This window comes from Falco peregrinus, chromosome 2 (genome assembly GCF_023634155.1).
Source record: "Falco peregrinus isolate bFalPer1 chromosome 2, bFalPer1.pri, whole genome shotgun sequence".
In the NCBI taxonomy this organism is placed as follows: domain Eukaryota; kingdom Metazoa; phylum Chordata; class Aves; order Falconiformes; family Falconidae; genus Falco; species Falco peregrinus.
The window spans coordinates 87,839,419-87,909,628 of NC_073722.1; the positions used below are offsets into that span (position 1 = coordinate 87,839,419).

The window sequence follows — 70,210 nt, forward strand, 5'->3', positions numbered from 1 at the left end:
CTCACGTGTATGAATCAAAGCCCATTCTAAGAAAACTTTTTTGTAAGCTACTTGGCTAAAAATATGGGTATGGTGAAATCTCACATAATTTAAGGCAAGTTTTAGGATCATTCAAATCAGTGTTTAAATAAAGGGTCCACTTGGTTTTACAAGTCTGTGTGGTAAAAAAAAGAAAAGTCAGGGTAGCTGTGCTGAATGAAGAAAAGAACTGTGATTTTAGATGAGCTCAGAGGCAACTTTGATTTCCAGCCTCTCTGAAGAAGTGATAGTGATTTTTCTGAAGTTGAGGCAAACCAAAAGTCCAGTCTGTATAAGTTTAAACGTTACTAGTCAATGCTGCCCTGTGAACATTTTATGAATCTATTTGTTCCTGTTTCCCGTGGAGTTTTATCAATTCGTTTTGAACCCAGCCTTTAAGTTTTGTCCACAGGAGCAAATGTTTGCAGCTAGAGAGCTGGGAATAAAAGACAAAACACAAAAATCAAATCTATCCTTCCTAAATGTAGCAGTTGTCCACAAGGATGGATTTTAAGGTTAATTTGTAACAGCCTCTGTAAATATCTTTGGAAACTTCTGTGGAATTTTTCTTGCCCTCCTCTCTTCTCTTTGTTTCTGCCTGTCACCCACATTCACAAAGCATATGTATGTTCAAGACCTAATTAAGAAGGTTTTATATGAGTTTGTACATGTGTTTTCACACAGACAATAACGGTGAAGCATGTTACTGTGCTGTTCGTGCGGGACGTTAACCTTGCAGATGGGGAGAGTGTTATGAAAGAAATTATAATTAATAGCATTAAGAAGCTGATTAAAATAAAAAACGCGTTATTGCAGCAGGGGTCTCATTAAGGAATAGTCATGCCTGTCTGCCACAGATTTAAGAACTTTCAGCCACAAGGCCTTGAACTGAGGCAGCTCCAGTTTAAGCAAACGCAGCAGAGACTCCACCCCCAGTGACATCAGATTGAGTTACACTGCAAAAACACCCCAAGATCTGGAGGGAAAAAAAATAATATCAGCTTTTCTCCCTCCCCTCCTTGATGTTTAAAAATGATAAAAACACCATTCTTCTCCAGCACTGGACGTTTGCAATGAGCCCTTCTTTAAAGCAAACCACCAGCAGAACAAATGTGTTTTCTCAGCCTTCCTTTCCAAAGGGAGGGGACAGCACAACTGCACATTTGCAGCAAAACAACACATACACACACACACACACAAAATATATATCCAAAGAATTCCACAATGTCCCCCAGCCCTGAAACACACAAATTAAACCAACCAATCCAGCATTACAGCAGAGCGATTGTCCTTTCACAGAGCAGGAAGGAGACCCACAGAAAGGACTGTGGTACACAGCGACAGATCTGGGGCTAGGGACCAGAGACTGGTGATGGGCACCTTTCATTAACTTTATTTGCAGTTTGGCCAAAATTAAACTGACAAACCCGTTTGGAGCTTGCTGTAAAGTTACATATTTTTCACGTAAACATCCAAGGCAGTTGCCTTTCTCTAGGATGTGTCATTTCCTGTGTAGCTATAATAATATATTAAGTAAAGGGATAGCAATGGATTTACATATTTACATATGTATAGGCACTGTGCATAAGAAAGATAGCAGAAATCGGCAGAAAGGGTTTTGTTAAAAAGTTTGGGAAATGACCACACTGAAACAAGAAACACACTTCAAATATTCTTGGCATTCAAGACAAGGCTGGCAAGGAAAGATTTACTGACAAGTCAGTGTGGAACAGGAAAGCTTCTATGTTTAAAGATTCGGGGAGGCGGATGTCATGCTCAGGACACAGGTCACCAAAAAGAGCTACAAAACCAACTTCGTTCTTACCTGCTCCCCACGGGCTTTATTTTACTCTGAATCGTGCAATGCTAAAACATTTAGCAAGGCAGTCATAAGGAGACGCTCTGGCGACTGATAGCAAGCTGAAGGAATGAACTGCAGGGATACAGGGGCTCACCTTTGCTCCAGGAAGGACATCTTTCTTTTTGCTGTAAGATATCTACTTTTTTTCCAGCAGTAAAGTGTCAAAACCACAAAGGAAGCGATATAATTAGTGCTGGTACCTACTGCAAACTCGGATCTCTGAAGAGAGACCAGTGCAGCTTTTCAAATGTCTACCATTTTGAAACCAGAAAAACATTTTCTAACAGACAGAAGAATCCCTCTTGAATCCCCCCTGGCCCTTTTGAATTCACGCCCTGCCTTACATCAAACGCTTTTTTGCTGATTAACTGCACAATCAGGTCCCTGCAGATCAGGGGAAGAATGGAGAAGAGAAAAGCAACCTCTTTTCCAGAGAACAATACCATTATTTCAGCTCCATTGGACAGGAATGTGTGATTTCACAGCCCACTGCCCTTCTCTCCCATCTCCAAAAACACTGCCAGAGATCCACTGCTCCAAGTCCCCACCCATTAGTACCCACATCCAGTATTTACAACTTGGGTTCAATATTTGTACGGGGGGGGGGGGGGGGCGGGAAGGGTGGGGGACGACCCACGCAAATATATGCATACATATATGGAGAAAATAACCAAATCAGAACCCTCTCCCAAGCCCAAGAATAGAAATAAAGGAAGTTTAGTTTATTTTTAAAAGTAACTAATATCCTTTTTCTTGTATAATGTAAAATTCCAGTTCACACACACATGAGTTGTATTTTGGGGTTGGATTTGGTATGAAGGTAGTTAACAAATGAAAGGAAAAGAAACTTTAAAATTCAAATAATTCAAGAGTTTAGAGGGAAATATCCTTTTTTCAAAGGCAGGTTACTTAATAAAATGCCACTAAATATAGGTTTTTTTTAAAAAAATAAAATAAAAAGCCTTTTTGCCCACAAAAGTGTATTGCTTTCTCACAGTTTACCGAGTTTCTTTGCTGTTAAGTTTGAGTATAAACTCAATTTATACTCCATTTATATTGGACTATAAAACCATTTTCATTTTACAAACATCTGTTGAAATCAATTGTTGAAGAACTGAGTCCACAGGAGGAACTATATATTTTAAAGGGGAAGCAACTTCACAGTTGTGAGCTTGTTAGTTAACAACATGGCAGAAATATTTCCAAAAAAGAAAATCAGGAAGACATCTATCTCCCTGTAAGAGAGACTGTCTCTCAATGACTCTCTCAGTCTTTGTTTATTAATTTTTCAACGATTCCTACGTTTTACAATTTGCAGGATAAGAGAAATAGTAGAGAGCTTCCCTCCCTAGCCCTTAAACTTTGATATCGCCTGATTTCAGCTCACCCGCGTGCACAAAAGGAAAAGCTCTTGTTGTCATGAAAGTGCACTGAAGTGACCTGGTGTGTTTTAGTCGGTCACAATTAAATCCCCTGCTTGGCTCAGCCCGCGGAGAGCGCGGCTGCGAGAGGAACGGGCGGGGAGCGTGGCGGCCCCGCCGCTGCCCGCCGGCCCGGGAGGGAGAGCAGCCGTGGGCAAGCACCCCCCGCCCCCCCCCCGGCCAAACACTCCCCACCTACAGCAATAATTGCTATTCGGAATGTGACAGATGTAGCGGTTTGTTGTGCCCGGGCTGGGCTTGCTTTTCTGCTTGCGGGAAAGAGGTTGAGCTTTGAAACCGAAATACACACAGAAAAACTGCAAGCTCTCGGGCAGAGCGGCCCCCGTCACCGACCACACCTCTCCGGTCCGGGACCGCTGGGGATCAGTTGTGTTCCCCCAACACCAGCGCTGCCGAACAAAAGAGAGAAAGAGGGAGAAAATAATATTTGCTCAGGTCCCCCCTCTGTTCGCCTTTGATTTATCTGTTTACAACCGGGACCCCCTCAGTTGAAACAAAAAATCAATGAAAATGTAGTTGGAGAAAAGGCGGGCAAACTACTGAAAAAAAAAAAAAATTTGTGAATGGAAGAATGTGTTTGTGCATTCATTGTTAAAATAAAGAGCGTGCAGTGACGTGAGCGCCCGAGCACCAATGGGCGAGGGGATAATATTTTTAAATATCCTCCCCGGGAGCCAATGGCGGAGGCGGTGGCAAAGACTAGCGCAGGGGCGAGCCAATGGCGGGGGAGGTATGCTAATGAGGAGTTGGTCAGGCAGGAGCTGAATGTCAACTAGTCAAAGATGGAGGCTGGAGCAGGGAGGCCATGAGGTTGGTACTGGAGGATTTGCCCACGTTTTGATCGATCAGGGAGCGACGCCGAGGCGCGCCCGGGGCGGCGGCGGCCGGCGGCGCGGGGCGGCGGGAGGCGGGGGTGGGGTGGGGGTTTGCGGAGCCGCGCCGCTCTCGCCGCCTCTTTTGCGCCTCTTTTGGCAACTTTCCCCCCCGCGGCGCGGGGATCCGTCCCCCCGCCGCCAGGCACCGCGCCGCGCGGGCCCGCCGGCCCTGCCGCCGCATCCGCCGGCCCGGGCGGAAATGGCGGGAGCCGCGGGCTCCGGGCGGGGGGGCGCGGGGTGACGGCGGGGCGCGCCGCCGCCGCTCTGACAATGGTCCCGCGGGGCGGGCGGCCGAGGGGCTGCCCCTCGGCCCGGGCGGCGGGGGCGGGAGCCTGGCGGAGGGAGCGGGGCGGCCTCGCGGGGTGGTGGCGCCCCTCGCCCTGCCCCGGTGCGGAGGCTCCCCGGCCGCTCGCCGGAGGGCTTTGCCGGGGGAGCGGGCGGGCGCGGGCGGCTGCTCCTGCCCCTCGGGACCGCGGCGGTCTCCCGGGCGCAGCTCTCGCTGGTCGTTTTTTTTCCGCCGCGCGGTCTGTACGAGGCGTCGGAACGAGCCGGCGGCCGGAGCCGCGGGGCCGGGAATAAAACTCGGGAGCGGCGGCGGGCAGCAGCCGGCCGTGGCGGCCGAAAGCGGGGAGAGAGGAGGGGACGGGGGCGGGTGTGCAGCGCGAAGTGCTGGCGGAGTACGGGGGGAGCCGATGGCTGGCAGGCTTGGCTGAAAATCTCTAGATAGTGGTGAGCCGACCAACCCCCCCACCCCCCAAACATTTCACCTACGCAAACACTTCGGAGCCACCGAGTGTGATCCCACGAATCGAATTCTTGTCGCCGGAGCTGAGCCCGCTCCCTCCCCGCCCCCAGCCCGCGGGTTGTGTTTCTCGGGAGTGTTTGCGGGTGCTGCCCGCTCGCGTTTGTACCACCGGGCTCCTCTTGGAAAATACTATTCCCGTTTTCCAACGTAGCAGAACTCCTGTCTCCCTAGAAAGCACGGAAATGGTTTTGCTGAAATATCCTGATTTCGACCCCCCTTCCTCTTTTTTTGCTCAACCCCCCCAAAGAGCGAGGCAATAAGTCACATGCTATCTCCAGCCAGTATTTATATTGGCTTAATATTTAAATCTCGTAAAACTAGTGCTTTGCTTAAATAGTCCAGAGTTTTTGCAATAAACCAGGGTGCGCAGCCCAGAGTGTTTCTTTGGCATTCTTGCACTTTGCCCCAATTCCGCTTCGTTTCCCTCCAGTGTGTGGCCTTCAAGTTGTGTAAGGAAGGCTCGTACCCTCGAACACAAACCTGGGGCTCTGGAATTAAAAAAAAAACTTCCTAAAGTTTAAAGCACATTCTTTCTTCTATTTTTTTTCTTTTTCCTTCCTTCTTGCTCTTTTTCTCTCTCTCTTCCCCCCCCCCTTTTTTTTTTAACATTTCCAAACTAGCCTAGGTTTCCGGATTAGGAATGAATTATTGTACAAAAAAAAGGAGGAAAAATTAAAATCAGAAAATAAGAACGATACAGTTTAAGATTCTAATTAGGTTGGGACATGACCAAATCAATTGGCTTTTTGTTAATACTGCTCTGAAAATTTTGACAACTAGAATTCATTCAGTGCATTTTCTCACTCAGCCCAAACTCCCCCAGACTTGAATCAGTTTAATTCATTTTAGCATTTGGTACGATTCTTCCTTGTCTATACAGTTTATGGAAAGTTGTTTCCAAGTTTGGATTTCTTTGCATTGTTTGAAGTTCGAAATAAAAGTATTTTATAATTTCTCAAGTGATTTTTATTTAACAAATAGTTACATTTTCCAGCTTTGCGTTTGAAATTTAGAGAAACAAATGCTAAACAGTTTGAAGCCTAAAGACTAACAAGTTGACTTTTAAATGTTATTTACTGCTAAAATTATTTGAAACGTCTGATTTGTAATGATTAACTGATGTTTTCTCCTTACTACCCATATATTCTTTTTGGAAAAGGAAAATTACAATAGTGATGTTTTCATGCTGCAAGTAGATGATTTTTAAAGGTATCTCACTCCTGGGTGGCAGTTGTTTTGAAAGCTTGTTTAGATGCTTGTATAAAATAGCAAGACTTGCTTAGCAATTAAAAAGAAATAATTTAAGCTACTGGCAAGCATGTATGTAATAAATACCAAATATTTTAGCAGACTATTCAGATGGAAAGCAATAGAAAGGATATGAACTTCTCCTCCATTGTGTCTTTAAGATAATGCTTAATCTAATTCATTACACCTACTTCTGTAAAATACTGGGGTGCTGAAATGCAAGGAGGACAATCCCAGTTCTGGTCTTTGCTTTCACATGCTCTGGTGTGATACATTTACCATTGAGAAGAAGAAAAAAGTCTCTAAAAAGAGCTTATCTAAATTCTTGCTGAAGTTAATTCAAGGTGGAGTTGTGAAATATTAAAATCTAATTTTAAAGAATGACATTGATTCAATGTGGTTGTTGAAGAAACTCCTTTTTTTTGAATGTAACAAATCTGTTTTAGAGTAAATTACGCACAGAAGGCCATCACTTGGAGAAGTTTCTAACTGATTTATCATTTATTTTGGAAAGTCTCTGAAGCATGCTGTTGTCCAGAGCCCTTTTTCTGTTGTACTACTGGCAATTATGATGAGCAGTGCAATATTAAAAGGGCATTGGCTGGCAGAAACATGACCCCCTTTAGCAGCCCACCCTCTTCAGAGTGGGCAAACAACCCTAAAATAGATGCCTCCTCCAGTGTATTTATGCACGTGTGTGAAATAAGGTTTTATACATGTGGGAGTGGTTTTAAATAAGGAGTGAGATTCTGGGTTATACATTTTTATATGTCTTTCTATGGAAATGAGCTGGAATAATTTAAACACATCCTATTTAAAACGTAAGCCCCAAATGTTTCTGGGGGCTTTCAAGGCATCACATTACCTGCTTTGTTTACCAATAACTTGTAAGTAATTATTAATTTCTACACACTTCCATACAATATCTACATTGAAATTTTATAGTGATTTCTTTATAGTTTTCCCCTTTTAGAAACTTTCCCCTAGATGTTTAACATGGTCCCTATCAACATCTATAGGATTTAATGCTGTTGATTTGGTTTTAAGAATCTGTGGTGTTTATACTGTGATTTTTGAGTGGTGACACACAGATACGTGTGAGATTGAAGTACAGGCATTTTTGTACACAAGTCTCATCATTTCTGTAATATTTTCCATAGCAAATCAAAGCACTGTATATTTATACCATTCTATATACACATACATCAGCCTTTTTCATCTGTACTGGTCAACCACCATAAACTACACAGCACAATTAAGACAACTTCTGAAGGCAGAGGGAAGGGCTGGCACTTTCTGTGATTTTATTTAAATTACATAGTTTAGATTCATTGACTGACCAATTTGGATTTTATGGAAACACATACATTTGAGGATGCTGAATTATGTCCCTTGTTCTTTTATTCTCCATTACTGTAGCAAAATATTTTCTTGTATAAAACCTTTATAACATACCGTGTCTAGATATACTGGGCATGTAGCAAAAGACTTGAATGGTTTGTTTAACAAGCCATACTAACAGTGGTCTCTCTCTCTCTCTTTTTCCTTTCTCTCTTTCTGTAATTTTTTTAAACTAACTTTTTGTTGTTGTTTTTTTACCTTGTCTAATTACGATTGCAAATAAACTTTGTCATGCAGAGTTTTATTGAGGCTAAACATAAAAACGTTATTGTGGTTAACACTGTAATGTAACAGTCCCTTACAAAAGGATGCAGGGACAGCTGTGCAGAACGTGACAGTGACTGCTGGTATCGCTGGCTCTGACAATGTTGCACTACTGTCTGCACAAATAAAGCAGTGCAATAATATTGTCAAAGCATTTGGTTCCAGTCCTAATACATCCTTTATGATCAGTTACTGTTGCACACCCAGCCCCTGACATTATGGGATTGTGTAGTTATTTAATGCATTTTAGTAGAGAACCAGCCCCCTACTCTGATTTCTTCCCTCCACCGCAAAGGCTCGAGCAAACGTTAAAATGTAGAAATTGCCTAAACAAATCCCTACCCTTGTGTTTGTTTGTTTGTTTTGTGTTTAGGTTGAGTGGTCTGTATGGAAATTCCTTGGGTTTTGTTCCCTATTTTGACTGCTTCAGTGTACAAAATGGATTGCCCTTTCTGCCACTAGCGTGGGTTTGTGTGTCGAAGTTGTAAAATAAAAAGCTGGCCTATTCACATTTTAAAGCCCTCTTGTCCTCCTTTAGAGCAATCACTACCTTTAAAAATGTCCTGACCAGGTTTGAGTATTTTCTTGCTACGGCTTTAAAAATTAGAGTTTTATGAACCTGAGGATGTTATTGTTGTGTATAGAATTCAGTTGACTTTAATATATACACATGTATTCACAGGCAATTTAATTTTTGCTTCCTATTGATGTATTTTTCAAGTTCCATTGTATTTCACTTTCAGAGGAATTACTGTTAAGATTAAAGCAATATTGATACCTTCATTTTCATTTAAAAAAAAAAGTAATAGAAGGCACCTAAATAATAATCAATAGGTTTTGAAAGACAATCTCTCCCTGCACTTCCCAATAGCAATGTGGAGCGAGTCTGATACGCAGGGATGATGTAGGCCTAGGAACAGGAATATTGCGTTCAGAATTGATCTTTAAATAACAATATGTTGGTGACTGTCACTCGCGGTGTAGTTGGAGGCAGATGTGGTATTTTCTCTTGCAGCTGCTAAGAAGGGGGTTTGGAGGGCTGGGGGATGGGACCTTCCTCTCCTTTTTTTTTTCCTGAAGCCTTGAGCTGTTACCTTGGGAGCAAAGGGTGGGGGTGGGGAGAGCCGTCATATTGGAAATCAAATCTAGGTAAAGGAGCATTTTCGGATTGCACTGCACATCCCAAGCCAGGCTGGAGTGTGCTAGTGAGTGAGCCATGGGGAAGCAGAAAATGGAGGACCAAATGCTGAGGGGGAGCGTGTGTCCCATTTTAGAGGGATGAGGGGAAGCAGAATCCTCAATAACACACTCCAGTTCTTCAATGAACAAGGGAGCAAACAAAAGACACCTTTTCAGCCCCTCTGTTTCTGGTGAGGAGCTGAAGCCCATCTCCCTTGCACACCCAGAGAAGAAGGCTAAGCCTCCGCACCTGAACTGGAGGCAGGGTGGTGGATGCAGTACAGCTCCCAGGCCTCAGTGGAGGTAACCTGAGCCGCCATGGCTCCCTTTCTCTAGAGCTTTTCTTTTCATCCATCTCTCTGCATTGTAGCACGGTTGCCATTTTTGTGTGCATTAAGGAACGGGGAGGCCTGTTTAGCTTTGGCACTTTCTCCTCCTAATTTTTTGATTAATTAAAAAGTAGGAGAGGGTGAAATCTGTATGGGCTCTGCTGGGGGGGTGTCTTCTCCCCCCTCCGCCATCAGTAGGAGCATAAGAGTGACCGGAGTGGAAGCGTGAGGGGCCCTTCCCTGCCCCTGGCCAAGGATTAAGGGAGGAGGGTGGACCAGTAAGGAGCTGGAAGCCACCCTGGAGCAGGGCAGGCTTTGTTCTGTGTGTGTGTGTGTGTGTGCGCGCGCTCATGGAGCCCATCAGCGAGTGGAAATAAACGCTAGTGAAAGCCTTGGTGGGGCTGATGCCGAGCTGTAAAATGGCCTCTCAAGATGTGTGAGCCTGCCTTGTTTGGAGGTGGAGAAATCACAGGGGGAATAGATGCATACTTGTTTTCCTGTATAAATGTATGTCTTTAAAAATAATACAGTTGCTGCACTTGAAACCTCCCTGGGCGTGGGGAGGATTTGAGGCATGTGATACAGGGAAAGGCCTGTGCGGTGACAAGGACCATGTCCCATGCACAGAGGGCAAGGGGACACCTCCCAAGGCTGCTTGGCTCTGGCTGGAGTGATGGAGCCCACGGAGGGCCCAGCCCGGAGTGCCAGCTCTCCTGAAGGCAGGCCCCAGGGATGCTGGGGGCGAGGATGGGGTTCTCTGCAGATCTGGGCCTGGGGTGGAGGTTACACATTCCAAATCCTCCCTTCCCCACTCTTTCTCTCTTTTTTTTTTTTTTTTTAACCCTGCCTGACTGAGGAATGTAACAGCGAAAAAAAAAAAAAGAAAGAAAAAGAAAAAAGCACTGGAGGAAAGCAAAAAAAAAAAAAAGGGGGGGGGGGGCGATTCGGAAGCAAAGGCCCCTTCAGGAGTCTATTTGTGCAAGGGAAACCATTTGCATGTGTGTGGAGATGCCAGAGTTTGTCTCCAGTTGGGTCGGAGGGGGAGGGCGCGGGAGGAATGCGGGGAATCAGGTCGGGCTGCGGGGGGAAGGGCTCCGGCAGAGCCTCCATCCTGTTGTTGCATAAACTTGTTAAAAGAACCCCTCCTCTGTGGAGGCAGCACACATAGGGTATTAGTGTGGTGGAGGAGGCCAGACCTGCGCCCTGGCTACACAACCAATTGGAGCGGAAAGTGAAATCAGATGGTTTAAGTTTTCAGAGGGATTTTTTTTTTTTTTTTCAGGGGGACTTTTTGAGTCATTGCATTGAGTGCTAGATCTGTGTTAAGGTCGCTCCTGCTCTCGGCGCTCATGGGTGGTTTGGGGAAGGGAGGCGGCTGGGCGGGACAAGAGGTGCCGCTTCCCCTCTTCGGGTTTCTCTGGTCCGGCCGGGCAGGCTCGGCCTTGGAGCCCCGGGGAGCAAGCGCACCCCCTACCCCTGCAGGCACGTGGGCGGGCAGTTTCTGGGCAGCTGGGGTATGTAACAGGGGAGTCCGGCCCCAGCCATGGGGGAAGATTTATTTGGGGGACCCTAAGGTCAGCGCTGCATGTGCTCTGGCCCCAGCCAAGGCAACTACAAGAGCTTTCAGCTGCCGTGCTGCACATGCAGGGCCAGGAGTGGGATTGGCACTTCCAAGGTGATAGGATTTAGCCCTATTTTGCTCCTGCATTCAGTACCAGAAGTCTTTTTTTTTTTTTTTTTTCCATCAGACAGCAGAGTGCTGGTAAACACGATGCAGAAAAGCCGTATTGTGGGGTTACAAAGTCTAGGCTGTTTAAGGAGCTCTGTCATTCCTTTTAATGGAGCTCACTGACGCAGATCTGGCTTCTGCCAGCCGAGGAAATGTTGCTGCTGAGAAAAGGGTTATTGAAACCCACAAACTAAATATTATAAGTAAGAATCAAATGGCAGGACATTCTGGAGTGTAATCCCTCCTGATTTCAGGAGAAGGGGAATGTATTGATCAGTGGCCATGGGTGACAGAATCCCCAAGCTCGGTGGGTGAAACGCGCTTGGGAAGGTGGTGTTTTCAGAGAGGATTATCAAAACCCTTACTCTCCAGAGTCTCACACCTGGACAAGTTGACTCTTGCATGGAAGCAAGAATCCCCTTTTTCTCTGGATGGATTTGTACAAACTTGCTAGATAGACTTAAGGAGCCAGGACTGGAATGCTAAGAATTTTCTCTCTCTTAAAAAAAAAAAAAAAAAAAAAAAAAAAAAAAGAGAGAGAGAGAATTAAAAAGGCAACACTTCCCAGTTTTAAAACAATGATAAAATTATTAAATAGGATGGAAACCTCTAAACCACCTCTCAGCCTACAGCTGTTTCCAAAGTGTTTGCTCTGACCTTTGGTAATAGTGTCAATTCCACTGCAGAAAATATATTGAAGACTATATAATGTTTTTAATTGCAAGATGGCTTTTAAACTGTCTCCGTTCCTCAGGCTAGTGAAACGCTGTGACCAGGGAAACAAGACTGGACTGAAGCTTTGTTGCCCTGCTATGTTTTGTGTGGTTGCAACCGAGATGAAAATTTAAAAAACCCGCTTGCCCCAAGTGGCATCTTTAACCACAAGAGAAACAAACAAACAACAACAAAGGGAAGGGGAAATGGCTTGCTAAACTAGACCAGTGAAGACAAGGTCTGATCTCACTAGGAGCAGAGGCCTCTCAGCACCAGAGAGTCAGCTCACTACTTTATTTATCCCAAAGCTTCATCATAAGGACACTTCAGTCTATTTGTCTGCTAATGCCAGAAAAGGGGGGGCTTAAATGTACAGCAATGACTCCACTACAGTAAAAGATAACCCCCCCACACACTCCCAAAACCCCAAAGGTTTCTATTATTGAGCAACACAAAGTCTTATTTCCATACTAGTCTGGGTGACATTTCCATTTAGTTTCTATAACTGTGATTACAGGCAAGAGAGGTTTCTAAACATATCTAGAGATGCTGAGCCTTCTGGTGTATAAATAGCATGCATTTCATAATCTCGTGTTTAAATGTTTATTTTAAAATAACCCCCATATACATTCCAGAGAGTCTCCCTGCTATAGGACATAGCACGACCTAGAGCTTTGCACATTGTTTGCAAACTGGGGGAATATTACTGGAGATTGAGTCAGTCTTTATTTTCCTGGTCTTGTTAAAAAAAAGGGCTAGGTGTGGGGAGTCCTGTGCCAATACACCACTTGGAAATAAGGAAAATTTTTAGACACATCTAGGCTCTCAGCACAGATCCAGAAACAAGAAGACAAAGTATCTTAATTGCCTTTGCTTGGAACATAACTTGTGGCTGACATTTCTAATTACATCCCTTACACTCTCCTGCCAGTTGTAGCTTCTGCAACTACTGAAATTATTAAGTTGTGGAGAAATTGTCAAGTTGTGCTTCTGCCCCTCCACTACCGATCCATTATTAACATTACTTCATGTGCAGATAGTATGCTTCCACTGTAAACTTGCCAGTGGGTTTGTCTCTCAGGCCACTGGAGAAGTTAAATTGTGTGTATTAAGTATAAGTCTTGTTTGAGATAACATCGAGGCTGAAGAGTGGAAAAGACATGGTAAACAATAAACAAAATAGAGACTGGACGGGAATAGATGGAAAGGTAAGGCTGAGCCTAGCAGCGTCTTTTTTTTTTTATGTTCTCAGTCTTGCTGGATGTCTAGGTGCCAGGGATTGTTGAGAAGAAGTGGCAGGATTTAACAGGAGGTTTTGCCAAGGAAATGAGAATACAGAAGTTTGATAAAACTCATTCTGAGCTGCTTACAGCAATCTCTGTGAACATGGCCTTTTAATTAGTGTGAGCAGAGGTTAATACAAATAAATAATGTGGAAAAAAAGATCCCTGTTTGCTTCCAACAAGCATCACAAAGGATGGGGAGAAGGAGGGGTTGGGGCAGATCCGAGATTTTGTTTATCAGTCCATTAGAAAAAACAAACAATTAACGGAGCTTCCCCCCTTCGCTTTTCTTTGGCTGTCCTTGGTTTTCAGATGCTTTGGGCAAGTCAGGCAACATCAAAGGGGACGCAGGGCTGCCTCACACCAGCATGCCAAACGCCAGGGATCTCTAATGGCAAAGACCAGATCAATGTGGCATGCATAAATTAGCCAGGAATCCATGAATTAGGGGATTGTCTCTCCATTACGCTCCTATTTAAGCCACTGGAAAGCAGGCTGAGGAAAGAGAAGCTTAAAGTGTCAAAATCATGACCTGGTTTGGGATGGCCTGGGAATGAAGTTTCCTTCCTCTGGACTCTCAAGCGTTCCTACGTGACAAATGCACTGGGGCAGGTTAACTGCGAGCCAGATTGCAGAGGAAGAGTCTAGTTGGCAAAGCAGCCCTGAAGCTGGAGGTGTCTCAGCCCCTCCCTGGGAATCATTTCTGTGGCTGTTAGCACGTTCAGTGCTAAACCAGCCTCAGCAGAAGATTGTGCCTTCCAGCCTAGGACAGAAAAGGTGCTGGGGAGGGGAAAGAGAAGAAAAAGCCAAACAAAACAAGCTAGGGCAAAACACGCGTGCGTCTCCAAACACCGTTTAATCTGTGTGCATTAATGTAAAGTCAGTGCTGGATAGCCAGCCCCGGAGATCCTGTTTCGCTTTCTAATTTTTGGTGTGTACTTAATCCTGTGATTTCCAATGAAGGGAGGGATATTTTAAAACATTGGGCTCTCCAAGTAGGACAGCCCTAGAAAGGAAGTTCTCTGAGGGCTTGATGCCTGTGACTAAGAGGTTCAAAATACAACTATCAGTTAATCAAATAAATAGCACTTCTCAGCCTCTAACAGCTAGGCAGCTAATTGACTGAGGTTATTAATAAGGGAGAAAAATTTACACAGAAGAACGTGAGAACTGGGGATGGAGGTGTAAAAACCTGGGTAAAATCCACACTGGAGTTAATTATGTCCTGGGAGAGAGGGGTAGCGCCCATGCACAGATTCTGTGGGGTCAGAGGTTTACTCCATTCCTGCATCCTCACCCTCCCGGGAGCACATGGTGCTGTGATCCATACGGCAGTGCACTGCTTTCTAACTTTTTACCCCTTCCCCATTTGCAGGCATGGAATGAAGCTCCCTCCAGTCACCTGCTGCAAGACACATTATCCAGCTTCCTAACCTTAAGGATGAGACCCTATCAATATTGCCTCTGCTTTTGTGATCAGGGTAGTAGTGCAATATTGCTTATAGGGTCTTTTCTTTGGAGGGTTATTCTTCATGGAGAGAAGAAAGCCACAGCAGGAAAAAAATAATCCTATGTGCCCATCGAGTTAAGGGAAAAGTTGTGAAATGCTGAGCGTTGTTAGATAGGCAAGTAATTGTGCGGAGATATCTGACGAATAATCGTGCTATTGCGGTGACTCAGGTTGTAAGTAAGGAGTGTATTTTTGATGCTATCGCACAGGATTCAAAACGGCCTCATGTTTAAAACACACAAGCAGTGATTGAAACCGGAGAAACCCATCATGGCTCCATTTTAAAATAGTATGAGTCCCAAGACGTTTGAAGGGTGCCTATTTTACATAATGATGTAAACACCCACCAAGGGATGGGAGGAGATACATAGCCGCACTTGCTGTTTCTGTGCCTGATCCCAGCCCGAAAACCAGTGCGATGCGAAGCAGAGCACAGCACAAAGAGGCCGAGGCTCTAATCCGAGTAACCTCCTCGAAACAAAGCTCATGCCTCTTCCCGGCGAGCGCGGGCAGCCAGCCCGGCGGCCGGGGCTGTTGCGAGGTCGGGCGGCACAGCGGGGCTGGGCGCTGCCTCCGGCCCTTCCCGAGATCTGCTCACCGAGGTACGTGGGAACGGAGCCGGGACGGGAACGGTCAGTCTCGTCTCCGCTTTGCGAGGGATCAGCTGGGGGCTGACAGCAGCCGGGTGGGTGGCCCTGCCTTCCATTTCAGGTGGTCCCCGCGGTCCCTTTCGGGACCTCGGGGGCCCAGGGAAAGGGATGGTGGGAGGGGATTGGGGGCCGGAGCAGGGCGCGGCGGAGGAGCCGCTGCCGCGGGGCTTTCCGAGCCGGTCCCCGGGCGGCGCGGAGCTGCAGCGGCTCCTTCACTCACGGCGGCCGGGCTCGCCTCGCCGGCCCGGGGGCGTGCGGGGGAGGGACCGGAGCGCTGCGACGGAGCCGCGCCCGCCGCCTCCTCGTACGCCTGACCCTGACGCTGCCCTTGGTTTAAACCCCCCCACCCCCAAGCATCATTCCGAGCTCGGGGACAAAGCCAGGACATCACCCCCCCCCGGCCGCTCCGGGCTCTCCCTCCGTGCCCCCGGCCCGGCGGCCGGGCTGCAGGCCGAGGGGCGGCCACGGCTGCTGGGCCAGCGCTGGGACCACCGGGCGGGCTGCCCCTCTTTCCCTGTTGCACTACTGTCACGGTCGCAGCGAGCAGTGCAATAATGAAAGGGCGTCAGTGCGCCGGGGAGCGGCGAGAGCCGGGGACGAGCCGGTGACCGCGTGCGGGAACGGGACGTCCCACCACCCCCCGAGAGCCACCTTAACGGGGGGGTAAGGGGCGGGTAGGGGGGCTTCGCTTGGGCAACTTTCTTTGTTTAAACACGCAGCGGCGGAGAGTGCGCGCAGGGGCAGGGCAAAGTGACCGGCTCCGCGCACCGCCCTGCCCCGGGCCCGTCGGTCCGGCCGCCCCCCGCTGTACCCGGCCGACACCCAATAAATAAAGTGACTCCCACGTCCCCTCTCGCTGCCTTTTCTTGCTGGTGGGTTTTCTTGCAGGTCACCAGCCCTTCCCGCCTCCCCAGCAGCCACACGCTGATAAAGAACCCCCTCGATGGGATTTTGTCCAGCAATGCAGCGTTATATTCACCCATTTGGTCTTTGTGGGGAGAGGGTGGAAATGCTCATAGGAAAAGGAGCATCTTCCTTTGCTGTGCAGCCTGAAAAATGGGGTCAAGTCGTGCCCCAGTGCTGGGTTCAGCAATGGGGGAGCACAGGTAGGGAAGGGAGTGTGTGGGGTGGAAAGGGAAGGGTTTGCCATAATGGAGACGAGAATGGTGCTCTGCATCTGGGAGCTGTGCTGGGAAGACCAGGAAATAGCCCTTTGATTATTAGTGGCCATGGTGAAATGGATACTTCTATAAAGAGGGTTGGGGAGGGGTATTTCCTTTAGCAAAGGACCTTTCCACTCTGGCCTTTTGAACCTGTACTTCTCCCTGGGACTGTTTCTGCTTCATCATGACTTTTTGCAGAGGAAGGTGAGTGCAGAAAGCAGGCTGGCTGTAGGAGAGGGATGCAATCTAATCCTGATGAAAAGGCTTTTACAATCTATGCTTAATTTCCTATTTCTTTTGGATTCTGTCTTTCTTCTGTCCCTCACATGCACAAGCAGATAGAAAAGCTAAATCCTTCCCTGCAGTCTCTCCCAGGGAAAAGTCGGCCCCCTCCCCAGCTTCACCTTCAGGCTTTGCGCACACAAAATGGCTGCAGCAGCCTGTGGGTGGGCATGGAAAGCTCAGGAAGCTGCTTTTCTTTTTCCCACCCTGCCTGCCCAGGAAGCCCTTCTGCTTTTATTTTCTGTGGCATTTTGCTCTTGCATAGCTCTGTGCAAATCCAAGGGGGTCTCCTATGTGTAATCTATGCATGGAATGGGAGCTGGGGAGGGAAATGGCCAGTTTGCATGAGAAGGGGACCTGTCGGGCCCCAGTGTTTATTTTTTTGCTGACCTTCTGGGGATATGGTCAGTGAGAGCTGTGACAGCTGCTGGAAGCGGCTGGGGCTTTGAAGATTGTGAAGGTTGTGACCTCGAGGCCCCTTTCCTCCCTCTGTCCCAGGAGCTGCTGAGTCAATCAGGGAAAAGGGGAGGTGAAATGGGGGCTGCTCTTTAGCCATTTTTCAATTGGTGAATGAAACAGGAAAGGACAAATGCAAGAAGAAAAAAAGAGCGATTACTTCCACTTTGGTGCATTACTGAGAAGGGGGAATCTCTCTTTGGCAAAAGATTATAACAATAATGGGAAACCACTGCGCTCCTAAGATCCAGCACCTTGAATAAAGGATTTAACTGGGCAAGGAGCTGATGGCAGATCAATAACAGTAAATTAGCGGGAAAGCCTACAAACTTCTCTTGGTTCAAAGCAAGAGGAAATCCACCTCTTATTTCCACCTGATACCAGCTCTAGATATGGCAGCAGGAACATGTTCCCAGTTGGCCCACTAGCTCCCACCATCTCCTTGACCCTACGCTAACACATCTTCATCTTTGCTGAGCTCAGCTGAACCCTGTGGCTGGGGTTGCAGAGGCCACTGTGAACAGCTGCACCACACATGCCAAAATAAAGGGACAAAGTACATTGTGTGGGGCTGTATCCTTGATGTGCCTGTGCTTTCAAATGGCACCAGCTCCCTTGGCAATCCACACCCCTGGGCAACCCAAGAGAGGGCTCTCACTCAGTCCCAGAGCCCTTTCTAAGCCCAGTGAGTGGGGTTTAAGTCTTTTTCACTTTCTGGATAACATGATCCTGTGGATCTTTCCTTTTAAAATAGTAATCAGAACAGCAAACAGAGCACCCAGCTTTGGTTGACCAATACACAACAGAGGCAAAGAAAGCAAACAGCAGGCTTTTCAGTTAGTTTACACAGGGGGCACTTAAATACTGTATTGGTTACATAATACCATTTGGGGGTTGGGTTTTACACATTCTTCTACTAAGTATATCTGTGAGATTTGTTTTAAAGTGATCAACATAAATCCAGCCACAGCTTTGAGGGGAAAACTCCTATGATTAGACCCAATACCAGCAGGTAGCTCATAGCATATTTACTGAAAACCAAGGCACAATAGATTTTTTTTTTCCTCTGGACCTGCTGGTCAGCACTGCACTCACTCCACTGCAGTGGAGGGTGTACACTGCCTCTAGAAGGGCTGCCACAGCCAGCCACTTCCCTGCAGGAAGCACAAGCTGCTGGTTTTTAGGGCCATATCCTGCCACTGCTCCATATCCAGTCCTCAGGATTCATCCCAGCACACACTGAAGACAAGATACTTTCTGGCAATTATGACAAACTAAGTGCTAAGAAAGAGGGTGAGGTATATATTAAAAAAAAATAAAAAAATCCTAGCTGCCATTGATTAGGAAAAAGGTATTCCCTGTTAACTCCTCCAGAGAACCCCATTTACATGGGGTACCTTGAAAGTATGTATATTCCCTCCTGATAAGCCCTGCAGTAAGCATCCTGTTCCCATCCAAAGGAAGTAGCAGGTGGCCAAACTGCTCCACTGGAGGGTTGACAATGGCATTATCCACCAAGCTTTTCAGCTGAAGCCTGGCTCAATCTGTACACAACTTCTGAGACTCCAGCTAAACCCTTCCTGGGAACAGCAAGCTTCCCCAGGCAAAGCCTGGATCTAACAGATCTGTGCCCATGCAAAGGACCCATCCCTCTGCTCAGAAGTGAACAGATGGGAAGAAGAGTCTCAAAGCATCAGAGCTTTAAAACCATGTTCCTCTCTTTAGTGTGTTGTCACCAGAAGCTCCACGGGCAGAGATCTCTGCCATAAGGAACTAGCAGAACAGTGGGTGGGCGGCTAATTGAGAATGGAAGTTCCTTGGGGCAAACTAAAATAGTCTTTGTGGTACTACATGGAACTAGGTATGCTGCCTGGGCTCAGCATCAAACACAGACTCAGTAAAAATCCTGCTTACTCACTCACCTGGGAGGTAGGCAAGCCCTTGTCTTGTAAACCTCCTTAGACACACAGAATAATCAGGTGACAACAATAAGCTGCTGTGCACAGTGCAAACTCACATGTGCCATTCTGCATGGGTGTAATAAGTCAAATATTTTAAAGAGTCACCCTGCTACTACTACTTCAACAAAGGGCAGGGGTCTCCTCCCTCACACAATGACCTCCTGAGAAGCAACACCTTTACCAAGAGTCGCTACATCTTTGCCAGCAGTTAGCCCAATTAAAATCAATAGGGAGTTATACAAAGTATGAAAGCCACCATCACAAAGTGCTAGAAGACAAACTGGTTTGTTCCTCCACTGTGAATTCCCATAATGTTTCAGAACAAGTTTAGGGTGACAGCAATCTGGTTTTACACAGCTCACCAGCAGAAAATTCTGTTGCCTGTTTTCTTTTTACAGTGGTTACACCTTTAACACATATCTAAATTATTTTGAAAAATCAAACAAAAAGGAGGCTCTGCTCCAGGAGAAGCAGAAAAAGAAAGACTTCCCATTCTGAAGGAAAAGGGGATCTCTCAACATCTTTAGAGAAGTATGGAGGCCACCTTCACATGCAAGCTGTTACAGACAACTTAAGTACCAGCAAAGCTAAGGATTCCTCTCTGCCCAACCCCAAACACCAAGTGATTCATTTAAGGAGTTTACAGCAGCATTTGGAGCAAGTAAAAGGATAGTTCTGGTGTTCCCCTGTTGAATCTTTGGCCAAATTTACTGATTAGAATTGATCCCTTCTTCCCCTCTTCACACACATACATCCCTATGGAAAGGTAAATGATTACAAGAAAAAAAAACCACACAAACCAAAAAACACACAAAAAAACCCCCACCAATCCCCTAAATCCTCACACCTCTCTCACACAGAAAAAGCATAGGAGAAAATTTAAAGAGAAGCAGGGGGAACCAGGATAGTATTTAAATCGGGAAAACGAAGCCATTCATAATGTTGTCCATTCGTACTTTGTATAAGGGAGCTGGGGTAACGGGTCTTTGAAAGCCTCGACCAGCTGAATGGCTGTCGGCACTACAGCAGGGAAACCATTCGCGGGTGGGTTAAAGCCAACAGCCTGCCTCTGCTCCCGGCCTCCGCTCCGCGTCCGCTGCCCCGACGGGCGGGACGGGCAGCGCCGAGCCGCGCTGCCGCCGGCAGAAAGAACGGGTTTCCGTGCCGGGGTCTCATCTTCGGTGCTCAGCAGCCGGCCGAGCCCGACAGCTGGTGCCGAGTGAAACCGGCCTCTGCAAAGGGATTGCATGGAGATTTCGGAGGGTCTGTGGCTCGTAGCTCTTGAAAGGACCCGCGGACAGTCAGCGCCGCCGCTTTGTTTGCAGGGCTCTGCCCGAAGGGAAGGTGTCCAAGCCCGAGGAGCCTCCCTCACCGGGCCAGAGAGGTGCAGAGTGCGGCCCCCCTTCTGTCAGGGAAGGTGTGCTCGGAACGGCTGCCTGCCCCTCCGTGGGAGGCTGACACAAAAAATCACATCCACCGGCCCTAGTGGGGGGGGAGCAGGCTCAGGGCCGTGCAGAGGGGACATCGACTAAAGCCACTGCTGGACACAGACGTCTTGAAATATTTTTATAAACTTGGAGGCACACAATAAAATGGGGGGTGGGGGAGGTGTGGCGGGGGCGTGGAGACAGATATGCAGCAGGAAAGACTTTTCAGTAAGTATTTCTCAGGCTATTCACTCACACATTTCCGATTATTTCTACCTAAAATAGCGTTGAAATCCAAGCACATCCTTCCTTGGCTCTTCTCTATTCAATCGTAAACCCACTGATGCACACAAATGCCCCGAGAGCAGCCTGGAGGAAGCCCGCTGCTGCTCCGAGTGCACTGCCGGGAGAGCCTGCTTGGGCACCCCGGGGGACTGTGGGGCGACCCCGCTGCCGCACTTCCACCCACAGCCGGTCGGTCCCGGTGACAGAAAGGCGGCAGGCACCGGGCAGAGAGGGGCTGCGAGGCATGGGGAACCCCTGTCACCCCGCAGAGCCGAGCAGAGCCACAGGAGCCCCCGAAGGGGCGCTGGCTCCCGGCAGGACACCTAGCCTCCCTCCGGCCATGCCTCGGCTCCCACCTGCACCCGGAGCCCCCGGGCAGCCCGGCAGGGCCACACAAGCTGCTGCCTTCGAGGGACAGGGTGGCCATCGCCATTTTAACCTGCTCCAAGCAGGCCCAGGGGAGAGAGGTAGCGGGTGACCTTCCGCCACTCTGCGGAGCTGCAGGGGAAGGACACTGGGGAGGGCAGGGGTTGTCTGGCCAGCCAAGGGCATGTCACCCAGCCTTCCTGCTGGCTTCCCAGACACCGGCCCCAGTCCCAGTACACCGCTCAGACCAGGCAAAGAAAACCTATTTCCTCTTCCATGTGGGACCAAGAGGTACCAACATGTTGTTTGGGATTACTCAGTTCTGCAGCTACAAACCAAGTACTGGCCATCAGTCCCAGTCCAGTACCTTAAGCATGGCTCCACCTATTCCTTCCAAAAGACCCCTCGACTTTAGCTCACACTTTATTTGGCTCAATACTTAGCCTAAAACAAGATCCATCCTTTCTTTCAGTATGAACCAGTGTCTCATAGTGAAAAACAGATAATCATTGTTCTAAGGTTTCTTAAGGCACCACGAATAAGAAAATATGATCCTAGTGTCAAGATGTTTTTCTGGAAGGACGATCTAGACTGGACAACTTTCCTATGGAGAAGAGCACAGAAAGCAACCTGGAAAGAGGAGCCGTTCTCCATTACTATTTCCCCCTTCAAAAATCACCTCTTCATGTAGCGTCGCGCTCAGCCCAGCCCTCCTAGCGCCGCCTCCTGCAGCATCCCTTCCCGCGGCACGCAGCCGGCGGGAGCTCTGCCGCCGGTGCTCCGCCGCCGGGTCCCAGCCAGGGGCGTGCTACGGGGCAGGGAAGGGCTGAGGATGCTGAAGCACCCTCCTCTAGCCAGCTCTCATTGTACGTCCTCTCCACGCGTGCGCCCTGTCCCACGCAGCCCCCGCCCGCCTGCCCGGCCCCCTCCCACCGCCGCTCGCCCCCAGGTCCGCGCCCCTGCCCTGCCGGGGACCGCCGGGTTCAGAAACCCTCGTTCTCCATCACCGACACGCATATTCACTTTGTTCTGATATTCTCCGCATTTGGGACCCCACTTGCCCGCAGACAGGAGCCGCCGCCCCCCAGCGCTGCGGGGACACAGTGCCCAGGCGGGGCTCGCTCCCTGGCAGGGCTTTGGGCGCTGGGGAGGAGGCTGTAAAAGTTGCGTTGTGAAACTTCAGGTCTCGGGGGCGTTTTCAGGCTTTTCTTCGCTACTCATCACAGCTCTCCCGGAGGAGGGCGTCCCTTCCACTCCAGCTGCCACTTCCAAAAATCACAGTTACCTCTACCTTTTTGGGTAGGGAGGAAGGATGCTGTGCTCTCCCTGCTGAGAATTTATGCCCCAAGGAGCAAATGCATCTATTCTGGCCGGCCGGCCGGCCGGCCACCCCCATACCCCCTACCCCGCCTTGCTGAGCAGCATCCTTCCTGCCCTCCAGCGCCTGGCTGTAGCCCCGGGAAAGGCAGCTTGTCCAAGGGGCAACACGGAGCACTTTTATCCCCAGAGCCGAGACCGGGGGGGGATTCGAGGTTGCTAGGACTTTTTAGCAAGGATTCAGTTCATCACTCATAGTGAACAGCCTCCCATCTCATGAGGGAAAACAGCGGCCATGTAGGGAGACAGACAGATTTTAACATTTTAAGGTCTTCTGCCCCGGAGCCCGAAGTCTCTAAGCTCGACTGAGAGCCACCCTCACCCCTGTGGGTTTGTATTACTGAGGAAATGCAGCACAACATAAACGTGTTTTGCTGTGCAGCTGTATAGAAAATTGCCTCCAGCTCCACAGTAATCATCTCCACACCCGCACCCAGCAAAGGCAGAGGTAATGCGCTCAAAAGTATAATATTTGCAAGAGAGACAGCAGATGGTGCTCCCTTGGGTGCAGTTTCAGGAGAAGCCTCACATTCTGCACACCTCCCGATGTCTGTTTTAGCTGCCCGGGCTTAATGCTACAGCTGCCTTTTTTTGGTGATGGAGTCACAAGCACACAGGACACAAGCCCAGTATCAGATGTTGATGGCACGACTCATGAGCCTTCTCGTTTTGAAGAAGCAGGGAGGACAAAAGCAGAGTAGACAGGTGATTAAACAAGTGCCTATACAATTATTTTATCACATCACACTCCGTGTGCCCATCGAAGCCAGTTGCCAAGCTAGATCAGTTTGTAGTATAATGGGAACTGCTGGAGACGCATCAGTTTCCTTTACAGCATCAGTAGCCGAACAGGGCTGGAAACCCTCCAGCAAGCCCTACAGCAACACGGTTCGAGGTTCCATAAGCACGGAGTCCTCCGGACACCCCAGATGCTGTACAAGCGGTCCGGGCACCCGGGAGCACCCGTGTTTCCCTTGGCTCCCGCTCCTGGGCAGGTACGGACGCGCTGCTCTCTTTTCTTGGCACAAGGAGGCACCGCTCCCCTGTAATTCCCCAGCCCAACGCTTCCGTCTGTAGCCTTTCGGGCTCTTGAGCTACCGCGCTTTCAACTTGCCACCTGGCTAGAAGTCGGATGGAGGCAGCAGGAAGGGACTCATGCTCTCCACCGGGCACAGGGCGGCGGCGCTGCCGTGTGCAGCCCCCCCGGGGTGCGGCCGGCGAGGAGCTCTCCCACGCGTGGGAGCCGGACTGTGCCCACGGCAGCGCCGGCACACGTGGCTCGGGGCTGCGCGCATGAGGTGGGACCTCCCCGCTCCCCTCCACGCCTCGTTGCAGCGGGCGAGGCTGAACAGAGACCACGACCGTGCCCGGCGGAGAAGGCGGAGAGGAGGTGGGGAGGGACGAGGGGAGGGGGCAGAATGTAGCGGGAGGACGGTTTCGGCTACGGAAAGCAGGTCTTGGAGAAAACCTCCTCCCATCACCCGAGGATCGCCGTTAGCAGAGGCTGGCTGTCAAGTACTGGTACCCGGGATCGCAGAAGGCTCCTGTTCAAGATTATCTTTCCGCTCTGCTAGGAGGATCGGCAGGCAGGTGATGCTGAGAAACCGAACTTGCACTGCCGGGCTGATTTGCAGACAAGTCTAAGTCTACCTAGCAAATGAACAAAGCCCTCGGCAGTAACCGCGCCGGCAGGGAGGGGAGCTGGACCCGCCAGCCCGCAGTCCCCACCGAGAACGGCTAGCGTGGCGTGGCGCGGGTGACCCACGCAGCCCGTGAGAGCTGCAGCTCCGCAGGGTAGCGGGGAGAAGCCGACGGTTGCAGCCTCCCACCGGTTCGCAAACCGACACCGTCTCGGTAGGGGATGGTAGTTCGGCGTTCATCCTAACGCCAAAGGGAATCCACGGCCGGTGGCACAGAACCCGCTCTAAGGAAAGCGGTCCAGGCAAGAGCCGGGTGAGTTACACTGGGAACAAGATGCGTTCATGTGAGTATTACCACTGACGTGCAACATGTCTTATACTGGCTAGAAACTGAACATTTGATTTTAGCTTTTGCTTTCGACATTTCACAAAATGCAACTGGGTTGTTACAGATGACAGAAAAAGGAGAGCTCCCTGTTTAACTCCTTTTGTGTCTTTCCTCCCCCCACAGAGCGCAAACCGGTTTTTAATTTTATGATACAGGTAATTGCCTTAAGTGTCTATTGTAAGCAAAAAGACTTCAGCCTTTGCCGCATTTTATCGATCCTCTAGAAAGATAGTAAACAGAAACACCTGAAGCATCGCTTCATAGCCCACGCCAATATTTAAAACTTGCCTTTCAAATAACCGAGCGGTAACGGCTTGGCAGAGCGCACTGAACGCGAGACGCGGCCGCACAGGTCTTACAGCAGCTGATGGCCTTAGCAACGTATAGCGGGGGGAGCGGATGTTATTTGTTTCCCCTCGAAGAGCATAAATTTGCCGGCGATCAAAGCTACGCTGCAGAGACCCGGCGGGGCTGCTCCCGGGGCGGCGGCGCAGCGCTCACTAGCGGCCGCCCCCCGGCCCGGCCCGGGTTCCCAGGCGGAGCGGGGGAGGAGGAGGAGGAGGGAGACGCGCCCGCCCCTTTTTCCTCAGAACAGCCCTGCTCGCATCTTCGCCACTCGAGGGTGGATGCAGATCATCAGAAGAGCCGTTCCCTAGGCAGGACAGAGCAATCATCTGGATTTTAAGCGAGTAGAAAAACTCTAGTGGCAGTGCTGGCTGGGGGCACCGGCAAGCCCCCGGAGCAGCGCGAAGGGGTTTGCAGCTGCCCGACCCTTCCAGCCCAGCGGCCGGGCAGGTAGAGATGGGGCCGAGAAAGCATCAGTAGAAGAAAAGTCACATTGGGTGGGTACCCACCCTGTCTTATGTTTAGCTGTAGTTTGAGTTACACTAGATTCACCTCAGGGACTTCTATTTTCAGTACAGCACACAGCTCTACTACAACCAGTACTCTCACAAAACAAAGGTTAGGTGAATGAATACATGACTATCACAAAGATCAAGCAAAGAGTCTTAGATGCAAGTCCAAGCTCAACAGACCTCCAAACACGCAGAGCCAGCACATGTGCATTATTTTCATAGTTTAAAAAAGCATATAGGAACTGATTAGGCAGCTTTATAGCTTGAACACATTCCGATTAATTTGTAATGTGTTTCATGAGGGTTTGGTGCCCTTGAGATGTCATACAGCTTCTAACCCTAATGAAGCTGGACACCATTTTCCCAAAGGATTGAAGACAGCTGAATCCCACAGAAAACAGTGGCTTGACAGCTAGAGCTGTCACAGGAGAATTCCACTGCAAACTTCATGCTAATTTAGAATTAGTGCAACACCAAATATAGTAAAAGGCTTTTATAACTGCTTTAATTTGCTGCATTTTAAAGAGAAAGATGTGTTGACCTGTGTGGATGCTGAAGCCTTTCAAGGTGCCCACTATATTCCCTCCTTGTCTCATACACACCCAAAGTAATTCAGTACTCAGAGGAACCGTCTGACCATGCCTCAATCAATTCTCACACATCGCTGAAAGTATTGCAAGTTTGATTCAGGAATCAGATTAGAAGGAGCTATTCCTGGTATTCTGTCTTTTTGCACAGAGTAAAAATAGGTTGTGAGGTATCAATACTCAAGGTCCTGCTGAAGTACTTAAAAGCAGGGGAGCACTGAGGTACTTAGAATGTCAGCAGGAGGAGGGGAGAAAGTGTAATATATTTATTCCTCTAAGTATTTAAAACAACCTTAGGACCCTAAAGTTTATTACTGTTTGTGACTTGCATACATAATAAACACTACATACCCTAAGGTAAGTTTTAATTGCCTTGTGTTTCCAATGCAACTCCAGGTTGATAAGGCTGAACATTTTATTCTTTCTCCAGGAAGCAAACCATCCCCCGTGCTTCCTACCCCACAAGACAGAATCAAGGAGACTAGAAGAAGAAAGCACTTCCTTAGCTCTGAGAATTCCTTTTTAAGAGTAACTCTTTTTTCCTAAACTCTTTCCCTAAAAAGCTTAATGACACAATGGGTGGTATCTAGTAAGGCCAAACACATTGGCTCCTGAAAGGCAAATGATGTAACAGCCACATTATGAAGCAATTAATTATCAACAACACTTGAATGGTGGCCCAGACCTGGATTATGGGAAGATGTGTTTGAAGAGAGAACTGCAGAAATCAAAAAGGCACAGATAAGAACTCAAAACTGGGAAAAGAAAGCCAGCAGCACCATGGCACCCTACACATGCAAATCCCTCACAGCTCTCAGCAGGGAACCCAACCAAAAAGCCAGTAAGCATGCCAGCCAGGGCGTCCAACACCTGGTGAGATGCTGCTGCTAGGAGAAGCTATTTCTAAGGTTCAGCCCCTGCCTAGTACAGGTGTGAAACATGGTGCATCTACAGCGACAGCTAGTGCTAGAGAAGAGATGCAGAAGAGAACGAAGATTCAGCAAAACCAACTGGCTTAAAAATAATGCTGTGAGCATCACTGTTACAGGGTTGTTTTGATTGTAATTTTTTTGTTTTGATTTTTTAAAATATATGCTAATTTAACTTAATAAGAACAGACAGACCCAATTACTATTCCCAAACATGATAAAATTAAAACAAAACATTGGTTTATGCTTAGCCTCCAAAATTAACATGTCTAAGGTTCTCTTTTGTCATCCTACATTGAACCAGATAGATACATATATGTAAAATGCCACATCTGACATCGTTTTCAAAGTAGGTAGATTGCCTTTAGTAAATATTCCCATTGAGAACAACCATAAATAAGGATCCCTCTAATTCTTTTTCCAAAAGGCTTTCTAGTTTAAAGGACAAACAACAACACTGGTGCACCTTTCCAGAGTTCTTGTAGTAGCAGCAAGCAAGAAATTAGAAAGCACCCATCAAGATTTTTGAAAGTTTTTCTGCTAGCATCAGAAGCCAAAATAGTTTTCACTTAACCTTGAAGCGTATAGAGAATTTTGACAAAAGGTATTACAAAATTCAGTTTATCACCTTAAAATAAAGGGAAAGAAAGAAGCAAAACAGCACTCCAACTTTCGTATCTACATTTCAGTATTTCGTATGTTTTACCCAAGAGTCCCAACACCTTTAGGCAGATTATAAAAGTCATACGGAAAACAAATAACAAAACCCAACAACATAAAACACGGGATTCTTCAAGTCTTTAGTCCTCAGCTGTGGAGGAAGGACTAAAAAATTGAATGGTAAGCAGCCAAAGAAAATAAACCCACCTGAGTTAGATTCTGAAATCTCAATACTTCAATTTGAAACATAAAATATGACATTAAACAGATATTAACACAAGCCTTTTAAATCTAGAAGTTATATAGAAAGGAAGGCACATTAGCACAAGCCATAATTTTTCACAGCTGTAAGCTTTAGCACTTCCTACATTAATTTATATGACTTTTGTAGTTTGCATTTAGCATGTTATGAGTACCAAAATTTATTTTAATGCTGTTAGACCTTCCCGAAGTAAGATTCACTTTAGCTAGCCTTAAATAAGAGTCTGTCAGCACAACTTTTATAGTAATACAAACTGAAAAAAAAATATTGTGACACGTGCAAGTGAAATATTAAGGCCAAGAGATTTGCACTTTGGTCAGAATCAAAGGTGAAGGAAATTCAGGTCACAGGAATACTGTTGAACATGTCTTTAAATAAGGCATTCATGGATACACATGTGCGAGGAGGCTTGGCTCCTTAGGAACAAAAGGTACAAATGTGTTCAAAACTGGTATCATATTAGAAAGTAAGCAGCAAGAATGAAAAGTCAGTTCTTTCCCAACCTCAATAAACCAATATGTCTCAAATCCAGAACAGAAGAAGAAAGGTCCAGTGAGATCCCACTCAAGCATAAGACTGATAAATACCTTTGCTAGGGACAGAAACATCCAGGCAGAGATAAACAGTGGGTAGGGACAGTACCCGGCACAGACTGAGATGAGCAACACAGCTCTACCCCTTCTCAGCCAAGTCAGTATTCCACAGGTGCACGAACACTAAGCCCATATGGTTTAGGCATAAAGTGTTTAGCTCTTAGTGACAGAGAACTCATTGCCAAATTTCTTCCTCCTGACAAAATGCTACCACTCTTTTTGTGTTTACTAATATACCAACTTCAAAAGAAAAGCCCTCCTTTTTAATAAAGGAAAGGAAGAGTCGGCTTGTTTACGCAGAAGGTTCGGTTTGTTTTTAGTTACCCTTTATAGCTACAACTTCAATACCAATTAGTCAGGAATATCAGTGAACCTGAAACATTCATCACATAAAAGTTTACTTCTAATACAAAACAGCAAAAGCTAGTTTACTTACACTCCAAAAATGCCCATAATCCTTAAGTACCTACATGCAACTAAGATTCATTGAAAAACAGTCTTCCTTTGAAGAAAAATAATCAGGTACACAAAATAACTGTTACAGAGGTTTCTTGTTCCATAGGGTATGAAGGATCTTCACTAGTAGTAAACCCTTAAATAAAACCTAAAGCTAGCCTGTATAGCACAACTGCATGAGGCGTAACAGAGTAGGAAGCACATATCAGCAGGTATATTTATAAAGCTCAACTGCAATTGCCTGTTGCACCTTCTCAACACAACACTAACACTGCAGCACGTGACTGGAGCTGTAAAAGCAGTAAATCAGTTTCCTGCTTCTTTAACTGATTGACTAATTAAGACCATAATTGGTAAACTATTTACACATGGAGACAAGAACATCTTAATTATTTGACTTTTCACACTCATTTTGTGAGCTTTCCTGTTTAAAGCAACTAGAAAATGTACAGTACTTTGAATTTTAATCAGTACTTCCAGTAACACCATGTAACAAAACACACTCAAGAATTAGGTTTTTTTCACAGAGGAAGAGGAACACAGAAATTCATGACTCGTTAAATGAAGATTCCTTGCTAGCACTCCAGAGCATAGCATTCTGTCGAAAAGCAAGGACCAAGCTATTGTCCAAGATTCTTTTTTCTCTTCTGGATTTACACAAAAATGCCCCACAAGGGTATATGCCCCACTACTTATTCATCTGGATTCTCATACTGATCTTGCAGAGTGACATGCAAGTCCAATGTAAGTCAAATTCAACTGTTCCTTTGCACCACATGGAATTTTATAAAATTCTAATATTAATTAAAGAAACCATAGCTTTCTGCATGAGTTCATTGAACAGAGCAGTCTTACCATTTGACAAGTAGCAGTATCACTATTACCAGAAAATCTGAACTTTTTAGAGAGAGTGAATAAATAAAAACTTGGTCTTCTTACTCCAACATACACAGTATTTTCAACTCTTCCAGTACAGTATGCAATGAAACTCAAGAAAGACATTGGAAGCAATTTTCAAATGGATGACATTTTCCTTCTGGAAGGTTGAATAGCTGACTTCAAACCACTCAAAAGACACCACATTTGAGAACTATTTTTCCCTTCCTAGACTCACTCCATCTCCTCATTAATAACATTTTCTCACTAAGAAGTAGAAATCAGTTTCCAAATATTTAATTATAATTGGAAAAAGATTATAAAAGACGAAGTTTTATTGTACTTGGGACTACAGAAATGTATTACTTCAGTTTTTCCATTTCCTTCAAATTTGAGAAAAAGGAACGAGCAAAACAAATGACAACAAAAACTAAGACGTATGAACTGGTTCCACCCATTAAGCTTGAAAATTCAGAAAAGATTTTGCCAAATAAATTTCAATGGCTGAATGTGGCAGACGCCACTCCCCATGGAAGTGCTGCATTCCTAGAATGAACTAATGCCCTTCAGTAATACCAAACGTCAGTCACTTAGGCAAGGCGGGACTTATAAGAGACCAAGGATTAGAATCTCCGGACACTGGAGTAAGCTGAAGCATTTTGGATCCTCTATCAATTCAGAGCTCATCATGTTTTGCAGGGTCCATACTGGGTTTGATGAAGACTCCTTCCATTGCTTTCCAATAGTTGTGATGATTAGCAGTAGGCATGCCATGAACTTCCCGTTGGCCTCTAATGGGATGGCCATACTGCTCCCCTGTTATTGAAAGGAACACCTCAGTTCCCACGTGCTTGAAGCGCACTGCATCCTCCCGCTCCCAGTAAGTCCCACTGCATTGCACAATCCATATATCGAGGTCATCTCCTTCGCCATCATCACCAAAGGCACTTACTTCCTGTTAGAGACATAAACTTCCTGAAGTGAAAATGTAAGCAAACACCTCCAATACACACACACAAAAATATCAACCGCAAAGTCAACAGAGTTTAAAGGCAAGGATGAAGAAGAAAGAAAAAGTGTGGTTGCATTGCTTTGTCAAGTTATCAAATCCAGAAGCAGTAACTTTCTACCACTACAATCTGAAGACAAAGTGCCAACAAACTCCAACATGTAATCTGAGCAAAAAGTGCCAACAAGCCCCAACATACATTACAAATTAAATGAAAGAGGACTTGAGCACAGAGATCGGAGCAATCCTTCTGAGAAAAAATTCAAAAGAAAACACTAATGCCTGATGCAAATTTTCCTCATTCAAGATTTTGTAACTGTAGACAGTTAGTTTTGTAGTATGACCACCTTCATAGTTACCACTACAACAGTTTTTTTCAGCATGTGTTTTTAATTACAATGTCCCAACAATTTAGCTTATTAAGTAATCACATTCCTTTTTTACTTAATTATACCAAGCTTACAACTGGGTGAACAACTATTCTGGTTTACACTCTTTCTTCAGATAGACAGATGAATAACTCTTTAAAAAAACAAGGACGACCACTAAAGCAAATGAATTCCTGTTAAAACAAAAGTTAAGAGATTAGGTTTCATTATGCACAAAAAAAAGCCAAGCATTTCCAGAAAACAGACAGGCTAAGCTTCAACTGTTTAGGACTCCAGACAGCCTTTAATTCCTAAAAATCTGGTAACTAGAAGTGATGAACAACTTGAAAATAGAAGTGCAATACTGTGTGCCTAGCAACCTAAAATTTTAGGGTCATGTTAATTCAAGTTTATGTAGTCCAAAAACTGCGAAAGACAACATACTAACTGAAAATCCAACTTCTGTTAAGAATATGAAATAAAAAAAGTTTGTGTTCATAACTACATCATATTTCAATAATGTCATAAGTCACAGTCCTGTCAATCTCTGGGAAGTCATGCAAACTTTCCCTTTGCCTACATACCATGCAAACACGTAGCAAAACCAAAGAAACACAATGACAGTTGCTGAATAGTTTTACATCAACGACATTACACAAATTACCTAAACTGACAAATGAAAACTGGGGGAAGGGTTAAGAGTCAATCTGTTCTTTAAATAATTCTTCTGAAATGCTATTTTTCCATCACTTCTTTTGTTTTAATAAGATCATCTAGATAACCCTACACAAAACTGGACCTTATTGTTTCAGCCACTTTACTCATGGTAAAAGACAAAACTTCTTCATTAAGAGTCAGTTCTTCCAATCTTGGATGTAATGATCTATCTACATAGCCTGAAGGAACGCTAAAATGACTACTAGTGACAAACTTTCAACAAATTTGCATTAGTTACTTTAAGAGAGATTTTCAGTCTTGGAGAAGCATTTGTTCAAGGACAAGACTGGGATGTAATAACAGAAATTATACTCTTCTAGATATGTACAAAATGATAATTAAATATCTGATTGTGAGAGCAGATTCATTTTTCCTGTTGAAGGAGAGCAGATAAATACAAACAGCAAACTAAAATAAGGATAGCAAGAAGATGACTAGTAGATTGGATCACCAAGGAGCTTGGTTATAGGAATGCCTACTGTTATAAAACACTAGTTGCCTCGCTCTGGAGAAATTTTCACAATGTTGAGGAAGGCGCCCAGTCTCCCACACCTTGGAATTGCTTAACATTTCAGAACAGTCTTCCCAGTAGCAAGCGCAGAATAAAAAAAATATGCAGATTTGTTAGAACTAGTACGAAATACCGACAGTGGTATATAGTACATGTTATATCTGTCAGGGACTTAAACACATTATTCCAATATGCAGAAAAGCAAATACTTGTACTCTGGATATGCATAGACACACTGTTTCTGGCAGCTGGTACCCAAGCTTGATTCTTCAAAAACATGAGAAACTGGAGAGACTATTGTCAACAGCATGCACTACTTATACAAAAGCTTAAGATTTAAAACAACTCACTTGGTTATTGGAGAGTGGTGATGGGAAGTGATGAGTGTGTAAATTTTTTCCTGTGTTAACATGGGTAAGTCGTATAGCTTGCCCACATTTCACTGGCGTCCCACGCTGGCAACTGCCGTCATTCTTCCCACGAATACGCCAGTAGCTGTTAGCATCATCTGAAGCTTCAACTCCTGTCACTGACTGCTGCCCACTTCCTGTTTGAATAGAATGGCAGGAGGACTTAACCCACTTCCCCAGTTCAAAAAGTCCTGAAAGAACTAAAGAAATTTGCTTTAATGTTCTCATGACTTCATGTTTAAGAGATGTTTAATTCTCACAGTACGTTTACTGACTGCAATTGGAATGCTGGTACCAAATAGTCTTTCAGATCAAAGAAGTTAAACAGAGCATGTATTAGTAGATGCAAACTGTCAAAAGAAAAATCTGACCCATGATGGACGCTGTCGACACCATCCTGCCTTTCTCAAAAATACTACCAAGTTCTTTGCATCCCCAAACAAACCAGCACCCCTGTTGCCAGCACAGAGGCTGCGACGACACCGCTGAGACCCTGGACACAAAACAGGGCTTACCTCAGGGACGAGGGCGAAGCATCCCTGTCACAGACCCGCTCCCGCGCAGCACGGCTGCAGTGCCTTCCCGCAACCCAGGTCTCAGCCTCCTCCGCTGCCGGCCTGGTCTCCAGCGCACCCCACAACCCCACCCCTGGCCTGCTGCTCCCTCCGCACCAGAGAAGCGAACCTCAGCAACCTCTGGCCCCCGCCCTCCCGCCATTTTCCTGCCCCTCTCACTGCCTGTCCCCCAGCGCCTCCACGTTCCCGCCATTTCCCAGCCTCCCTCACGGCTCCCCGTTCCCGCCACTTCCCTCAGCCCGCAGGCCCCTCAGCACGGCGCCCCCCGGCCCAGCCCTGCTCACCGGAGCCGTACTTGACCTCGTGCGAGTGGAGCCGCACGCTGTGGCGGGTGTTGAGCAGCTTCAGCACCGAGCCGCAGGTAACAGCGCCCGGCGCCGGGTCCCGGCCATGGCACAGCCCGCGCAGCAGCGCCAGGAGCAGGAGCGGGAGGAGGCGGCAGCCGCCACGCATCGCGCCACAACCCTCCCGGCACCGCCGCCCCTCCGCCTCCCTCAGCGGAGCGCTTCCGCAGCCCCCGCCAGCTCAGCCAATCAGCCCGCGCCAGCGCCGCGGCCGGCCAATCGCCGCCCGGCCTCTGCCGGGCCTCGCCTCCGTATTGGGCCACGGCTGAGTAACCTCCCCACCTGGAGCCCTGCAGCAGGAGGAGCTCATTGGGCCAAGGGAAGACGATGGCCAATCAGAGCGAGCGGCGTGGCACCTCCCAGGGAGCACGCGAAGGAGGATCGCGGAGCTTTTACCTCAGCGCTTTTACCTTAGCGCCGCCTCAGGCGGCTCTCCGGGCTGCGTGGGATTCGCGGCCCCAGGGACGGTCCCGTGGGCCGGGCCAGCGCCCGTCGGGGTTCGCAGCGCCCCCACCTCCAGGTGCCTTCGCTCCCGAGTTCAGAGCATTGTCACCCCGGGTGCCGGGCAACTCCAGCAGGCCGCAGCCCTCAGCGCCGCGGGACAGTGCTGACAGGACTCCATGGGCTACTGTCGCTGGGAGCTGGCTTTTCCCGAGAACTGGTTTATGTCGGAGGAGATAAGAGCAGGCCAGGTTTGTTACAGCAGCCCTCTCATCATCTAAGGTAGTCTGGGCTATAAGCAAGCTGGGTCCCTGACTGGCTGTTAGGGGCCTTGGGAGAAAACATGCTGCAAGTAGGACTAGTCAATCAGTTACCATCAGAGTCAGGGAAGAACAAATCTCTTCACAGTGAGAGCATTGCCAGACATAAATCAGCTTTAAGATCACTAGTCCGGGTATGAGCAATGGTCTAGGTACAGCCTCGAGCAGTCAGAATTGGCACAAATAGGTCAATCAACCTGTGCTGTTGTGTTCAGGCCACTTTGAGCTCAGAGTAGGCAGGTGGCACGTTTAGGTCTGCTCCTCCCTGCAGTTCTGGCTCTTACAGTTGGGTAAATATGTACCCATTTTGGGGGATTTACAGACAAATGTAACAATGTTGAAAAACAAAGGAAACTCATGGTACTGAACTCTCTTGCATAATATACTACTGCTCCAGTCATTTCATAATAGAGCTTCTGATGATAGGGCATAAATACTATACAAAGAACAACTAACAATAATTGCTGTTTCATTAAGCTGTAGTGATTACACCTTTGCTTTTGGATCTGGAAATTCACCTTTTGTGATTCAGTCTCTTTTGTGAAGTTTTAACAAAAAGAGGTTATTAAGCTCTATGCTGTGTTAAAGATAGTTGCAAAAATTAACATATATACTGTCCTTCACTGGACGTTTTTTCAGACTGAAGGCCCCCCAAAAAACCCAACAACACCCAAACCACCAAACTTGTCATTTATCAATAGGAAGCAGCCATGGACAAAGGACACAGAAACTCCTCCTACACAGTCCGTTAGCTTTTGACTCTGAAACTTCTCATTGGATTGACCTGTATGTCACATCGCAGACAGTCTGGTGCATGTCTGGGGTAACACTCCAAGGAATACAAAGTAATTTAATAGAGCAAAAGCTTTTGACCATCTTAGCAGCAAGGAAACAAGTAGAAGGGCCCCTGCTTTGGTGTGTAAGTCTTACTTTGTAACAATAGTATTTTGCGTGTGCAATAGCAAAGAACTGCAGCACTGCACTTTCTGTTATAGGATGATTTAGAAAGCACTTCAGTGTCCCTGTATATCAGAAACATTGTAAGATGCTCAGCTGACTATCTCTACCACCAGTCTGGGAGTTGTGAAACTTTTTCCTACCTATGTGATACCACTTGTTTGAATGGTTAGTTTTCTTTATGCTGGCTTTGGCCCATTTTACGTAGCTACACCTACATGTAAGAAAAATCTCAGACTTAAATGTCAGGCCTGTATTAAAACAAGCTTAAGTACTAAACTCAGGCACATATGCGCACACATGCACACACAGACTCAGTGTGTTTTCTGAGGACTAAAAACTCATTTCCTAGTGCCAGAAATATAAATGTTTGTTCACAGAAAAACAAAAGATGATCCATTGATAGTCAAATGCCATATTGCTATGGTGTTCTAAGAAGCCTTGCTGTTATAAAACAACAGCTCTCATTTGCTGCTGTTGCTATAAATGGTGCAAACCCAGATGTCTGTGGTTGCCATTTTAGCCGTGGAAAATCAATCATATGGGGCTTTAGCTGGCACCTGTCTGTCTTTCTGGGAGGTCGCACGGTCTCAGTGCATTTAGTACTATTTACATGGTGCTCCCTACAATGCTTTTCAGTGCTACTTTAGAAACATAATTGGGTTAGAACGGTTGCCAACAAAGAACCCCATCAATGCCAAACACCCATGGCAATTAACAGCCACCTCATTGCTACAGGGCCCACTATTGTTTCTAGTAGACTGCTATAAGCTACAGGTAAAATTGCCTCAGAAATTATGTGGCGGTGGACATCGGTGATGGAAACATCAGCTTTTGTGATAGAAATCTCATTATAATTCCTGTTTATGCACATGAACAATAATTATAATTCAACAGTGCTGTAAAAGGGGAGAATGTAAAACATAATTAGAATGCCTTCTGCCTTCAATCATTTAACCCTGCAGTCCTTCTGCACACTTGATTTTCAAGGATTCTGGAAACGCCTACCATTTCCATGCAGGTGCACCTGTAGGTATAACTTGGCCCTCCCTGAAAAACAGGTTTTAGCAAATTTGGCAGTGCCAAATGCTTTTAGCGTACACGAATGAGAAATCTGTGGCACAAGAAAGTTTCAGAGGATGTATGCTGGCCCAAGGCAACATATTACAGAACAGGATTTTCCTTCTTTTTATACATGCTTTAAGCTTTCTGTTTTGCTTTGCATGACAAAAGCAGTGACTGACAACTAAGGTGGCATAGCAAGCAACTCCTGGGCTTGATCTAAACCCCAAAAAAGCACTGGTGCATCTTTGGGTACAGATAGCCCTTGATTTACAGAGAACACCGCTAACATCCCCATGGTTCTTCCTCAGACTGTCACTAATCTTAGGCAAAATAGACAGGGCACAGTTGTGAAGATTGTAGTACCTGATACAAAAATAAGTCCACATGACTTCCACTGACTTTTGTCTGCACCTGGTCCTTTCTCTTATATCAATAACAATGAACCATACTAAAATCAAGGTGGTAACAGTAGAGAATCAGGCCTGTAAACATTCTGTGTTTTTTTCTGTCTCCTCCTTTCACCCTATGCTGATGAACAGATGGTTATAAACCTCACTTCAGATCAAACATTTGTATCCATTGGCATGCCTTACAACAGAGCTCTTCTGTGACACCTAGGCATAATACAAATAGAAACCAGTAGTAATAACAATAAAATGCTGTCACCCAGGGAGAAATTGAAATGACAAAAAAAGATTGCTTCCCAAAAATTTATAGAATGACATGGTTTCTTATCATTCATCTCAAGTTCCTTGAGGACTAGAGAGACACAAAATCAGCTAGTCAGATTTTTGCATTTGGTAGATACAATGTAGAAATAAGCAGAGGAAGTAAATAAGCAGCAGAGATTTGACAAAAAAACCCCTATTAACATACACGTATTTAAATTGAAATTTTTTTCATCTGGGGGAGAAGAATTGATTTTTTTATTGCTGTCTTCTGTTTCTAGTCTTTGAGGAAGAGAGGACTTCTTTGAGAGTTCAGCAGAGTCCTGGCAATCTGTGTCTGGTAACAATGTCAGCACCTCTCAACTACTCTACTGACTGATGCTAGTCCTTCAAGAAGATGGGATCTCCCCTCAGAGCTCCAAAGGAATTATCATACATTTCCATTAAATCAGCTGAGATTTTCCAGGTGCTTTCAGTGATGCTGGGAGATGACAACAATTGCTGTAAGTGATCTGCCAGATTAATTTACATGCATAGTAACATTGCTGAGGAGTTTCTGATGTTCTCATTTGTAATGCTAGCTCTTTTGTAGAAGGAACTCTTTTGAGGTGACAAGTAATACTCATGGTTCTACAGCCATCTCTTCTTCCACGTCTGATAAAATAGGTAGTTCTCCCTTGCTATCATTTGTACTACTAGATTTTTTTAGAGGTTGCTGTTTCTTGTTAAAGCAGTAGCCTGCTTTAGTGAGTCTTCTACTGCTCGTGGTAGACTTTCAAGACATTTTGGAGGCAGTTTGTCATCTCTGGCAAAGGAGTGATACTTTGGCTAATGGGTTTCTTGGTTAATTCTACTTTGCTGATACTCATTTTTTGTTTAGGAAAAATAATTTTGTCCCCCATTTTTGATGTAAGCTTTTGAGATTTATAAGAACTCTTCAGATTACCTTGCTTCAGCCTTATTAATCTGTGCTGATAGCCTTATGCCATTGCCCTTCAGTTTTTTAAAGCCAAACATAATCTCAAGGTGTACTTTTTTAACAGGAACAAACATAAATCCAAGCTAATCTGCAAGTATTTTTTCACAGTTAGATAAAAGTGTGTCAGACTGCATTTTCAGCAGGAGACTCAACAATCTCCTTGTGACTTCTGAAAAGCCTGTATCCTCCCAAGTTCACTTTTTTTGCTTCCCCACTCCATCCCAGCAGAGTGCTTAGAAGTAGAGAAAGTGCAAACTATTTCCAGATGTCAAAAAAAACCAAACCCAAAACCCAACAAACACAATGATTTAAAATGTTATGCATTAATACTTCATATGTAAAATATAGCTTTTTTCTTTTTCTTAACATGAGTACCTGCCCCTGGTATCTTTAATTCATTTTAATGGCTCCTGATCAACATTTGTCAACATCAGATTCAGGCTTAACTCTGCTCTCGGTTAGGCAGTGTAAATTGAAACTGAGGAAGTTACTTTGAATTTGTAGACATAGATTGGAATTGCAGTTTTGATGACTAACTTTCTATTTCAGTTTAAGAATGTAAAAATGCAATGTATGTCACATCATCTCAGGCAACCTTTAAAATAATTTTGTGCTTAACGGGATTTGAAAAACTTCAAAACACCTATTTGTTTCAATAGTAGGTAAATATTCATGTAATTCAGAAAATTCCATTGAACGTCTATGCATCTTTTATAAAATCTGCCCCTTTCTGACTTCAATAAATGTGTTATTTTGCCTAGAGATAACTTCCTCTAGGTACCTTTATCATAAATACCAAAAAATGAGCTCTGGATAGTATAGTAACATCTAGAGAGGGCAAGCCGAAGTCCTGAGGTTTGATGCAATCAGGCAGTTAAAGGAGTCAGTCTAGGTTAAGCGATTAATGCTCACAGTTAAACAGCACCTATTTTGGACCCATCATTTAATTGTCTAGTAAAAGGATTCCCTGCCCCAACTCTTTCATGACCAGGCATCTTTGTATATTTAATAGACCTCAGTATCAGGCAAAGAGGCACCTTGAATAGGAATGGGCAGGCTTTACATCATCTGAAACCCAGTCAGAAATCACAGATGCTGTAGCTTAGTTCATATTCAAATATTTATTTTTATCCATGAGACACTCTGAAGGAAACACAGCACAGAGAAAATAATCTTGTGAAGAAGGGGAAGGTGAACGATTAAAATTCATGATCAATGAGCAATACATAGGCTCACTGAAGACCGGAAGCCTGCTAGCTGTGTCGGGGAGCATTTGAGTTTGCTACTTCACAGTATGCCAAAATTTAATACAAATGTCAAGTTAATAACAAGGTCATAATGGCAAAGTTTGCCTTTCACTTTCAGCCACCTTGCTAGCACCAAACACCTTGTCAGGTATTGACATTACTTTGCACAGGTGTGAATTCATTATTTCAGAAAAAAGGGAAAGGGAAGGTGACAAGTATACCACCTAGATGGCCTCACGTGGTGTGCAGAGGAGCCTTTTGACTCTTAGTTAGCTGTACCTGAGTTTGGGGGATTTCAACTCTTTTTGTGCAAGATGGAGGAAGCCGTTTTATGCTGTGTATTGCAAGCCACAAGTAGGAGGACTAACCACAGGATTTTGGTGTGTTTATCCGGTATTATGTGATTGGTTTTGCATCAGTTTGGAGCCACGCTCTTTGCTGCTTTTATGAGGTGACAGCGCTTGTGCCGAGGGTCACCCCTGGGCAGCACCCACCTGCTACACCCCCCCCCTAGGGGGGGCGAGGGCAGCCAAGCCATCTGGCACGCCCTGTACTTGTGCACACCCCAGAGCTGCCCAGGAACTGCTCCCTCCAGCCGCCTTCTAAGCCGGGTGCCATGGGGAAGGCCAGAGGCAGCTGCAAACCCCACGGCCAGCTCAGGCCCAGCCCTCCAGGGAGGACCCCCTCAGGGCTGCCCAGCAGCTGGGCGGGCAGGGGAACGGGCACACGCTACTCCCCTGCGCCCTCGCTGCCAGCTATTCCAGCCCCGCACACCTCCCCTCGCCACAAAATGGCGCCCGGTGCCCGGCGGCCCCTACCCACAGAGCCCCGCGGCCGCGCGCGGCACGCCGGGAGCTGTAGTGCGGGCGGGGGGCGCCGGGGGCCCCGCACCTATGGGCAGCGGCCCGCAGCCCGCCGAGCTCCCCGCAGCCGTTCTGAAGGCCGAGGGAAGCCGCCCCTTGTGTTCCCCGGGGCTGATCGTGCCTCAGAATCCCAGGAAGCCGGCCGCTGGCAGCCCAGCTCTCCTCGCCGTTATATTTCTTCCCTGCTGTTTAGGTCGGCTCAGCTCTGCCGCCGAATATCGCAGCTCAGGAACAGGTGCCCCCTACGGCGCTCTTGCATGGCACCTACCTCAGCCTCTGCAAAAGGCTGCTTATTTGCTTATCCTTTCTGCACTACACCCGGCTTCACTGCCCTCCGTCTCCTGCCCCAGCTGACTGACCAGCCAGTTTTGTACCTGGGCTATAGATAATTTTGTGGACTGCAGCCTCAGAGCCGCATGCTGCATCGGCTTGTTGCAGGACCTCCATCTCTGCCGCAAAGGAGGCTGGAATTGGCCAAGGCATCCCACTGCTACTAAGAGGGAACTGGGACGGGTGCTGACAGTGTGGACACAAATGTCTTGTTTCCTCTGAAAACCGACCTCAGTAGAGGGATGGAAAGGCTTTAATTTAAGCATTTCTACAGAAACCACTGAAATTCTAAGATTTTGTAAATCTTTGAGACTGGGGAAGAGGAGAAAATGCTAACATCCTGCCATTTAAAAAATGGATTTTCCTTTGTCTCATTCAAACGCCTTTTACAATTCATACTTTCAACAAAATTTCAGGCAAGGAAAAGACAAACCAAGTCCTACTGTGCTACCATTGTAATCCCAAATGAACTAACTCACTGCAGCCAAGGGAACAAGAAAAAACATTTTTTATGTCAACATGTCAACAGATGGCTTGTTGGAAGCATTAATTGTTAGGAAATGCTTTTGTGAAATACAGGAAACCTCTAAATCAGCTACTGAATAACTCAAAGTTCAGGGAAAGAAATTCAAGCCCCACACCAGTGAAGCACTTGAGGATGGAGAGAGCTGCTGCTGGCTTCTGCAACTAAGATAAGGTAGGGCTGTGTTTTGTTTCAGTTAAGCTGGGAGATGCAGCCTGTGCTTAGTACATGTCCTGGCTTATGCCACTCCACCAGAAACACTGGCCAATATTCTCATTCTTGTCTTCACTGAAGAGGAGAGACTAGCCAGAGGAAGCCTGCCTTGCCTTTCAGCTCCAGGCTGAATCTGTAAGAGACTTTCCTCCGGATTATGTGGGGGTTGGCTGCAAGCGCTGTTTTGGCAGCCAGCTGGGGTATGCAGGCTGCGGAGTAAACGTTGTGCTGGGATCCAAGGGTGATGTGGCACAGTGGCAAGATTGCTTGCTGGGGAGTTTTTGCTTCCAGTCATGGGAAGGAAGGCTGGATAAACAGGAATGAAATTGGGAAAGAAAAGCCTCCAGGAACTGCATTCAATATTTAAGAAGGATGTTACTGCTAATAGTATTAAATGCATACTAAGGTTAAGAAGGCTGAGAAGCTAAGCTTAGTCTAAGATTCTTATGTAGTGCCGCTCACCTGTGCAGAGGCAAACAGCATTGACAGTACTAGAAGAGGCAGAAAACCCCAGAGTTTTTATTGGTAAAGGCAGGAAGTACTTGTTTTTGATTCATGACATTACTTCAGGGTTTGCTGACTCCATCTGTTAAAGTAACAGCCCTCAGCAGTAAGTGAAGCCTTGGGCATATGTGGGCAGGCTGTAAGGTTCATCTCCCAAAGGGAAAGCAACTAGCAGTTGCACCAATACCTGCTTGGAGATGCCAAGGGCACTGGAAACCCTTACAGGGCATCAAAACCTTTTCTGTAACACAGGCATACAACGATTAAATTATAGAAGTGCTCACAGGAATTGCTAGAATGAAGATAGAGCTAGTTCCTTACAACATTTTAATGTGATTTGTTTGGAACTTCATTCCATATGATTTTTTGATGAGAAAGGAGTCACTAAGGGGGCAGAAGGCTGTCTCCAGCTCTCATCATGATTTTCTGTAGTCAGTGTTCATTTACATGTGTGGGAAGAGTAAGCTCTAGAAAGTGAGGGACAGCTGATGTCCACTTTAGATCCAGCAGAAGTTTTCACGCTACCCATTTCAAGGCCTATAGGGAGAGCACAGCCCTATTCTTCCGAATTCTTCCATGAATAGCATTGCTACCACCCATTCTACTTCTATCTTCCTCCTTCAAAGTATCAAAATACTCTTAGAAACAACCATCCAAATCTTAGCTGCCTCCAAAAGTGCCCTCAGGCTAATGGAAACATTTTTTTCTGCGGCAGAACAATTGGAGGTGGAGGCAGAGTCATTCTCCTCCCAAAGTTCTGTGGCGCTTCGCTGTGTGGACTGCAATCAATGAGAGCCTAAAGATCAACAGTGCTGCAACCTGCCCCGATTCACTGAATCCAAGTTCCTCATGGAGAAACAGGCATGGAGAACTGATGTGTGGAATTAGACTCTATAACTCGAAAGTTATAAAGTAGGTATGTTTATTGTGCACAGATGCACGGGGGATCGCTCCTCCACAAGCGTGCATACCCGAAGTGACGAACCATCTCACATTTATACAATGAACAAATGAATATTCAATTAACGCCTATACATATTCGTTACCTAAACCCCGCTTCGTATGTTAATTAGCTTATCAGTCCGTTTCCTGGAATGTGGTGGTCTTGCAGGTTTGTAGGTGATTCATGTTCTTGTGACCATCCGATCTTCTTCAGGTGATTCATGTCCTTGTGACCACCCGATCTTCTTCAGGTGATTGTGACCACCCAATCTTTTCCAGCAAGGAGACTTAGCACTCCCTCCCTCTAGATAGCATTTGAATGTCTCTCATCTTTTCTCATTCTCTTTTAAATAGCCCCTTTGTTAGAGGAAGAAGGGCAGGCGTCTCCCCTTTGTTAGAGGAAGAGGGGCAGGCGTCTCCCCATCTCCCCTTTGTTAGAGGAAGAGGGGCAGGCATCTCCTCAAAACTGTAGTTGTCACTGCACCCATGACTAGTCACCATACCCACATTCCTTAAGCAGACACATACAATCACAATCCATGTCCATTATCCCCATTTCACATTATTTCTCCATATCAGAGCCACTGGCTACACTGTATGCCCCACATACAGATGTTTCATACCTCAGCTCTGGGTGTGAAAGCAGGGGAATTCCCTCCGCTGAACTGTGCTTCTTTATCTCCACAAACTGATGGTTCTTCCTTTGCTGAGAAGGACGGTCAGTCTCTGGGTGTGCCTGCACATCATCACTTTAACTTTGGGGCTTGGCTATGCTGGCTGTCTTTCAGGAATTGAATTCTGCAGAAAGAGGGAACACCTGGAGGTTTCTTTATGCAATGACCACCCAGAACTGAGAACAGGGTTGCAGCTGACATGAAAGAGAGCTTTTAGCCCAAATGCCTTTTCAAGTTACTTTGCCTTAGCCATGAATTAAGCAGCAGGATGGTCAGTCTGTTTCCACAGAAACAACCATTGAAGCCTTTTTCAACCTGTTCCACGCCAGCTGCTCTTCCAAGAAGTCCATGCTTGGCCTGGCAGCTGTTTCTTCTCTTCCTCAGCCCTCTTACCTCCACGCTGGCACAGGTTCAGAGATGGAAATTACCATCGTCCATGCAAGGGTCCCAGTCCCAGTGTGATCCCTGCTTCCTGGGACAGGTCAACAGCAGCCACCAAGACAGCTATGCTGAATCCATGGACATGTTACCCTTGCACTTTCTGAACTATCACTTTCTCCCTGCCCTGAATATTGGCTGCTTGTTTCTCCTGCAATAGCAGGAGAGGGTGTATATTTTGGAACAGCATCGCAGACCAAGAAGGAGCATGTTCTACTTTGAGAGAACTTCATCTTCTCCTTCCACAGGTGAAAAACACAGGACAATAATAATATATATATAATATAATTTAAAAAAAAAATCACCTGCTCAACATTTCTCAGCTACTCTGTGCTTTCACTTTAATTCTGGTAGATCAAGAATAGCTTTTCTGCAGTAAGAAAAAGCAGCAGTTCACTGCCAGGTCAAACGGGGTTTTATATGCAGCCTGATGGGGAACTGGCTTACATCCAGCACTGACTGACAGCATGCTGGAAGCTGCCCTACCTGGAGATCTGTCTGTTCTCCCTGCCCTTCCCCAGCCCAGTGTCAAGAGCTGTGGGGGCTTTCTGACCAGGGTTTACTGAACTCTAAATTCACGCTGCTGGCAAACCGAGGTGGGGGAAAAACAAACAAGTGGCTGCTACGGAGATCACTAGTTGAGGGGTTGTATACCCACGGCCTTGTTGGGATGACTGACTGTGCACTGAGGCAACCGGAGCGCATGAGCGAGCTCATGTCCCACCTGCAGCTACAGGTGCAAGCCTCATCTCGGGCGTCCGGGGCAAAGGGCTGCACCTGCCCCGCACCCTGCCCCGGCCTGCGCCCCAGCAGCCCCGCCGCGAGCCGTGCCGTGCCGTGCGGCGCTGCAGGCCGCGGCCGCCAGGGGCCGCCGGCGGGGCGGAGCGGCCACCCCGGTGCTCGCAGCACTGCGGAGGCGCTGGGCGCTGCGGCGGGGCTGCCGCTCGCCGCGGGTGAGCTCCCGGCTGGGGCCGCTCGGCAGTGCCGCTGGGGGGGGGGGATGCGCGGCGGGGCGGCGCGGGCAGAGCTCCGCCGCCGGGGCCAGCATCCCCCCCGGGGCAACGGCGACAGGCACCGCGGCGCGAACGGCGGCGGCCGCAGCCGCCCACACCTGGCGGCGGCCGCCCGGGGCACAGGAGCGGGCAGGAGCGGAGGTACGCACCGGCCCGGGCGGGGCCCCCTCTGCCCCCGGCGCGGCGGGAGGGCCGGGCCCGAGCCGCGCCGCCGGCGGCCGCTCCTTCCCGGTTCTCTCCGAGGGCACGGCTGGGGCACGGCCCGCGCCCCCTCCAGCCGCCGGCAGCAGACCGGGGCCGGGGGCAGCGCGGCTGCTCCAGGTGCTTGGCGCCAGCGCCAGCTCGGCGGGGAGGAATTTGAACCCCGGGCGCACCCTCGGTGGGTGAACGCAGCCAGCGGCCCCTGACCTGCCGCGCCCCCTCACGCACCAGCAGCGCGCAGGGTGCCGGCAGGCCCCGGCTCCCGCAGAGGGGGAAGGATCTGGCGCTCGCCCGGCAGGAGCGGGCAGGTACGGCGTGTGCCAGGCGGCCGCACGCAAATCCGGCTGCTCCACAAGCTGTGAGAGAGCGGCGGGCTGAGGTGGAGCAGGAGGAGTTAGTCAGGGGCTGAGTCACGCTTGGGTTCGCCCCCGTTGGGCCTGTCTTTTCCTGTTTGCTTGAGATCGGCAGGCTGCTGATTGTCCCGATTTTCCCTCTTTTACTTTTTACTAGGGATGACCTCTAAGGATGCTTCAGGTGAAGTTAATAGTAACTGGAGATGACTTTGGCTATTGTCCTCGGAGAAACCAAGGCATCGTGGACTGTTTCCTGGCTGGTGCAGTATCTAATGTGTCCCTTCTAGTCAACGGAAGTGCTGCAGCAGATGCAGCCAAGCTGGCAAGGAGGTAAGCTACTTTATTTAGCTCCTTCATGGTCAGCCTCCACAGGCTAGCCACGGAAAACCAAGCCTGCAAAATCTAGTATTTTGTAGCCCCAGTATAAACACTGTATCATAGTTCAGGCTGGTATAAGAAAACTGGATTCCAGGCATATTTGCTAAGACTCTTCATAGGAAAACCAGTGACCTGCCAACATAATGACTCTTTCTCTGGTATTAGCCACTGCACTGCACCTCTTTTTCTTCAGGACAGAAAGCCACTTACACAATTTGACTAGTAGAGTTTGGGTTTGTTGGCTTTTCTTTTCCCACCCAGAAGATGCAGCAGCAGCATGAGAGTTCACACTATATACCCAGTCCAAGCTGCTACCCCCTAAAACTACTGAAGGCACAAATCTTTAAATCTCATTTAATCTGATGAATTTCAGGCAGGCTGACTGCAGGGTCAGCAGGGTTCACCGCAGAATCAGGGAAAGGTGTGATTCTGCAGGAGCTTAGTTATAAATCTGGGCAGTGGAAGACTCTATTTTTCCACCCCAGAAACCTTTTAAAAAAACATCTCAGTATTTCTGTTAATTATAGGCTTGATAAATCCATTTGTAAAAAATGCATACATAAAGAGAGGCACAATATCTTGTATGTACCACCTTTACTCCTTGACAAACTTTTCAGATGTTGCTGGTGCAGTTGGCTCTGTAGCAAATCAAATCCATCTCATGGACTAGCCCAGCAAATCCTGTAATAGGAAGCATTACTTGTGTTTAGAAGGTAAAACCCAGCTAATGCTTCAGCTCCAGTGTGGGCTGGAGTATGTCCTGAAAGAGAGAGCAGGGTTGAAAAACAATTTAGGAAAACAGAAAAGGAAAGGAGCTGTACTGGTACCATGAGAACGGAGACCTTATACTTCAAATACAGTTGTTGCAGGGGTCACTTTCAAAATTCATGCTGTCCTTGTTCTCCTTGAGCATCTCTCCCCAATTTGGCCATGATTTTAGGGGTACTTGGAAGTTGCTTGTAGCTTCTTTGGTGTTGGGTGGCACAGGAAAGCCAGGGTGCAGCATTAGTGGCAAATTTGTCTTCTGTTAGAAAGGTTAGACATCACACACAAACACTGAGAGAGGAACTGCCTCTGGGCTTGTCAGGGGAGAGACAGAAAGACACAACATTGTTGAGATACCTAAAATCCTGTTAATAAATGAAACAAATGAAATGTAAAACACAGAGATAAAGCCAGCACTTCTCTCGGACACAAAGGCACCATGAAACCCTTTAAGCTCCAATACTCTGGTGATGTTGTCAGCTATTTTAGCTGTGGTCTTTAGCAGGCTTTTAAATATAGAATCCACCTGGCCTCATTTCCATAGCCAGAAAGTAGGCCATGTAATCAGAGGTTTAAAAAGCATCTTTAAATCCAGGTCGTGACATTTGTAGTGACAACTGATATAGGTGTGAAAAGCCAGCTTGGAGGGCAGGCAACAGCAGAAGCTGCAACCTGCTGCTATGATTTCATTCTTTTGGGGGGCAGTTTGGAATTGTAAATGTGAATGAAATGAATTAAAATCTATTTCTAAGAATATAAGCAGGGTGACTTTGGGAACATCTGTTAGCACTGAAGATGAACAGCCCAGGTTGTGCAGTTCCTCATTTGTGTAACTCTCTGCAGCTGTGTTCAGCCCTACCCACACACGTGGCAGGCATTTGCAGGTTTGGGGAAAAGGGTTGGTCATATTCTATTGCAAGCCCCACTTTAGCTGTTGCTAGTGCACATGCACTTAATTGGCACCTGTAGCTGTAAACAAACTTCTGCCACCCCTAAGATATTTGTACCTTTATTGCAAAGGTTCATGAAAACTCTTTTTAGACACAGGGGTCTAAATAGGTCAGACTTACTAGAAATGTCATTGAAACCTCCTCATCTTGTGATGCAAAAATGGGAAAGTATCACTGTTGCTTGACTACCTTGCCCACTGTTATTCCCTGTTCCCCCTGCTCAGTGTTGTCTCCCATCCCACTGAATATTGAGGCTTTGCAACATTTTGCTTTTCATGGGATGAAAGTCTTCCCTGTTTTTTTCTCCCCATGGTTGTCTCTCCCCACCCCCCCACCCCCCCCCCCAGACACCCAACTAAGCAAGTACGATATAGGTATACACACATGTGTATATGCTTAACTCCACAGCAGACATTTCAGCCTTGACCAGTGGTGTAAGCAGGAAGACTGGATCTAACAACAGCTGAGAGAAGAGGCTTGAAGCAAGTAGCTTGTTCTTTCCTGTGGTGCATTCCAGTGTTTGGGATTGGCCTTTTGCACACGTGGTGCCAGGATTGTCAGAGTACTGCACAGTTTCTGTGGCTTGTGGAGATTATCTGGGTGGTTCTTGATTAACTGTCTGTGACCTGGTTGCTGGTCACTTGAGCTCTCTCTCCTCACCTGGTTTTCAGTTAATTGGACACAGGCAAAGCTAATTAGTAACAAGACAACTTTTCTTGCAGGATAGTCCTTCTTAAGCACCGCATGCTGCCCTGTGATATTACGACTCAGCATCCTTCAGAAAGGAACACAGTTCCTCTAGAATGTTATTCTTCCCTTCATTTTCACAATTCTGTAGGCTTACGAGTACACCATCTGCTGCCCTGTGTTTTGATTAGAATCTTTGGCAGAAATGTGATGGCAGTCAGCAGATCTTTGTACCAGCTCTAACACAACCTAATTGCAAACCAGCAGAACCAAGCAGTGAATAATAAACCTTCCCCAACATCTAGGTTCTGGATCTTGGACTTTACTCATTCACTGTCACAACTGGGCTAAAAGAAGGGACCCACGCAGTTGCAATTGAGTATTAGGACCCTTCAGGCAAAAAAAATTTAAATAGTTTCCGCAGAGGCCTGATTCATCACCAAATGACAAACTTATTGATAGCAACTGCCAGAGCAGTCCATAACCAGAACAGCAGGCGGGAGAACAGACTTCCATTGTAAGGATTTTTTTTTTTTTTTTTTTTTGTAACTCAAAACTTTTCTCTTTATGGGGCATAGTCAGACTGCGACTTCCTGGTTATCCATATAATACGATCTTGATTTTCTATTTATCAAGCCCCACCTTGAAGTCAGCCACTCTTCCTGGTTACTCCAGAGCCCTTCCCAGAGATTGGAAGGGTTATTTTGTTACCTGAAATGAATAGGTTCCTTAATTTTCCCTTAGAAATGTGGAAATAGTAGAGACACCTAAGATTGTTTGCTGCCATATTTTCCCTCCTTTTTAGCAACCAGCTCAGTTGCGACTATTAGGACCCTTTTCCAGATGATTATATCCAAATACTTGATGAAGAGTGACATATTTTAGAACACAACCTCAGTCTTCCTATTTTTTTGCAGTTTAAATACTGAACATCAGCTACACAAAAGCTGAAGCCCCCACAACAGCTGGGTACATTTAGCAGAAGAATCTAACAAAACCACATTTAATTGCTGTCTATGTTTTCACTTCCTTTCCCATCAACACTAATTGCAAAATGTGTGTGCAAATTGTGACTTAATTCTGACCCTCCCAGTCAACATCTGAGTAATCTAGAAGATTCTCAGGCTTTCTCATCACCCTTTTATCTGACTGTTAATCACATAGCAGACAGTTCCACTGTTTAACTGTGTTTGGATTAGGGGTGGAGTCCAATCTGAAGCCTTAAACTAGAATCCCAGATCATATTAACTTTACTGGCAACAGCACTTTCTGCTGATGTAAGGGCACAGGAGCTTCAGTTGATACAAAGATGTAATCAAAAAGAAAGTCAAGTCCCTAAGCTATGTTACAGTACCAGTTCTTAAAACTGCAGAGGCTTTGGAGTGTTTCTTCCAGCAGAAATAAGTCCTTAGCAGTAATGGAGCAAGACAAGGTGCTATTTGATGAAAGATGGTTAGATCTTACAATTTGCTGAAGGGTGAAATTTGGGGCGGGGGGCCTCAAAGTATGCAAATGCCAAATGGAGAAACTAAAAGGTGCATAAAACACAACTTTGCTTTGTCTTGCTTCAGGTGCTTGGATGTTTACTGAAGCAGGATGGCTAGATACAGATATTTATATGAGGCTCTTAATCATGTCACACTTGGGATGAAACCTGATGAACCAGTAATTTCCCAGCGAAGGATACAAACAGGGTGTTGAAGGTGGGATCTAAATAGTGATCCCACTAAGGAAACGGCTAAGTGCCATGTTTATGGCACAGCAAGACAGCTGGGACTGTGCTTGGCAAATCACGTAATTCCCACAGCCACTGCAACTGCTCCCAGGAACACAGGGACTGCACAAGAGTCTGTGCTGTGGCCGGGCAAGGACCCAGGGCACTGTTACTCATCCACTAAACTCAGAAACGTGCAAAGTTGGTGGGCGCTTTACAGAGTGATTCAGTATAGTAACAGTCTCCAGGGACCCTTTACTGCTAAGGATATGAATGAATAGGGACTGCACAAAAGCCCATTGCCTCAGTAGAGACATTTGTTCAGAGCACTCGTGTGGCAAAACAAGCAACTACTTGAAAAGGAAGCAGTTTAGCTGATTGTATTTCCCCTCTATTTGATAACTGAGGGCTTGCTGACTCAGAAATCTTTCCAGACTGAATTCCTTGTTGCCCCTTGTAGCATTTGTTGTAAGAGTGTCTCCATATCCCCCCTCCCCCAGGGGATGCTGAGCAGAGAACCATAGAGCAGGGCTGGCTTTAACAACCAACTTTGTCTCAGTGGGAACAGCTCAATAACGGACTAATCTTAGCGGCTACAGAAGCTACTGGCCTGAACCTCTTCTCAACAAGCTCACAGACAGCCCAGTCTAATGCTGCTTATGCTGCAGGAGCACACACTTGTAGACACTGTCCTTTGGCTTTATCAGGAGTGAACTGAACCCTGGGATTAAATCCTGCCTCACACCTGTGCATTCCCCAGGGCAGTGGGACAGACTTGCCAATACCTAAGACATGGGCCTCAGAAAACAGATTGTAGAAGGGTCATTGCTCCTCAAAACAACACCAAAAAGGGCTTAGAGACAGCAAGCGTATTCCTCAGCATAGTTTTGTTTTGGCAATAGTAGCTATTACTGTAGTGCTTTTATTGCAGAAACTAAACTGTTGGTGAAGTTCAATGCCAATCCTTTTATTTTGAATCTTGGGTGGAGCAATTAGTGGTTAGACTTGACTAGCAATGACCAGCAGGGCTCACCCTGTCCCATCTATAAAGGACTTAAGCAGAGTGGGTATGAGGCCAAACCCACAACAGCTGAGCTCTGTGCCCAGTGTGGCATCACATGCTATAAGCGGCTTGAGCTGCTGGTCTCTGCTTCAGTATTGCAGCCAATAAAACAGCAGATACTTTACAGTCCTCGAAAAGTGTGTTTGTGTAGCAGAAACAATCAACTGTTCTCTGAAAAATGGGCCATTCCAGGATATTCCCATTGATCCATGAGTTTTTGCACATTTATGATTCCCCCATCTCACTGTAAGGAGAGTGAGTGGCTGCATGGTGCTTGGTTGCCAGCCAGGTTAAACCATTTGACTTTCCTCCCTTCCTGTTTTACAATACAGCATGCCTTGGCATTGCTCTTCAGTTGCAGTAGCTACATTTCAGTGGTGAGAGGCATTTGGGAGCAAGAGTTAGTCCAGTGTGTATAGTAATCAGTGGGGAAAAAAGCCTGTTGGTTCAGTCTTAAAGCCTAGGCCTCTGGTTAGGACAGAGCATGATTGGAACCCTGTCTCCTAATGCACAGGTCTCCTAATGTACAGCCCAGGTAATTGCTATAAGGCTTTAAGTTTTGGTCTTGTTTTCATCTCAGGATGCACTTAGGACTTCAGTACTCATGCAGTATCAGGACTGTTAGGAATAAACATGGGGCAGCAAGACATTTGGTGCCAAATAGGAGCATCATCTGGCTCATCACATCCAGAGGAAACACACGGTATTTAGGTACAGGCAAATGCTAGCTAGCAGCAGAACCCTGCTGTGCCCCCTGCATTGTCCTCATTCCCAAATCCTTACAGCTTTCCCAGCATGCCTTCTTCTGTGCATCTCCCACAGTTAAGTGTTCCCAAACAAGTTTCTCACATGCTGTGTTTTGATTTTGGTTTCAGTCCCTGTATCCCAGAGCCATTAAACACTAACAGTTCCTCTTTAGATGCTTCAGCATGGACAGTCTGTCAAACCAGCTAAGAGAAAACTATTAAGATATTCAGCTCGTGTTAGCCAAAGCTCCAAAACATGCTCTAACGTTACAGTGAGAGTCTCCCCTTACAGTGAGAACAAGGCCAGCTCTCTCTGCACTTCCACATTCTGCACATTCCCCAGCTCTGGGGCTGGTTTCAGCTCAGGCTGAGGAGCAGCTCTAATGTTACACAGCACAGTGCTTGGCTCCTTGGTGTCCCACACCTGTTGGAGGGGCTTGCCTTTTCCTGGAAATAGCTTCCCTTGCAGCACTTGAGGCATTGCACAATTGGAGGTAGTTCATTCGATGCTCCTGGGAGACAACGCTGAGAGGCTCAGCTGTTCATTTCTTGCCCTCCCACAACACATGAGAAGGAGAGTGCTCAACAAAAAAAGTCTTCCATCTGCTGATTCATGGTAACACATGAATGCTTTTTCTTGCAGACAGCAGTGGCTGTGGTACAAATAATACTATCAGCTGACGCAGTCAGAGCTCCCCAGAGACATGATAAAAAAACTGGGGAGGACTTCTAAAAAACCAAAGCAGAACCACAGGCTCTCCCTCTACCTACAGGCTCATGCAGGGTATGCACAGGTCACAGGGCAGGGGGGGAAAGCTTTCCTACCACAGCACCCCATCTGCACTGTAGCTGCCTCCTGCCCTGCCATTAGCTGCCTGCTTAAGGGCCCCCACTCCCAATGACAGCATCTTCCAGCTCTCGTACGAGCAAGGAGTTAGTGTGCACATGTCATGTGCTCAGGCCACATGTAGGAAAACCAGAAGAACATTTATCATCAATTATATAATCAGGCCCTACTGCAGACAAGTCACAAATCAGAAAAGCCAGAGAGGACCTTTGTCTCCACAGGCTGTTTTGCTCCATTAAGCGAACATTCAAGCTCCCTAATCGCACAATGGACTGGAAGGACACGGGCTCATTTTGTTTCATAGAGCTGTCCGTACAACTTGACTTATAACATTTATGTCTCTGAGAAGCAGCAGTATCTAGCAATGACTACGCTATCCACCTGGAGCACAAGACATGGAGGAGCCAGGAAAAAAGACTTTCAGCCCTGCAAGGCCCAAAGCCTTAGGGCCTGAAGGAGTAAATGACTCTGACTCGGTCCAATTCATTCACAATCCTTCTGTCTCCAGTAACTTGGTGCTTCACTCGTCAGCTTCAGGGCAGCAGACAGAAGGGAAAGATCTGTTTTTTGCACACTTTGCCTACATGGAGATTGCTTTTGTTTTCCTCCTTGTGGCACAAGGACTGTAACAGGGACAGACCATGCCCAGTTTTAGCAGCTTCATGCAGAAGTTCCAGGAAGGATTTAAAGCATCACAGACTTGTTGCCTTAAAATCAGCTCTGCACCATGACTCAGACCGGGCAGCACAGAAGGAACACTACAGTTCTGTCATTTTCTTAGTGGGTCAGCCAGAGGCTACGGGTTGTCTTGGAAAAAGTTTAAAAGCATCATTTTGGCTACTGATTCTGAGGATTTCTAGAAGTGCTAATGAAACTTGGCACAAATCTGAGCAGTTTTATTGTAGGGGGAATCCACAGCACAGACCAAGAAAGAAACACCAGCACTCTGCAAAGCCCTGGCCCTGTGGCTGAGAGGAGCTCTGCACACACACTAGTTCCATAGGTTTGGTTTTTTTTGGTTTTTTTTTTTTTTTTGTTTTTTTGTAATATTGCAGAGCATAACTAGTTAATAAATTGTACCCTTGTGATTCCTTAGCAAGGCTTCACACTTACACTGCAGACCCCCCTGCAGTAATCCTTCCTCTGTGCCAGAGAGATGCTACTTTGTACAGCTTAGCCTTGTCACTCAGTGAGTGATCATCCGCACCAGTAGACAGAAATCTGGCTGCTGTAAGCAATTTCAGCTGCAGCCTCTTGGACCAGGAAACTCTTAAACTCAGACAGTATTTACACTTGTAGCCTATGCTGTTGCCATAACAGTTGTCTTGGGCACTGTTTATATATGACTGGATTCTATTTAAGGGCAGCTTTAGAAGTCGTCAAATAAAACTCAAATGCAACATCTTTAACAGGGTGAACAACTCAAAGGAATACCTAGCAAGGGCTAATGAAGTGCTTTAGAAAAGGGTTGCAAGGTCTAGATTTTTCTTTTAGTCTCTAGTGACTGCAGGGCAGTTACCGGTACCATGCAGTTACAGCATTTTAATGCAGTTAAGAGCATTTAGCTTGAAATACCTTGTGGCTGCTCTCTCCACAGGTCAGGGTAGGAACAGAGTTGGGGGAATCTCACACTGGCCCTTAGAAGACTGCACAGGGTTGTTACCTGGAAGTGTCCTACTCTGGTTAATGTCATTCTGCTTTCCTTTCTAGAAGGGCAGATATACAAAGATGTACTCCATTGAGTACAGCACCACTTTTCAGATCAGTCTAGATCTTTGACTGAAGCTCCTGCTTTGGCCACAGGAAGGAAGGTAGAGGTGCAAAGCTTAACAGATATTTCATTCCTGTTACAGACACAACATCCCAATAGGCCTACATGCCAACCTCTCTGAGGGCTCTCCTGTCTGTGAGGTACTCAAGAAAAACTCTTCTCTGCTCAACCAAGACGGATTCTTCCATGGGAAAATGGGATTCAGAACAGCTCTATCAAAAGGTCTCCTGAACATGTCAGAGGTAGGAGAAAGCCACATACCACCACGCAACTTGCTTTCCTGATACAGATCAGCCTGCGCTTATCCCAGTACGTAACAGCTGAAGAGCTTTCCCAGGTCCCACCTGTGAGTAAGCTTACAGATGAATTTTGACTGTGTTGCCTGGGCAGCTGGAGCTGGCTTTTGGGGTCCTGAGCCTAATTCTGCCAAAGACTCTGCAGCCTTTGAGAACTCATTCTTCCCTGCTTCAGTGCCAGCATACACTAATGTCCTGTTGACTATTTATCTGAGGGGGCAGAAGAGGCATTGGAACAGATACTTACAGGCTTTTCATCACCTGGTGAGAGGCTTTTGTTCTTTTGTCAGGGAGATGGCTGGTTTTGCCCCATGAGCAAGAATGAATGTGTTCAGGTGATCAAAACTGCCTATGGGATATAAGCACCCATTTCCCCATTCATTTTAAAGGGAAATGGGCTAAATACTCTATGTGTTTTAGAAAATCCCAGTATCAGCACCATCTACATAACCAGTACCATAGAGAGACCCGCACCTAGGGGAGGTTCTGGGCAACCCAGCAGCATTGCATGTCCATTCATACATCATAGCACTCTGTGGCTCCCAGGGCCATGTACTGAGTACCAGTCAGCACAGTCTCCAGCAGCTCCTTGTGCTCTCCTGATCTCAGCCTGCTGACAGATCTTGCTCTGACCCTTCTCTGCTGTGCAGGTGAAGCAGGAGCTAAAGGCCCAGGTGGAGCTGTTCCATGAACTGACAGGTCACCTACCTCCTCACATGGATGGGCACCAGCATATCCATGTCCTCCCAGGTAAGAAAGGAGTCCTCTTCTTCCCGGTGACAGCAGATGAGAGAGTCAGAGTCTCAACTCAGAGGGGACTCCCCCTGGCATGGCTCCCTGTTTGGGCAATAAACCTCACCATGAGACACTTGCTCTACAATTACCATTTTCACCTGGCCCAGTTAGGACTGTATCCCCCAGGCCTGAATGGGCTGCTTGGTGACCTGGGTCTTCCTGTAGCAGTGCAAGGGGATTAATGGCACAAATGGCCCAGGTTATACCTTTTCCTCCAAGGAAATGAGGTGATCATGCACCTCGGTAACCTAATTCCATGCTCCTGGCCACAGGGAAGGAGGCAGACCAGAGCTAGCAGCAGACTGGCCAGTTTAAACTGGAATGCTTGAGTTTTTGAAGTTGGTAGCTCTTCCAGGTGCTACAAGAACTCCATCCTGTCAGTTGTGTTTTCACATCAACCTGCCTGCAGGTCTCAGCATGGTTTACAGAGATGACCAAGTCTTTTCTGTCTCCATTTTGCAAATAAGGTGCTTGTGGTACAGAGGTGGAAGACGGAGTGAGCAAAACACCCCACACTTCCCCACTCCTGCACTCAGCTGCCTCTGAATGACATCACTCTTGGCAATTTACCCTCACCACAAATCTGGCTGTGCAGGGGCTTGATGAAGAACTTGCTCCTGACAGCGCAGTCACCTCTGGTGCACTCTAGGACCAGAGTCGCTAACGTAGAAGGGGTTGCTGGGCTAAATGCTCAGTGCTGAAGTAAAGATAAGGCACCCATAGCAGCTGTTGAGGGAGTCATGTTTCCAGTATAGAAGGGGACTCCCATCCAGATGATGGAAAACCATTTCAGCAGAAGATAAGGCAAATGGGATTATATTTACTTAAACATGGAAAGGAGACATCTCTGTGCTAACAGCTTGCAGGGGACACAATGAGCTGTTTTGATTCCTGACTATAGCGTCTGTTTTTACTTACAGAGGTCAGGCATGTATTTGCAGAGGTGTTAGAGGAATATGGGATTAAGTACACACGTGTCCCGATAGAGCCAGGCCTTCAAAACTGTGACTGGATTCCACCATCCCTGATGGACTTTTATCTGGGAGTAGAAGAAGATTCTTTTAACACAGTGGATGTGTTTACAAGGCATGGAATAAGGTAAGACAGGCATTACTCATCCTTTCTGTAGTAAAGCTTTAAGATCTTATCAGTTCCCAATAGCATCTTTTCAGAATGGAACACCCACCTTTCTCTTTCCGGGCTTACAAAAAGGCTCAGGACTACAAAAGTGCTGGGGGCACTAGGGTTTAATAAGAAGTTTTGTTTGAACAGAGATGACTCACTTCTCACCTGAACAGAAATGTTCTTCTCAGGGTGTGTTTCTCAGCCTTTCTAGTGATGCTGCATTAGCCTGGCATCGGGAACGGTAGGAGGCTGAAGTGCTGTATCAACACTGGAATTTAAAAAGTATGATCGAGGGAAAGTTTTCAAGAAATAACTTTTCATCTCCCTGCAACAGTGGAGAAAGGGTTTTAAGTAGCAGGGAAGAGACTCCATTAGAAACAAGCGTGTGTTGTTAAGGGGAGGCAAGATGCTCAAAAGCTTGCAGTGCCACAGCTCTAAGCATGCAGTCGTGTCAGTGTCCTGCATCTCAGAGGGCAAACCCAAAAACCTCAGCCCTGTACCCTTTTCTTAAAAGCCCGGACAGTGTTTTATGGATGAAAGACATTTCATTTGAGACCCCTGCAGTTACTTGTCCTTTGAGGCAGATTTCATTACTTTCTCAGTCTACTGGAAGTTTGTTTTTTGTATATCCATTATTCTGAACTCTAGCAGCATGCTGGCATTCCACCCTGCTCTTTCCAGCCAGAGCACATGGACTGCACTGAAACAGCCCGTTTCTGAGGGAGAGAAGGGCACAGCAACTCACATAGCAGTTCATCAGGAGAGTGTAACCCTCCTTCCAAGGCAGTTTTACAACAGGGACAGTGCAGGGGAGTTTAGTGGAAACCCTGCATGCTCCAGGGCTCCCCGTGCTACTGAAGGGGCAGGGCTGGTGTCAGTCTACCTCTGAGAAGCTGCTGCTTTGGCGATCCACCTCTCCGGGGCGCAGGGAGGAACTCGTGGGGCTGCCTCCAGGACCTGTGCATTTATACCCACCTGGCCCACAGCCATGGCCACCCGGCTTGGACACACTCTGTGCTCCAGCTCATCTCCTGGCCTCAGGGAAGGCAAGGAGGGACAAACTTACAAAAGGAACATGTAACATGAGGAAACCCAGGAAAATGAAGAGTGTGGTCAGCTGAAATCATCAGGAACCCAACTCTGCAACTCAGTTTCACCATCCGTGCAAAGAGGTACCACCTGGAGTCCCTGGAGTTCAGTTTGTGATGCTGGAAAGCACACGACTGTGCTGACTACATAGTGATGAGGCATTAGCAAGTTTAGCCAGTTTACAGTTAAAAAAAGTTACTTTTTCTTCTCCTAAGTCAGGCAAACTTCTCAAGAAGAGCTGAGTGTTCAGCTGAGCTCTTCCTTGATGCAGGTAAAGGCTCCAGCCTTGGTTTCGTCCAAAAATGTTTTCATTCTGCCCTCACATATACTCTTGCACCGCCCTCCAGGGCTCCTGAGTGCCATGGTAGAAGAACAGAACTTTGTAGCTGGACTTGAACAAAGAAATGTGTTAAAGTTACATTAAGAAACAGCCTCTAGCTGGTGTCCTCTTAGCTGTGTGGTCTTTAGTAGTAAGATTTCATCCAGTGTTTTGTCTTTTGTTATGGCTCTTTGATACATTCTAGCAGAATGCTTTGTTAGTATGGTTTCCATTTTATTTCAGTCACTTTTCCTGTTTTCACTTAGCCAAAGGTTACTACCTAGAGGTGGTTGTTGTTCAGCTTTTGATTGACCTAGTAAGTTATTTTGACAGTGTGGCCTTTCTCAGTTTAGCTCAGCTCTCCCATTTTGTGCCATCAAAATGCACCTGTGAGCTCACGGACACCAAAGAACCCTTGTGCAGTGACACAGTACATGTAAATACAGTAATAATAGCAGTACTGGTACTGGGGCTTTGCTAGGACTTTCTGTCAGACTGAAGAACTGCTCCTTTAAATAGTATCCTGGTTTCAATAAGGAAAAAAAAAGCATTACTGGCTTATAGTTCTGGTTTTACTTTTGTTTATTATTAAAAGTTTTAAAGTCTCTCCCCACCTCCCCTCTTTCTATCTTAAGTTTTAGGTAAATTTTGATTCTTGATCCACTGGCCGTAACACACTCTTTCCTAACCACCTCGTTAGCATTAATACCAGCGTTCCCTCCTCTGGCTACAGGTGGCCAGACATTTACATTGGTTTAAGCACCATGGGCAAGAACATGTCTGTCAGTAACATCTGGAGCGCCATCGACACAGCCATCGTGGAGTTCACATCCAAGGCTCCCTGGCCCGCACACCCGACACCACAGAGCAGGACTGTAACGATTGAACTGATGGTGCATCCCGGGTACCCCAGTGTCCCACCTGTCGGCGGCTGCGGGGAAGGACCCGATGATTTCTCACAGTCCTGGGAGCGCCTCCATGAACTCCAGACGTTAATTAAGCCAGAGCTGCAGAGCCATTACAAAACCAGGAACATTCAGCTCTGTTCATTCAAAGATCTTTAAGTAGGCAAATACACATACATACATTTATTTACGCTCTGAAGACAGGCAGTTGCTAACGTCCTGAGCAGCCAGACCACCGTTATCAGTGTAATACCTGTAATACCTCCTGGTACAACTGATGGGAGCTGGGAAGAGGAACACCCTGCGAGCAGCTACAGGCTGTACCCCAGAGCCACAACTGGCAGCTTTTAGGCCTCACCATCTCCTCTGACCATGACAAACCTCTTCCTGCGTCACCCACTTGCACACTGTTCCAGTGCAGCACAGCGGCCAAGGCAGAGCCCGCCTCCCAGGGCTCAGCTCCTGCCAACGCAACGGCGAGCAGCACACAGATGTGCTTTGCTATGAGACCCAGCAGCACACTAGCACCCTGGTGGTTCCAATCATTTGGCTTTTTGGACTTACCTGCAAAAAAAGAAACATGCTGGGGAGCAAGTGCTGCTTCGGAGCAGCTGCTGGGTGTAGGTTGCCCACGGGAGGCCTGGCAACCTCCAGCGTATGGTTTTCTTTAAAGCAGTCATGGTCCCTTCCCCTCCACACATACCTGCGCAGCGCCGCGAGGGGAGCGCAGGGGAATGCCACCTTCGGAGCGGGGCTCTGCTCAGAGCAGCTGGATCACAGGTTTAGCACAGTGGTGTCTGCAGCCATAATCCACGCGCAGCCTCAGCCAGCAGTAATTACGGCTTTTCCTATTTATGTTGCCCATTGGCATTTAAGCCACCATAGGAAAGTAACATCAGCTACAGCCCCTTCAGAGAGGCTTTTCTATTTTATTTTTTTTTGGATGACTTTGCAAGAACAGCAACTGTTGACCCAGCTGCTATTTCAGTAACTGCTGCATGTGAGAGCTCACCAGCAACTGTTCCTGCTCTGCCCACCGCCTCTCAGCAGGAATGCGTGGGATGGCTGCGTACCAACTGCAAGCGAGTTTTCAAGTGGAGAAGATCCTTGTGTTTGGCCATTTTTACTCCTGTCATTAAAGCATTCGAACTTCAACAAGCCGTAATAATACTGATAAATTTCACTGCAGCTCTGTCACTCACAACTTTCAAATGGGAGCAAAATATTTGAGATTGTTTATGCTCATTTTCTGCACAAAAGTGATCTATTTATCATAATCATTTTTGGTTAACCATTTTTTTTAATATTAACAGTTTCAGTATGATCAACATTCTTTTAAGTGAAAAATAAACTCAGGCCTTTTTCTACTGTAATGGTTCAAGATGCTTTTGGTTTTAGTTTGAGCTGGAGAGCAAATGAAACCCACTCCCCTACCTGCCCCGCCGCGGCCACCTGCGGCACGCTGGGAGGCTGCTGCCTTCCTGTCACTAGTGGGAACTATCTGACCTTCCCTGTTAGACATCCGAGCAAGTTTTTGTTCTGTACAAACATGAAAAACAACAACCAGGACGCTTTAGAAAGTATTTTCCCAGGTTCTTTCCTAAATGATTGTCACAGAATTAATCTAATATGTGACAAGTTTGTTTCTAAAAAAAACCCTTCTCCTGTGCAAGTCCTACACCGCACGGCCGAGGCAGAGGGAGTTACCTGCTGGAGGGGCTGCAGTTCTGACGCTTGTCCCACCGGTGTGTGACGGCCCTGCTCCGGCCACCCGGTGCCCGAGCACAACCCCCCCGAGATAGCAGAGCGGCGGGGAAGAGCTGCAGCTCCCGAGCGCACTCGAGCCGTGAGCGCCACCTAGTGCCGACGGCGCTGCGAGGAGCCGGACGGCAGCTCCAGTGGTTCAATACAGATCTCAGCTTTTTATGTAATGCGACCATATGTTGATGGATTTTGTTTTATACTTATTTTTAACATTTAAATTGCTCCGTATTCTTAACCGATCCATTTGCTCTGATCACAGCCATCAGGATCCTCATCACATGCCTGTCGACTGTTGTATGCGTGGTCTGCCAGTGGCACACTGAAAACACCGAGTTGTATATTGTGAACAACAAAGAGAAATATTTTGCCAATTCCGTATTTTTAAATGAACAGCATTAACCCCCGAATTTTCTTTTAAACACAAGGGAATTTTAAATGGAGAAACATATAAAGAACTACTAAAAGACTTCTAAACGGGGAACCTTCCAATTGCATAGAACAGAAGGAGATAAGGAAGTTTCTCGGTGGTTCTGCAAGAGCTTTAAAGACAACACAGAGTTCAAATTAGAAGCACACTCATACTGCTACCTACAAATGCCACTGCGCCAGGATACTTAAGAAAATTCTAACCCCCAAATCTCTCTGAAAATAAAACCATGCCACAAAGCCTTTGAGAGCAATTTTTATTAGGGTAGCAGAATGGAATTGCAGAAAGCCTATACCAGTACTCCTGGGTGTAGTTTCACCAGTACGTTGTTTTTATTTTGGGTATTAAACTGCACGTTTAGAGTTCAGCATGGCTTAGGGAACCGGAGAGAACAAGAGCTTGATTTCCTGAGTTAACATAGGACTTGGTACTTGATTTTTTTTTTTTTTTCCTCTCCTCAGACTTCACCTGTACAGTACAGTATTTATCTCTGTCTTTTCTCAGAAGGCTGCCTACAAACAAAAGCCATCACTTAGGTTACACATCTTGTAGTTTAGAAATTGAACTATGAAGAACACACCAAGAGAACCGATAGCAACATCTGCCTTCTACGTGACCTTTGCAGATGAAATTGGAACAGCTGGAATAGCACTGCCATGGGCCTGTATGAACGGACTGGAGTTCCTTGAATGACACAGCCCTTCCAGTTCCCTTTCAACAGCATCCAAGTCACACCAATTCAGACAAATGCAGTCTTTGTCCTGAGAGGCTTACAACCAGAAGGTATACTATTTAGTAGTAATGAGGGCAGTAAACTAGTGCTACGGTTTTGTTTTAAATAAAATTTAGAGAATGGCAAGTTCCCATGCCAAAAGACATGATCAAAAGACAGTGACTCATGTGATGCAGAAGTTACACACTTCAGTTTGACAGATAATTTGGCATTATTTTATTATGAATCCGAGTGAGCGTGAATGAAACAAAATCAGTACCAACTTTCTGCAAATGAAGACACAAAGATGTGAAAATTTGGTAATAGGCAGTGCTCTCACAAGCCTGAAAACACTTAGGAAATGCAAGTTTCCGTAAATAAGGTGAATGTGGTTTAGCTTTATATACCTGCCAAAGAATCTGTCTAAGAACACTTAAACATAAAATTTCTTAGCTCCCTAACTTATAAAAAAAATTTCCTTTCAACAGAGGTGAGGTACTGGGCTGTCATTGTTTACACTAAATCAGAAATGAAAGCCAGATGTGACGGATGAATGAAGAAATAGCAAATACACAAGACATTAAAACGAAGAGAAACCTACTGCTTGACACACTAGTTCTGAAAGGTTGCAAAGGCAGAGGCTGTATTAAAACTGAATTCAGGAGTACAGACAACCATCTGGGTGCGAGGGATTTTCTAACTTGGCTTCCTGGACATCAAAGTGATATGTGCTCCCAGATACCTATGGATTTCTGGAGATAAATGTTTGCTCAGTAACATACCCAAGTTCAACAGGCAGGGAAGAGGCGGCAGTTTGACTGTATGGCAGTTTGACTGGAGCTTATGATTGCACTTTACACTGGGGAAAAAAAAGACAGGCAGTCAGGAGAAAAGCGACAGACACAGTAAAGGATGCTCAATTCTGAACAGAAAGGGCTTCCTTCAGCATGCGTAGGTGTGCCCTGGAGCAACGGGAAAAGAGCTCTGCCTGATTAAGTTAGAATGATACTTGAAGTACTCATTAAATCATCTAACCCATGTGTTTTTAACACAGGAACAGTAGCAGCGAAGGGCACTCCATTACAGCTTATTGCTTAATCCTATTCTCACAACATTTTCAGTAAGAACTGTACAGCAATCGGGCTGGGAAGAGGCACAAGTGCCATCCCATAAAACACAGATGTTTGTTATGCATTCTGATGGAAAAAATGTTCTAAGACTACTAGCAGTGCTGTCAGATTTAGCATCTGAATTAAAAATTAACATTTCCAATATACCAATTTTTAACTCAAAAAGCAGTTTATCACTTTGGTACCTCTTGGTCCCCAGTTTCTGAAACACTGAATGGCTGCAATGTTGTTCTGTGCACATTTCCCTAGTTACTCTGCACAGCTACTAGAAATAGAAGTGAAAGTAGTTTGTAATCACATTCCACTACTCATCTGCTGCAGAATTTTTTTTCCAGTTTTCCAAAAGCAGGACATAAGCCACATTTTAATTCAATGACGCACACAAAAACTTGAGTTTGCCCGTTTAATAAACATTTTGTGGTAACATCAGCCAGATTTACATAAGACCTGGACATTATTTGTGATTGTTTTTGTGAGGTTTGTTTGATTTTTGTTTATTATGTTACAAACTGAAGGGGAACTTGCAACAAGTCCCACAAAGCACAGTGCAACATTTAAGAAAAGTAAACAAAACTGCCAAACACTCAATCATTTTCTGCCAGAACTGGGATATTTTTTCTAAGACATCAGTTTGGGGAGGGGGATAAAGTTCAGCGAAGAATTAAATGAACTCAAGATAGTGGGAACTGCAAGGAAAAATAAGAAATGACAGCCACAACCTTTTCAATTTAAGGGCAGAATATAAGTCTAAGATATTTTTGATAAATTCTGACAAGAAAAAGAAAACAGCATACTTTAAAGTATATTGAAGCAGTGATTTTTAAACAAAGAAAGCAGAACTAGAACATCTTAAATTTTAATCCTTTCTTTACAGGTTACCTAGCCCACTTTTGATTAAGAAAACTGTAGAAAGTTAGTAACAGCCACAAGTTAACACCGAAAGGTGGCACTTGTCAATTTTCCATAGAGTCCTGCTTTACGGGGTGTCTCAAATGCACTGCTCCGATCTTCTATCATACGTTGCTGACATCAACTGTGTCAGATTTTAGTCCACTGGTCGCTTTTCACCATATTTCTTTGTAAACTCTTCAGCGTTCTTACAGAATTTTTTACGGTCCTTAGAGTATTCTTCAGCTAGGTCAGCCCGAAGGGGATGCTCGGGCTGTGGATCATTCACCAGTGCTATGAGGGACTGGATTACTGTCAAAAGAAGTATAAATACTGTCAGAGACTAAGATGGTTAATTTCTAAAAGTCAAAATGTAACCAAAATTCCCCAGTAAGAAAAGAGCTTTAACTGCATTTAAATACACCCCCATAAATCTAGGGTCTTTTCAAAAAGCAGAGCATGAATAAGCTATAGCAATATGCCAAGATTTAGTTCAATGACTCTGAATGAACACCAGAAAATCGGTATTTGTAAACAAAATCAACTTGAATAGACCAAAACACACTACAAATTATTTCCCGTGTAACTGGCATCCTAGCTGAAAAGCTCTCCTATGGCTAAGGAAGAAACTATGTTTCACAGACAAGTTGGTCTAAAAGGGGCTGGGTAAAGATGGAATTTCCATCATAATTTTTTCCCCTGACACCTGTCACAATAATGCAGTTGTACCTGGGCCTGCTTGTGGGAACCAGCTTTATTTTTCTGACTCTCACCTCCCCTATGAACAGCAGACAAATTTTCCCTTTAGACTAAACTGCCAAATACATCTACTAGTAGAAATACACTGGGAAAACAAACAGAAAAGGACTGCAAGATGCTTTTCACCACACCGTTTACAGCCATCTCATCAACATTCCCCTATTGCTTCAAAGGAAATGTCATTCTTAAAATAACTGAACTGTACTTGACATTTGTGCAGCGAGCTTCCCATACCACAGTGCCATTTATTGTTACATTTTCCTCATATGCATTCTCACGTCCATTTAGAGCGAGACAGGTCACACCAGTCAGGAGGTCTCATACCCATCCACCAAAAGGTGTACGTGTAACTGGGCAAGGCTGCGGAACGCAGGGACACAGAAAGAGCATTTCGCTGTATGACAGTATCAGTAATGTTCTGTCCGAGTAACACACCTCAGGAGTATTTAAAGCAAGTGTAACAAATCTCTGCTACCTTCATGCATTGCACACGATTCAGCTGCCGCCTCCTGAACTCCCTGGAACACCAACACTAAACCGCCCAGCAGCAGGAGTTCCACAACTCGGCTGCATGTTGGACAAAGTCACTTGTTCGTTCTCAAACTGCCACTCAGCAGTTCAATGGGATTCTCCCTAGTTTTGCAATGTTAGTCCTTACAATACTTATCACTCCATTAGATGCTAGAATACCAGTCTTTTCCTGCTCACACTTCTCCACCCTTACCTGATAGGAATGGGGAACACAGAACAAATACTCAAAATTCAGAGGATTACTGCTCTCACTATTTTGCTAAACCAGAACATTTCCTACTGCAAATCAGAGTTTAAACTGCAACAGATTATCCAAGGAATGTAGAATTGTTATTCGCTTACTTCACAGTAACTCAACAATCCTGGACTTATGACAACTGTCATCATATTAAAGACTGCTTATGAAGGCAGCATCAGTGCTGCCTGTGACAGTCCCTTTTCACCCAGTAAAACACGCTAAAACACTACACAGAAAGCATCACTGTCTTATTAAGGTTATTTAACACAAGCTGGAAAAAATTAGGATCATCATAACAGGAGTTGCCTCAATATCCTAGCATTTCAAAATGATACTGTTGCAACAGTCTGTTTTAACATTAAGCATAAATTAGGAAAAAGTACAGCAGTACGATCCACATTTAGTAAGTGAAAGGTGAGTTAATTTTTGCTAAACGTAATCTCCCCACTTTCCTGACACCTGACTGATCAAAGCCAATCACTTTGATGCTGTACTAATAATGTTGCATTATTCCCTTGCAAAAGGCCCAAGCAGCAAACAGAGCGGTTTATCTTTCAGCGCAGAAGTGCTCTGGAGAAAAAGAAATCTACACTTAAGCAGGGCCATAATTACACTGTTGCAGGTTCATGCAATGATGTAGTAACAACAGACACCAGCGCTAAAAAAACTTCTTGAAGAAAGGCTTAAAAGACAAGACCACAGAACAGCAGAAACTGAGAGATTTGCAGTATTTTGGTACCCAGGGTTTGTTCCAAAATCTGATTTTAGCATAGTTGTTACTCACTGTCTCAGATAAAGAGGGGATTGCTACTTCTCAGGGAGACGCTACTTCCTGCATGAAAACAATTGCTTCAATAGCTCCAACTAACGCCAACTTGCATTTCAAGCTAGGTAGAGACATGTCGTTCCTTTACGTAACTAGAAAAGGCTCGTAAGATTAAGCCAGCTGCTAAGGTGTTAACAGAAACCCTCTACACATTGTTTCCATTTCACCTTTCCCAAGCATCTTTGTCCCTGATAATCTGGGATAGATCAACCACAAATCATAAGATCTTTGTTGAGCTATTGAACAGGTTCTTTTTGCTGCCACCTCTACTTTCCCCAACATTCAACTGCTTGATTTTTCTGAAACTACTACAGGAATTTTCCTGTTTTATCTCTGGGGCAAGATCATGCGAACTGTAAGTAGTTTTGGTAGCATACAGAAGTACACAGACCTTGAGTGCAGCGCTGTTTACTATCAGGAACACAGCTCAAGTGAAAAAAACTTAGGAGTTCGGAAGAAGAAATACTTCCTCCTACAGAGCAAGACACTTCAGTGCCACTGAAGCTCTTGCACTGAACTGAACTGCTCCTCAAAATCTGAATCAGAATTATGAAAAAATACACAGTTTTTGCAAGGAAACAAAATTTTGCTCTTTCTGTATGTGCAATAATATATGCTTAATATCAAACTAATCATTATTAATCATTACCTGTCAGAAAACACGAAATTCTCACCCCAACAGCTAATAGAAGCAACAACAACAATAAAAGCCAGCTCAGATCACACTCTGCCACAGAGCCTGATGAAACTTTTTTCCTTAAAATGTTTAAATTCTTATCCAAAGACACCTACGCAGTAAGCCTCACAGCAGTAATCTTTTTGGAACTAAGAGTTAATTTGTTACAATTTCAGGTTTTGTTTATGACTCCCTAGATATTTCAAACCATATGTTCAAACCACCAAACACATGGCAGAGACTATACAATACGCAAAGCCCTGAGGACTTAGACCCTTTCTTTCCAACATCCAGGAAGTACTGAACACCTCTGGATTATAAAGTCACTGTTTAAAAAGCAACGCAAACTACCACCAGAATTGTTAGGTATGTCGAGGACAACTACCTGAATAAACTCTGCAGGCATGAAGAGTTTTGTGGTTTCCTGGAGGTGGAAATGCCACACGTCAGCATCATTACTTTACGTTCCAACAACAAAATGAGATTCCAAAAGAGTTGCACATTGTGCTTACAATGCGCAATTCATGACACAAACCTTATGACAACAAATAAGAGCAGTGACCAGCTGACAAGCTGAAACACTATTAGCTGTAAATTTAAACACAATACAAAGTTTCTTGGAATCCAGTTTTTTCTCCACATGGTGTCCTACCTTGGTCAGTTTTGGTTGCTGGCTTCCAGTTTTCAGCACTAATTACTGGCAGACAAACCTGCCCCTTTTCATCGATGTTAGGGTGATAGATCTTTGTTTTAAATGTAATCTTAGGAGGTTTGAATGGATATTCTGCCGGGAAGTTGATTTCGATTCTGAAGGCTCCTTTATCATATGGAGGATTGTCCTGCAACGAGAAGGCAGAATGTCAAGAATCTGGCGTACTCTAATGGATACAGTTAAGAAAAAGCATGCTCCTGACTTCGACCTATCAAACAACCTCTTTTAAAGGCACTTGCTTCCAACACACACTGCCATGGCTGTGCCAGGAACTATCTCAACCTATCTGGTAAGAGAGAGGCAATACCACCTCGACATTTGTATTCACCCTGGAAAAAGCAGATTACCATTGTCCTCAGCGTGGCTGACGTTGCTACTGGTTAGAAAGCATCCGATCGCATTTACTCCAGACTCGCTAATAAGTAGTTTTATTCCCAACTTTGTATTTCAAAAGATGTTGTAAGCCCTTTCCAAGATACCAACAGGACACCTGACAAGGGAAATTGGTTTCTCTAAACCTAGTTATTTTACATGTCTCACAACATGGTGGGATGAACAGCAAAGCAATTTGATTTGTCAGATTTCCCTACATGTTCCGAGAATGTTTTTGTGCTGACTACACAAAAATCTGCTGAGCATTCATTGGTACTAAAGATAGATGTTCTCATCAGCAGACGCAGTGAACATTCTGAATTTGTATGCAGTTTTAGCACCCACTCGTACCAGATCATTTTTGAAGGAGCACGATGAAAGAACCGTGAAGTAAGCAAAGTAGTTCTTCATGCTGAAACAGAAAAAGGTGCCTAGAGCCTCATTTAGAAAACCTGTTAGACTATTGATACTGCTTCAGATGCTAACTGCAGAAGAAAAACAAACCTTTGCTACATTTAAAGCTTATGAAAATGCCATTCTGCACTGAAAACAGTAACAATAGCAGGAAGCCTTTCCAAACACTCTGGGAACAAGAATCAAATGGTGCGAGTTTCCAGTTGTAAACTATCATCACACACATTCTTCATTAGCAAACAGACTATTCCCTGCAATCAAACCCACTCCAGAAATTAAAAAAAGTTTACCAATATTTGGGGGTGGGGAGGGTTCTATGAAATAATTATTCAGCAGAAAACACTTAATTTTAGTTTCATCCATATGGAGAAGTCTGGTTGTGCTGCGCATTTCTAAGAAATACAGCACAATTTCTGCAGCCAAGGGGAAGTGTAACTGGAGTGGCTTTAAAAAAAAAAAAAACCAATCACTTTTTACCCGAGCAACCCTAAAAGCTTTGGAAGTTTAACAAGTAACTTTTGGTGGTGGTGACAACTTAAGCAGTTAGCGCCCTCTCCTCCCACGGCTCACTTGTTCTTGCCTCCATCACATGCTGTAATTTCTGAGGATGTTCAGTGAACTGATATAGGAACTGACCTGCCTTAAAAATGTCAGTTTTCTGCTTGACTCTCAGTCAGAACAGTTCTTCACTACAAATCACCAATAAATTGAATGAAAAATGTATGCAAAGTTTTAAGAACTGTTTTAAATAGCCAAAGCCACAGAATATTCAAGCAATTGATTTCCAATAATTTGTTAAGATTTATTTTGACACTGACAAGGGAGAGAAGCAGAATTATAGAAACTGACACACAAGTGACAAACACAACTCACATTCACCTGGAATATTTTTGCTTTGAAAAGTTTGTCTGTAACAAGCAATTTTGATTAAGTGAAATGAAATTCATGGTACAGCAACAGCATCTGTCAAGAACAAAGAGCCTGGGGCAGATATTCTCGTTTCGATGTTTAAATCGAACAGATAGTGTACCTGTTCAACACACAGTACATAAACTACCTTATTTTACAATTTAGAACAGGAAGAGAAGTTGGCAAGCTATCTTCAATTTCCTTCTCAATTGAGCGAACACCCTTAAGAACTAACAGGTGTTCCCAAAACCAAAATACATTACATACAAAAAAAACTTCTAAGCAGTTATCTTTCCCAGTAATTCTGTATGAACATTGCTAAAAATCTTGTTGATTTAAAAAAAAAATCTAGTAAGGAATAAACAAAATATTTAATACCTCAGGGGTTTTTCCTATGATGATGTAGGTTTTGTACTTTAAGCTTCATGTCATATATTACAAACTTCATTCGCTTCCCCCTCCCAGCACCTCTCCCAAGTAACCCAGGGCCACCACCAAGCCCAAAGCCATCGCCAGCTGCAGCCGTATGTTGGACCAGGCCTATGGTTATGGAGCATCCAGGTGGGCATCAGCCAGAGAACTCTACACCACCTTGCAATCACATACGGATTTTTCTTCAGAGTAGTTATGAGAAACAGCTACAAACATTATTAGACTTTGCTAAAACAAAACACAGAAGACACTATATAAAACAAGACAGGAAGGTTACACTATTTGCCCAAGATTACACAAGATGTCTGAAGAGAAGAGACAAGAATTAAATCCAAGCCACACTTCACTGCCCAGAGCATGGTTAAGATACTGTAGTACACACCTAGACTGTGTTTGTGCACAACTAGCTTTTGCACTAACCCCCAACTCTGA

General features: G+C 45.8%; 3 protein-coding genes and 2 long non-coding RNA genes across 13 annotated transcripts in view; 3 read left to right on the plus strand and 2 right to left on the minus strand.

Annotated features, from left to right (window-relative positions):
- Window positions 1-4,087: 4,087 nt before the first annotated feature.
- Window positions 4,088-16,152, plus strand: LOC114011033 (uncharacterized). Its single transcript, XR_003552768.2, has 2 exons — window positions 4,088-4,131; window positions 14,524-16,152. It is a non-coding gene; the product is annotated as an uncharacterized LOC114011033 (long non-coding RNA).
- A 12,149-nt stretch (window positions 16,153-28,301) lies between these two features.
- Window positions 28,302-33,975, minus strand: SDF2L1 (stromal cell derived factor 2 like 1). The gene is made up of 3 exons (XM_055798061.1): window positions 33,748-33,975; window positions 32,829-33,025; window positions 28,302-30,828 (listed from the first exon to the last, which is right to left on the minus strand). Exons 1-3 carry the CDS (start codon window positions 33,914-33,916, stop codon window positions 30,550-30,552), a joined length of 645 nt encoding a protein of 214 aa, XP_055654036.1. The 5' UTR covers window positions 33,917-33,975; the 3' UTR covers window positions 28,302-30,549.
- Window positions 33,976-34,159: 184 nt separating this feature from the next.
- On the plus strand, window positions 34,160-60,356 carry YDJC (YdjC chitooligosaccharide deacetylase homolog). Of its 6 annotated transcripts, XM_027780900.2 has the most exons (8): window positions 34,163-34,499; window positions 37,540-37,761; window positions 40,541-41,374; window positions 45,696-45,868; window positions 54,542-54,701; window positions 55,406-55,505; window positions 56,471-56,648; window positions 58,817-60,356. In XM_027780900.2, the coding sequence occupies exons 4-8, from the start codon at window positions 45,711-45,713 to the stop codon at window positions 59,145-59,147; spliced, it is 927 nt and encodes a 308-aa protein (XP_027636701.1). In that variant the 5' UTR covers window positions 34,163-34,499; window positions 37,540-37,761; window positions 40,541-41,374; window positions 45,696-45,710; the 3' UTR covers window positions 59,148-60,356. The 6 variants fall into 6 exon arrangements, with proteins under 6 accessions (XP_027636704.1, XP_027636701.1, XP_027636700.1 ...); XM_027780903.2 differs by lacking the exons at window positions 40,541-41,374; window positions 58,817-60,356 and adding an exon at window positions 57,357-58,712 and having other exon boundaries at window positions 34,160-34,499; XM_027780899.2 differs by lacking the exon at window positions 40,541-41,374 and having other exon boundaries at window positions 34,164-34,499.
- Window positions 60,357-63,410: 3,054 nt separating this feature from the next.
- The window catches only part of UBE2L3 (ubiquitin conjugating enzyme E2 L3), a 15,615-nt gene continuing 8,815 nt past the window's right edge, over window positions 63,411-70,210 (minus strand). For 2 of the 3 annotated variants that reach the window (XM_055798063.1, XM_055798062.1), the window contains exons 3-4: window positions 67,592-67,778; window positions 63,411-64,221 (exon numbers count right to left, since the gene is read on the minus strand). In XM_055798063.1, coding sequence (XP_055654038.1) covers window positions 64,067-64,221; window positions 67,592-67,778 — 342 coding nt within the window. In that variant the 3' untranslated portion in view covers window positions 63,411-64,066. Of the gene's footprint in view, window positions 64,222-67,286; window positions 67,364-67,591; window positions 67,779-70,210 lie in introns of those variants that run through there. The other variant, XM_055798064.1, reaches the window with a different exon arrangement.
- LOC114011042 (uncharacterized) overlaps window positions 67,785-70,210 on the plus strand; it is a 10,360-nt gene continuing 7,934 nt past the window's right edge. For both annotated transcript variants that reach the window (XR_008746200.1, XR_008746201.1), the window contains exon 1: window positions 67,785-69,907. This is a non-coding gene — a long non-coding RNA (uncharacterized LOC114011042). The remainder of the gene's footprint in view (window positions 69,908-70,210) is intronic.

What these genes read in the sequence shown, in the direction of transcription:
- SDF2L1 (XM_055798061.1), bottom strand. Translation starts at nt 33,916, where the DNA reads ATGCGTGGCGGCTGCCGCCTCCTCCCGCTCCTGCTCCTGGCGCTGCTG. An exon ending in CGAGGTCAAGTACGGCTCCG is followed by an intron (nt 33,026 to 33,747) that starts GTGAGCAGGGCT and finishes CTATTCAAACAG; the next exon opens with GAAGTGGGCAGCAGTCAGTG. An exon ending in CACCACTCTCCAATAACCAA is followed by an intron (nt 30,829 to 32,828) that starts GTGAGTTGTTTT and finishes TGTCTCTAACAG; the next exon opens with GAAGTAAGTGCCTTTGGTGA.
- YDJC (XM_027780900.2), top strand. Translation starts at nt 45,711, where the DNA reads ATGCTTCAGGTGAAGTTAATAGTAACTGGAGATGACTTTGGCTATTGT. An exon ending in GTCTCCTGAACATGTCAGAG is followed by an intron (nt 54,702 to 55,405) that starts GTAGGAGAAAGC and finishes TCTGCTGTGCAG; the next exon opens with GTGAAGCAGGAGCTAAAGGC. An exon ending in GCATATCCATGTCCTCCCAG is followed by an intron (nt 55,506 to 56,470) that starts GTAAGAAAGGAG and finishes TTTTACTTACAG; the next exon opens with AGGTCAGGCATGTATTTGCA.